Below are 72,089 nucleotides of genomic sequence, written 5' to 3'. Positions count from 1 at the left end.
GAGACCAGCCTAAGCAAGAGTGGGACCCCATCTCAATTAAAAATTTAAAAATTATCTGGGCATTGTGGCAGGTGCCTGTAGTCCCAGCTACTTGGGAGTCTGAGGCAGGAGGATCACTTGAGCTAGGCTGATGCTCCAGCACTCTAGCCTGGGCAACAGAGTCAGACTCTCTGTCAAAAAAAAAAAAGTAAAAGTTAAAAAAAGAGAGTAAAGCCTCCAATTATTAAAAAGTTATTAATTATATCCCCTCCATGAAGTTATTAAACTTATTTGCTCCTGGACTGGGCCACAGGGTTCCCCAATCAGTAGTGAGTGAATTCCACTACTAGATCCCCAAAAGGATGCTTCTTGCATGAATGTTCCACATTCGAGAGGCCCATTTTTTCCAACTGAAGCAGTCCTTTGCAAAGTTTTTTTTTCCTTTGCAAAGTTTTATCCAAATGGAATCAGCAGCTATCACACATAAAGAGTTGAAAATAGTGATGACTACAAGGTTTCTTTTGATTTCACTGATTTAAATAACAAATTAAAATGCTGTTCTCATTCTGGTAACTACTAATACTACCCAGTATCTCGACGTGACAAGTTTTTAAGCTACAACCACAAATGCTGCCGTTTAAATTTAGGAGCAATCGCTATAATTCAGCGTCCAGCTGTAAAATGAATTTTAGCACATTCTCAATCATTCTCAATGGACTGTCATCATTCACAGCCTTAAATAGCACCCAATGCCACGTTTTTAAGCAGCAATAACTCCTTTGTAAAACAAAATTTCTCTTTGCAACTTTTCATACTCTACAGAAGGTACAAGTAAAAAGAGGTAAATCAAACAAAACATGCAAGTTATATTTATTTGACCTTTACAAATGATATCAAAGAATAGAGCCACCACACCAACATACAAAAAGGACATTTGAAATTTTACTAGGTGCAATTTTCGCTAAATATAGCCTAATGAACTGAATAGCTAAAGAGTTCAATGCTTTACAAGTCCCAAGTAGTGCAATTAAGAGAGGTCTAAGAGAACACAATGCTTTTATATAAGCAGCAGAAATCTTCTTCCCAAAGGAGGACAAGTCATATGAACCACTCAATTAAGACTCTTTTTATCACTTCACCCCCATCAGAATGGCCATTATTAAGAAGTCAAAACACCACTCCAGGGTGTCCAACCTTTTTTTTCTTTTCTGCTGCACATTGGAAGAAGAGTTGACTTGGGCCACGCGTATAAAACACAAACACTAACGAAAGCTGATGAGCAAAAAAAAAGTTCATGCATAATTTTCACACTATCTAACACTACAGATAAACAAAACAGCAACACCTCAAATAATCTGCATCTGGCCTGTGGGCCGCAGGTTGGACACCCTGCAAATAGATGCTAGCGTGGACACAGAGCAAAAGGCACGCGTATACACTGTAGGTGGGATTGTAAATTAGTACAACCTCCATGGAAATTCCTCAGAGGACTAAAAGTGGACCTATCATTCGATCCAGCAATCTCACTACTGGGTATCTACCCAAAAGAAAGAAGTCATCTTATCAAAAGGCACCTGCCTCGAATGTTTACCACAGCTCAATTCACAGTCGAAAAGATATGGAATCAACCTAAATGCCCTTTACTGGATAAAGAACACGAGGAAGATATATATGCATCATATACACACATATTATATGTATATATAAAATCATGAAGTACTACTCAGCCAGAATAAGGAATAAAATAATGTCATTTGTGGGGAAAACTAGAGACCATTATCCTAAGTGAACTATCTCAGAAATGGAAAACCAAACACCACGTATTTTCACTAGTAAGTGGGAGCTAATGGATGGGTACCCAGGGGCACAAAGCAATATAAAGGACATGAGAAACCAAGGAGGGGGGAGGGAAGGAGGATGGGCATGGGATAAAAACTTACCAGTTGGGTACAATGAACACTATTCTGGTGACAGAAGCCCTGACTTAAGCATTATACAAGATATCCATGTAATAAAAACACTTGAACTCCCTTATTAATATTTTGAAATTTAAAAAATTTAAATTAAAAAATTGACTCTTAAGTATGATGTCTGGACTTCTTAAGTAAGGAAGGAAGACTATTACTTCAAAGCAGCATCATGACATAACAGAAGTCCTTGGGTCATCTCGGACACGGTCCGAAGTGCAGGCTCCCGCCACCTGTTCACTGATTGTGTGATTGAAATCTCTTTACCTCTAAAATCTATTTACCTCTAAAACTATTTACCTATGAAATGTATTTACCTCTGAATCTCAGTCTGTTCATCAATTTAAGTGGGGCTAGTAACACAAATTCTGCCTACTCTCCAGGCATGAAAATCCCCAATGCTCAGATGGAAAAAAGCTGAGATTCAGGGAGACCAGGCTCAAAAGTCTGTTCCCTTACTGAATGGTAAAGAGCATTTGCTAATGAAGCATTTGGATCCTAAGAGCTTTGAAATAGGAATTGGAAACTCTAAGGGGACATTAGGAGGTATGATCAAAGTTCATTCTCTGCCACGGTTACAAGCAGAAGAGCGAGTGTACTGAACACTACACACCGGTGTTTTATACCCTTCACCATGTAATGCTCCTTTAGCTAAATAATTAGAGCAAAAACTTACATAGGTGAGTGCCGTAGTGTCTACTTAGTCATTCACCCCTCGCAACATCTCACTGAGACAGGTACTATTTACTTCCTCATTTTACAAACGACGCGACTGAGGAACAGTCAAAGTTCAAACCCAGGCAGTTTGGTGCCACAGTCACACTATTAACCCTTCACCAGGAAGCCAGTGAAAGGTTGGGATGTCACATATCTCACCCCAAGGAGCCCAACCTGCTCCCAACCACGCTGCGGGTCTCATCGCCTGGCACTCACCACCGGGCTAAGCTTTTAGCCTGGTAAGCAGAGGTGCTGCCCACACAGCGCTGAGGGTCCCCCGGGCAGAGGGGTAAACAGACAGGAGAGATCTGGGTCCTCGCAGTGGCCACCTGTAGAGGGAAGGATGAGAGGCCAGTGACCAGGGAAGATGGAAGGCCGTGCAGAGCGGGCAGCACAAGCACAGAGTCAAAGCTGCAGTCATCTCTGCTGACGCAGATGAATGCATTTACAGCGAAAACTTCTGGAAACTTCTTGTCTGTGTTCCGGGGCTCCATAAGCTGAGTTCATTTTGCAAATTAATGACCTTCTCAACCTTTTAAGTCATTCTGAAAAGAAATGCTCAGCAAATCCCTTGGAGAAGAAGGCCCATGAGGAAACTCCCCTTAATTCTAAGACAACGTGGAGCTGAAACAGGAGGGAATCCTGACAATGGGTTCCGAGTCACGGACGGCATACTCTGCCTTCATGCACACCTACAGGAATCTGAAAAGCTTGTGGCCTCTGTTTCCGGATATTATGTCAAGCTCCTAATAACTCCCAAAGATGTTCAGGCCATGTGGTCAGAAGACACCTAGAAACCGGGCTCCAACATAGAGGCTCAGTTTAACACACTCCCCAGGCCACAGCCTGAATTCAGGAACTCTGCACATCAATACAGCCCCCTCCCCGCCAAACCTCTGTGTTACAACCCAGCAGCTGGGGGTGTCTTCATTAAACTCAAACTCCCCATCGCAACCACTAGGACTCACTCATGCTGACACTTGAACATTTTCTAGAAAGCAAGTTTTGGTAGAGGAAGCGCGGAAAAAACCCTGGCTACATGTATTAGAATATATGGGGAGGCCAGAGACACAAAAGACAATATTTATAGCTTCTCAACTTTGCAGGAAAGTTCTAAAACTAAAGGGTCCTCATGACTTCAGGCAGGGGGCAGTTAAACCACAATCTATCATTGAAATAGCAAATGCGTATGTGAGCACCTATTGAGATCAAGACAGAGATGAAGGAGACATTCAAAGCCAGCAGGCCTTTGTGCCAGGTCCCCATCTGGCCTGAGGGACCACTGTAAGCAGAGCTGACTTTCCAGTTTTAACCATTGCATTCTTGCCTAGAGGGAAGGAGTGGAGGCTAAAATTGCCCACCTATCGCCCCCTGCCTCCACCTATCCCACCCCACCACTTATCACAAAATCTTATGACAAAGAAAGGCTCTTAGAGGTCACTAACTCCAACCCAATAAAGGAATCTCCTCTACATCGTCCATTGCCTAATCTCCCCAGGCTGAGCCACTGGTGGTCAACAGTCTCTGGATGGTCAAGTTCCTTGACCAATCTTATCATAACCCTTCACAGACTGTCTCCCAAGGACATGTCTCCTTCACTCTACACAAGCAGGAACAATGGGAGGTGCCATGTCTGTTAATTCCACCCAGCCAGTAAGCAGTTGTTGGTATGAGCAACACAAGGTTAATATATTTGAGACAGAAAGCCCCAAACTAGTAATTCTTAGCTTCCTGACATATGAGGGCATTGATGAGACTTCAACATTTAAACACGAGCATCACCCACTCACAGAGAGGAATGGATGACCCAGGGGAGTGTCCCTCACCTGGACAGTGACCATCAACGAAGATGCTTCTACCGGAGTAGGCAGCATTATCAATGGACTGAGTATGTGACCTCCAGTTAAAATGGTTCTCAAATAACTACGCAGTTAAAGTCATCATGCCCTTTTAGGAAACAGAAAAAGCATAAATTACGGAAATGAAATCCCCCCTTCTAATCTCTGAAATAGATATTTGAGTCCAACTATGGGGAAAAGTAGAAAAAAGGAGTCACAAAACCTGTCCTCAAAAAGCCGTTGGTCTGTTAGGCGTGGTGGCTCACGCCTGTAATCCTAGCATTCTAGGAGCCCGAGGCGGGTAGATTGCTTGAAGTCAGGAATTTGAGACCAGTCTGAGTAAGAGCGAGACCCTGTCTTTAAAAACAGCAAGGCGTTGTGGCAGGTACCTGTGGTCCCAGCTACTCAGGAGATTTAAAACAACAGGATCACTTGAGCCCAAGAGTTTGAGGTTGCTATGAGCTGTGACACCACAGCACTCTACCAAGGGTGACAAAGTGAGACTCTTGTCTCCAAAAAAAAAAAAAAAAAAAGAGCCCATGGTCCTCTTGGGTTGTGGGGAGAAACCTAATACAGATAAAATGATTAGAAAACAATAACTGGTGTCATCATAGTCTGTCTTGAGTTCCAAGGATAAAAATCTGAAAAATAGGAGATGGTCTGGTGGCCAGTGCCTGGAGTAAGCCCGAAGAAGGAAGCAGTAAACCAAACATTCTCTTCTTTATCTCCTAAGTGTTATCTTCTTCATCAGCAGCTGGACTTCCTTCCAGGGAGTTTAAGAACTTGGGGGTCAGGGCTCACTGCCCGGTTCAGGCCAGAAGGAAACAAAGGAAACAAATTAGGTCACCAACCAGCCTCACTCTTACCAAATACTTCCTCCTCAAATGCAGAGGGTAACTGGCATCTCAAGACAGCTGTGTAGACATGTGTTTATAAACCTAAAAGTCCATAGCCTCCAGCCTGGTGCCATCTCCCCTCCTTAAACTCTAGGGAAAACTTCTCTGATGCCCCTTCCTTCTACAGAGAAGTCCAAGAGAGGCCATGAAAGATGCTCCCACAGGGAAGACCCTCCCTTCTCTGGCCTTCATCAGTTTCCCTCACTTCCAGAGAAGGACCTGGAACATGACAGCATTTACTTAGTGACATCTTGCTTTAAACCCACCGCCAATGTTTCTTTCCACTAACATGTCAGAAGGCCTGGAAACAACGTGGCGTTCAAACAGCCACCTCAGGAAAGCTCAAAGGAGAACTTAACTCCCCTCTTAGAGGCTGATGTCACCATCGTTCCCTCAATCCTGTCCACTCTCCACGCCACCTACCAGGGTAACTCCATCTGGAAGGATGTCCTCTGAACTAATATTGAAAAAGTTTTGAATATGACTGAGACATGCTTTGGGGATAGTTAACGAGGATCCAGCTGATGTTCACTGCTGAGTAAAGTTCTCAAAACACAAAATCTCTCTAACCCTATTACTGCCATTTTACAGATAAAGAAGTTGAGGCTAAGAAATTCCGCATCTTGGCCAAGATTGCCCAGAGGCCTGAACAGAGATCTAATTCCAAAAATCTGTGCTCTTCATGGTCAATGCGAATCTGTCTCCAATCACAGCAGTGGAGTTTTTCAAGCTGGCAATAGAAGCCATTTCAAAGTACTAAAGCAGGGCCACAAAAACCATCAAGTCCCATAGACCGATCAACCTCGGGGCACCCCAGGGACCATATGAGCCCTCCCAGCGGACATACACCTGGAAACCAGGATCCTTCTGACCCACACTGCGCAGTCAGCTGTCCCCACCACCTGGCCAGCTGCTCTCTTGATCCCCAGAACCAACCTCCAAGATCCCAGACCCCTGGCCTGGAAATGTAAGCAGGCCAGAAAACATTTTTGGAGGTTTACGCTTTCTTATCTGTTCACCTCTATGGCCACGCCTTAGAAACCAAGAGTACAGCAGGACTGGCTTCATTCCTAAGTAATCAATTTAGGGGTTAAAAAAACAAATGATGAGTAGTGTCTATCAAGAATGAGAACAGGACTCAACAGCTCTGGCTCCCGGTCAATCACAGCGCCACTGACTTACGCCCCACAGAGCAGCAACCGTGGCTAATTTCTCTCCAGATGGTGGTTTGTACTTTTCCAGGCAGAATCTCATCTCCCCCAGCCTCGCCTCGCCTTTCTACGGCTCCTTGTGCTTTCCCAACATCCTCTCCATGAACAGAGGGCTTTGCAACACCTCCAAATTTACTGCCACCCACAGATTTAATTAGCAGACTGTTTACTCCCCCCATCACTGATTGGCATATCTTAAGTAAAACCAGGCCTCCCCTGAGCCTGTAGGTACTCCACCCTGGGCCCCTGTCCAACCAGCTCCCTGGCAGAAAACAGCATTCGCCTGGTTCCAGACCCGAGGCTGGCCCTGGTCCAAGGCGGGTCTGGGCTATGAGCCAGACACCAGGTACCACATGAGGGCTGCTGGCCAGGGGCGCTGCCCGGGAACAGGAGACAGCCTGCAAGGAAGGGGGAGCAGAGGTGGTGAAACTAAGAAAATCAAAATGACACCAGGTGCGGCAAGGTCTTGGTAAAAGTTAGGATGCAAAGGCAGGCCAGCTGAACACGCATTTCTCAGGACTTGTCTGTGTAATCCATACAGGAGGGAAAAATAAATAAATAGAATAAAATACAGCAGGACCAGAGGAGGAAGGTGGGAAGGAGAGAGAACGATCTGCTTCCTTTTAATTAACCACTAACTATGCAATCAGAAGAGACTAGACTAGCCGGGTGAGGTCATCCTCACCTGTAGTCCCAGCTACTTAGGCTTAGGAGGCTGAGGTGGGAGGATTGCTGGAGCTCAAGAATGCATGACCAGCCAGGGCAATATAGTAGGACCCCATCTCTAAATAAATAAACAAAAAACCCCACTAAACTGAATATCCATTTTAAGTTCAAGGAGTTAAAAAGAATATACCATGTTCTTCCAATCCAAGGACTCCGACATGCATCAGGAGAAACAAACAGCAACCTGTTTCAACAGCAAGGGAAACAAACATGAGAACAACAGCGCACGACGCAAACAGGCGGAGAGTTAACCTTTCTGCAGAGCCACTTAATGACCCAAGGACCAGTGGGCTGTTCTGCCTCCGAGCAGGAGTGGAGATGCCGCAGAAGCATCCCACTGGCCCAGCGAAAGCCAGGCACAGCTTCCACTTGACACACCGAAACAGCCCGACGCCACTGACGGATGGTATGACAGACGGGCCACGAACGCTCTCCCTGATAGGCTGACCCCCGCCCCTGCTGGGCTGCTGCTTTTACACCCTCCATTAATTTTTCCTACACTATTTTAGGGCTTTATGATGACTCTTACTTCTTTATTCTTTGGCTCTGAAAGAGCAGTCAGGCAATTAAACCCTCGGTGCTATTGTTAACTCACAATCGGCGCTGAAATCACGTCTACCTTAATTTGCCTAAATTAATTTTGCTGCATAAAAATTCTTGTCTTTCCAACAGACTAGTGATGAAAACTCATTTGGGGGGGAGTCGTTACCTCAATTTATTAATTTCCTCACACCCTGGCTTCAAACATGCTTGGGGACGGGGGAAAGGAGCCCGTCAGAATTAAGGCATTCCTGAAATAAGGAATTGTACCCAGCATGGCAGGTCATCCCAGGAAGGCACATGACAACCTTTCGCTAGGTCAGGGCTGCCCAATAGAAACAACTCACCTATTTTATTCAACCCAGGGTACCACAAATATGATCGCTTATGAAATACAATCAACATAAACAAACATGAATGAGAATTCTAACATCCTTCTCTTGCCTACTGTCTCTGAGCTCTGGTCTGTAAGTCACACTAACAGCACTTCCTGATTCAGACCAGCCATTTGCGGTCACCACAGTGGGCAAAACAGTCACAGCCCCTCTCATAATGTGTGGCCAAGAGGGAACTAGGCTAGTTAAAGAATTTCCTGTGTATGAGGGATTCCAGATCTTCCCAAGCAACAGGCTGAGCTTTCCATTCACACAGCCCCTAGAAGGGACAAACAGGTCCTTCTGTCTGTCGGGAATACCTTTCTGGAGCTGGGCACAGCTACCTAGGGCTGGGCACGGTGGCTCATGCCTGTAATCCCAGTACTGTGGGAGGCCGAGGCAGATGGATTGCTTGAGCTCAGGTGTTCAAGACCAGCCTGAGCAAGAGTGAGACCCTGTCTCTAAAAATAGCTGGGCACTATGGCAGGAGCCTATAGAACCAGCTATTCCAGAGGCTGAGGCAAGAAGATCACTTGAGCCCAAGAGTTTGAAATTGCTATGAGCTGAACCTAACACACTGCATATAATGGAAAATACAATATACAGAAAGAGAATTCCTAAGTACAAGAAACCACGCTAGGGGCTGAAACCAAATATAAAGTGCTGGCCAGGAGACTTAACCTTTTGTGGATCTCCACACCTTATTAAAAAGCCAGTTTGTACGCCGGTATCAAAACATCACATGTACACTATAAAGATGTACAACTACATGTACCCATAACAATTAAAAATAAAAAAGAGCTTTAAGCACTAAACCTAAAAATAAAACCAATGTACTGATAAATTAACGTATGCATTTATAATGTTATTAACCACACCTAGAATATCTTGTGTTACTTTAAAATGCTAATTCAAAATGTTTTATGACATTTTATTCTGGCAATAAACTAATATTTCATAATGTAAACGATAATAAAGTTAAAATGTAAAGTCATTTAATCCAGTACCTACATTGAGATTGCAACTATACTTCACAACAGGGAACTGAGCTCTCTGGGCTAAAAGTCTGTCTCGTTCCAAATTCCAGGACAAACCCAAGGAGAATCCAAAATTGGCACTTAAGAATCTCAGTTTCTTCCTGCCTGGCCAAAAGTGCTTCCCATCACTGCGTCTTCACTACCCCAAGAATCCTAAAAGAATAATCAGTATGAGGGCATTTGCAGCAGATGATATGTTTTCTCAGCAGCCTTATTGTTGTAAGTTGATCCAAAAAGTTCTTGTTACCCCCAATTTTTCTCATATCACCTTAAAACTGAAGCACATATAAATGAACTCTGACTCCTTAAAGTTCATGAAAGATACGGACCCAAGCTTTACTCACTTTGTGGAAAGAGGACCCTATCTGAAGCTCCCTGAGGCTGAGGAAGTGCGGCCCGCCCACCTAGACACCTGCCTCTGTCGGAACCCCTGGAGCTCTGAGACAGCCAGGAGGCTCTCCCCAGTTCTCTAATCTGGCCTCTGTCTCCTTTCCACTGCCTTGCTTTGTCCCAGGGCACAGACACACCGCTCCCCTCCCCCATGGGAACAGAAAAGCCCACAGAGGGGTATTTTCAGCTGACATGAGGAGCTCAGGTCCAGCCTGGGCACACCCACCGTGTGACACTCTGGATGACCTGGGACTCTGTACTTGCTCTTCCTGAGGAAGTACTAAACTGAATGGCGACAGGGTGCCAGCGCCCACGCCAGGGACAGGGATGACCCAGAGGCACAATGAGCCTGCCCCTGAGAATCAGGGGCACGAGAACAGATGCGTGGGACACAGCAGGTGCTGGTGCAGCAGAGAAGGCCCCAGAAGGCTTCCTAGGCATGACGGTGTCTGTACTATGCCTTAAAGAAACAAGCAAGAATAGACCAGAAGGAGAGAAAACACATCGCTTCTCAGCCTTTTGGCTAAGATCAAGTGTGAGAGAAAACACAGCACAGGCAGAGGTTGGCAACTGACTCTTCCTAAGCCTTTTCCAGGTCTGTTCGAAGCATCTGCAAGAATTAACTCAATTACTCCTCAGAACTCTCCCTATGAGGCAGGTGCCATTTTTATCTCCATTTGATTGATGAGGAAACTGAGGCATGGAACAAGGTCAGGCACTGTTTGAGGTCACTCTGTCAGTAAGTGGCTGAGCAAGGTCAGGCTGAGCAGGCTAACTCGGGTTGGAGTTTGCCCTTTGGTCTATGAGAGGACAGCCCTGAACCCCTGTGCACCCCCGTGCCTGCAGGTTCACCCGAGGGCATGTGTGCTTGTGAGCAGCAAGCAAATGGTGCACCTGGACCATCTCAGAGGTCAGAAACGAAATCTGAATGCAGGAGGTTCAACAAAGGGAGTCTTAAAGACGAGAGCTTCCAAGTCTTACCCACGTTCTTCAATCCAAACAGAGCCTCCCCGTAGGGAACTGCCAGCGTGTGTCTCCAGGGGAGCTGGGTGGGCAGGGCTGGCATGAGCAGGGGTGAAGTGGAATGGGCAGGACAGGGAACATACACCAGGCCAGGGCTCAAAATTCATCCCATAAACAATGGGGAAAGCCTGGCAAGTGACACGCTCAGACACAGTTGAGAGGAATGGCTGACCTCCCAGGGACAGTGCCTTGGAGGGTAAGAATAAGACGGCAGAGAACAGAAGGCCGTGTGCGTTCAGGCGAGAGGGCAAGAAGGGCATATTCATTCCCCAGGGCTGCCATAGCAAAGAACTTGATTCCTCCACAATGTGGATGCTAGAAGTCCAAGATCAAGGTGCCAGCAAGCCTGTGCTCCCTCAAAAGTGGAGGGGAGAACCCCTCCTTGCCTCTTCCCACTTCTGGGGGCTGTGGGCAGCCTCCTGGCTTGTGGGTACATCACTCTGACTTCTGCCTCGACTTCCCCTGGCCTTCTCTGTGTGTCTGTGTCTCGGGACTTAGGGCCCACATACTCCAGCATGATCATACTACAAAGACCCTGTTTCCAAATGAGGCCACATTCGGAAGTTCCAGTGCCACGAGTTTCTGGAGACACCACTCCACCCCCTACTGAGGGCCTGAACAGCAGCCCATGCCTTGGGACAGAAGAGGGATGGCCCAAGGGAACAAACACAGCAAGACAGGAGGAGGTATCTTTGGGGGGTAAAAAGTACAAAAATTAGAATACCTATCTGTACTTATAAAAAAACTATACTGCAAGGAATCATCAAAATCAAGAAAAGTAGCTACCCAAGAGGACAGGAAAATGGGGTACCAGGGTGAAGGCAAGACTCCCTTGTGTACAGTTTATTGCTCAGCTTCTGTCGTGTTTATCCAAACAAAGAAAAGTTAAAAAGCAGTGTTTTAGAGTTGAAAATTACAAGCGGATGAAATATAATAAACATACAGAATAGTAAGTAAAAGAAGCCAAATACAAACAAGTATGTCCTGTGCAGCTCCACCCCCATCAAGTACAAAAATCAGTCTACGGGGTTAGAGACCAGGGTTAGGGTTGCCCTTAGGGGAAGCCCACGGGAAGGTTTCTGGGGTCTCAGCACGTTCTGTTTCTGAAGCTGAGTTCTGGTTACATGGTTGGACCCCGTTCGTATCCAGTTGTACACACACAATCATACATACCTCTCTGTATGTATGTTATGTTGAATTCATTAATTTTTTAACATAATGTACACACAAATGTTGGCGTATAGCTGCCTGTCTTTAAATTGAGCATGACATCACCCTGTTTACGGCAAATCTCTCCTATCTGGGGGTGTCAATAGTTCCAAGGGAGGTGACACAGAAGGCTGTGACCGTGCAAGCTTAATGTCATGCGGTTTTATAGAACAAAATCCATGTAACACGGTTTAAAAGATCCTCTTTTTTTCCCAAAACAAATGCAGATACGACGCCTGCGTTAGTGCTGTCTTGGTTTCAAAAGAGATTTGGCCCCCTTTGGGAAAGGCTGAAATTTTAGCTGCACAAGCAAGGGGGGAGGGGGCCCTGAAAACATTTTTATGTCTTTCTCACTGAAACAAAAGACCAAAAATGGACTTTCCATGAGAAGGGTGAGAAGGAGGGGCAGCCTGCACATGTCGTCTCACACGGCCGCTCGTTCCAGCCACCTACTACGCCTCTCCGTAATGGAAACACCAGATTTAAACAGGTGTCATAACAGTAAAGGGGCCCCATAAATGGGAAACCAAGGAGGCCTTTTGGAGCTGGACAGCTGGTGTGAGAGTAAGGGTTACAGACCTAAGTGGTCCCCAGACTTCCGGAGTCTGCTTTACTTCACCTCACACACTCTTAAACATCCATTTGCCTCCACGAGCACACACACACCACATATATAAAATCTCTCAACAGGGAATTTCTGCCATTCTTAAATGGTCTCGCCTAAATAAAATACCTTTGACAGAGTACCCTGAGCTATTGGATTGTATTAAATGAGCGGGAAAAAGAGAACTGGTTATTCTATAATAAACAGTGTACTCAGGCTAGCAGTCACACAGACAGAATGGACTGCTCGGTGGAGGAGTGTGGTGACCTTGACATTGGCCGGGGGTGGGGGTCAGCAGGCTGGAGCCCAATACCCACCCAGGTGCTGTCAGCAGCTTGACAAGCGGAGATTTTTTTTTTTTTTTTTTTTTTGCAGTTTTGGCCAGGGCTGGGTTTGAACCCACGACCTCTGGCATATGGGGCCAGTGCCCTACTCTTTTGAGCCACAGGAGCTGCCCAGACAAGCGGAGATTTTTATGACAGCCAAGTTGTGTGGCCTTGGTGGGGTCATCTGACCTCTCTGCTTGCCCACTTCCTCACCTGTAGAAAGGGGTAACAACACCCACCTTGCGAGGACATGTTAATGATAACATGTGTAAAGTATCAAAAAGGCCCATGAGAGAGGGTGCATAAAAGGTAGCCAGCACAAAGGTCGCAGTCATAAACACCACCTACAAAAATATTCATGATTTCCTTGAAAAAATGACTCTGAATATAAAATGAAGGACAGAATTTGATCTGAAGTCCCATTAACAAAAAGAAATGGGAAAGGTGGTAAGTTCTCTTCCTGTTTTAGTTCACCCAGCTGCCATAACAAAACGCCATGGACTGGACGGTGGAAATAACAGCAACTCTTCTCTCGGGCTCTGGAGGCTGGAGTCTGGCACGAAGGTGTTGTAGCTTTGCTTCCGCGGGCGGCCTCTCTCCCTACGTCCTCATGTGGCATGGTATCTTTCCGTATGTGCAAACTTCCTCTCATTATAAGACCATCAGCCCTGTTGCATTAAGGCCCCACATTATGACTTGGTTAATCCTTAATCATTTCTTTAAAGACTCTATCTTAAAAGGCTGTCACTTTCTGAAGTACTGGCATTTGGAGGTAGGGTGGAGAAAGACAATTCGGCCCGCAACACCTCCCTACATCAAAATCTGAAGTGTTAACTTGGGTGTTCACAGAACTAAAAGACCCACACCGTACAGAGGACAGGTAAAGAAGTGGAGTAGTTCTGCTTGAAAAAAACCAGTGGAACAAGGTGGACAGAGGCACGGCAGCCAACCACAGATGTCTACAGGGCAAAGAGGAGCTAACTTATCTGCCTCGCCATAGCATAGACCTCCATTCCTAGCAAGGAACTACTTTCTTTTTCTTTGAAATAGAGTCTCACTCTGCTGCCCCAGAGAGTACCATGGCATCAGCCTAGCTCACAGCAACCTCAAACTCCTGGGTTCAGGTGATCTTCCTGCCCCGGCCTCCCAAGTAGCTGGGACTACAGGTGCCTACCACAATCCCCAGCTAATTTTCCTTTTTTTGAGGCAGAGTCTCACTATGTCACCCTCTGTACAGTGCCATGGCATCACAGTTCACAGCAACCTCAAACTCCTGGCTTAAGTGATTCTCTTGCTTCAGCCTCCCAAGTAGCTGGAATTATAGGTGCCCGCTACAATGCCTGGCTATTTTTTTGTTGCAGTTATCATTGTTGTTTAGCTGGCCCGGGCTAGGTTCAAACTCTCAAGCCTGGATATATGTGGCTAGCGCCCTCCCCACTAAGCTGTGGGCACCGCCCTAATTTTCCTATTTTTAGTAGAGACTGGGTCTCTTGCTCATGCTGGTTTTGAACTCAAGAGCTCAAGCAATCCACTCACCTCAGCCTCCCAGAGTGGTAGAATTACAGGTGTGAGCCACAGCACTCAGCCAGGAACAACTTTCTTTAAAAATAGAGATAGAGGCCAGGCACAATGGCTCACACTTGTAATCCTAGCACTCTGGGAAGCCAAGGTGGGTGGATTGCCTGACTTCAGGAGTTCGAGACCAGCCTGAGCAAGTGTGAGACCCCATCTCTTAAAAAAAAGAAAATAGCTATTTGGGAGCCTGAGGCAAGAGGATCCCTTGTGCCCAAGACTTTGAGGTTGCTGTGAACCAGGGGTCCACAAACTACAGCCCGCGGGCCACATGCAGCCTGCTGAGGACATTTGTCTGACCTGCCGGATGTTTTTGCCACAGGTGCCTGTCCTGCTTAGCAGCTGATGCATCCCAGCCCAGCCCCCCCGGTGTTTTTGCCACCCTGCCTGTCCCACTTAGCAGCCAACTCATCCCAGGCCACAGTGCACATGTGTGGATTGTGCCCCACACTCTCCGACTCCCCTCCTACTCTCCACTCTGCTCCTTCTCTCTGTCTCTCCCCACCCCTCCTTCCCTCTGTCTCTCGACTCCTCATCTCAGTCTCTGGTGTAATCAGAGCAGTCACCAGGTTGCCTGTGCAGAGCCTGCTGCTGCCTAAGGACCAAGGTAAGAACAAATTAGCATTTTTTTTTTTTTTGAAGTTTGGAGGTCTATTTTTTTTTTTTATTTTGCAGTTAGTAGGGCCTATTTTTTGCAGTTGAGGGCCTTTTTTTTCTAAAGGTAGGAGGTCTTTTTTTTTGGCAGATGGGGGCACCATTTTTTTGAAGTTAGAACAGCCTTTTTTTGAAGTTAGGAGAGCTTTTTTTTTAAGTTGGTTAGTTGGTTGGGGGTGGTTTTTAGGGGGTTTGCATCATAGTGATAACGCAAATAGTCAGCACTCAGTGCTAATGCAAATGGTCAGAGCTCAGAGGTAATGCAAATAGTCAGTGCTCAGCGGTAATGATAATTGTAAGTGCTCAGTGTTAATGCAAATTGTTAGCACTCAGTATTAATGCAAATTGTCGTTAGTGTTATCACAAATGGTCAGCAGTCAGTGTTAATGCAAATGGTCAGTGCTCAGTGTTATCGCATGGGGGCCCCAAACTGGTAATCTGCCTCGGGCCCCATGGGAACTTAATCTGGCTCTGCAGACAGCCGAGGAGTAGGAAACCCAATTTAATTGACAGTAAGTGCATTTATATTCTGATTGCTATCCAGTTGTGTATGATGTTGTATGTTATGTGCTGTGTAAGCCCCAGTTCACACTGTTGGGATCTCTGAGTAGTACAAGCATATGGCTGAACTTGCATTAGTTTCAGAAGAAAAAAGGCATACATGCCTTCTTTTTTCCTGCAGTGGAATTTGATTGCACGGGTTTTCTCACCCATGCGATCAGATTCCTGTGCGAGTTCACAGATCGCAGTGCATTTCGCACAGGGTAGTGTGAACTGAAAAGGTGGTGGAGGAACCGGCTCTGTAATCATGCCTGTTCCCACACCACACCAGTGTGAGCCTGAGGTAAAACCGGAGTTCCACCAACTGGGCACTGGTGAGGCTGAAATGATGTGGACTGGCAAGGCTGCATTGATGGGCACTGATCAGACTACATTGATGGACACTGATCAGACTACATTGATGGACACTGATCAGGCTGCATTGATGGACATGATCAGACTGCATTGATGGGTACTGATCAGGCTGCATTGATGGACACTGATCAGACTGCATTGATGGGCAGTGCAGTCTATACGTCTCGTGTGGGCAAAGTTATTGCTGGTATATTGTTTTTGGAGTGCTGTATATATATATGTATTTTGCTAATAGCAATTTGGAATCCCTAGGAAACAATGATATCAAGAAAGAGAAAAATTGACTCGGAGTGTAGGATATTCAAAGAACAGTGGACTTATGATTACTTTTTCACGCAGTACAAGGAAAGAGCTGTGTGTTTGATATGCCAGAATATAGTGCCTGTGTTCAAAGAATACAATTTGCATCGACACTATCAAACTCAACATAAATATGATTGTTTGGTCGGAGAAGTGAGAAAAGATAAAACATTAAAACTGAAATATACATTGACAACTCAGTAAAATACTTTTGTAAAGCAGAAACAGCTAAATACTTCATCCCTGCGAGCAAGTTTCAAGTTGCCAAGCTAATAGCATGCACAGGCAGACCATTCATGGAGGGAGAATTTGTTAAAGAATGCCTTCTTTCTGTTGCCAAAGAGATGTGTCCAGAGAAGGCTGATTTATTTAGTACAGTGAGTCTTTCAGGACCCTCAATTACACGAAGGATTGAAGAAATGGGAGACAATTTGCATCAGCATTTGCAAAACTCCACAAAAAAACTTTCCTATTTTTCCTTGGCACTCAACAAAAGTTAATGATGTTCGTGATTCTGCACAACTTCTAATTTTTATTCATGGGACAAATGACTATTTTGAAGTCACAAAAGAGCTTGCTACACTGCAAAGCATCAAAGGAACAACTACAGGAGAGGATATCTATGAAAAGTTTTGCCAAACTGTGAATAGTCTGGAGCTGGACTGGGCAAAACTAGCCAGTGTGACAACTGATGGTGCTCCTAGCATGGTGGGGTCTAAGAAAGGAGTAATTGCTCACATTAACCAAGAGATGGACAAACATAACCATTCTCATCCAATAGCCATACACTGCCTCATCCACCAACAAGCGCTGTGTAGTAAATCACTGAAGTGGGACTCTGTTATGAAAACTGTGGTATCTTGTGTTAACTTCATTAGCGGTAATGCACTAAACCACATACAATTTCAGGAATTTCTGTCTGAGCTAAATGTTGCCTATGAAGATGTTCCATACCACACAGAAGTTCGTTGGCTGAGTCGAGGGAGAGTTTTGAAACATTTCTATGACTTACTTCCACAGATTACAGCTTTTCTGCTTTCAAAAAACAAAGAAGTACCAGAGCTCAATGATGCAGAATAGAAATGGCACCTTGCCTTTCTGACAGATGTAACAGAGCTACTCAGCAGTTTCAATGTGCAACTTCAAGGAAAGGGGAAGCTTATCTGTGATATGCAATCACATGTGAAAGCATTTGAAGTAAAATTAGGCCTCCTCATCAAAGGAGTGAAAGAGGAAAATTTCTACCATCTCCCCACAACTCAAAATCTGTTATCAGAAAATCCATGGTTGCGTTCCCAAATAAAACATGTGTGGATTCACTGGAAAAGTTGCAAAGGGAGTTCCAATTTAGATTTAAAGAGCTTCATCTCCATGAACAGGACATACAGCTTTTCCGTAACTCATTTTCTATTGACATTGAAAATGTGGATACGATTTACCAAATGGAACTGGCTGAACTACAGAATTGTGACTCTCTGAAAGATGCATTCAAGTCAAGCAGCCTTCCTAATTTCTATGTATCTCTCCCTCTGACACATATCCTAATCTCAGGAACCATGCACTCAAAATGGCAACCATCTTTGGCAGTACTTATGTCTGTGAACAGACTTTTTCCAGAATGAAACATCTGAAATCTCCAACCAGATCTAAACTAACGGATGCAAGTGTGTATTTTTTGTATTTTTTGTATGTTTTGTATTTTTACTTCAAAATAAGATATGTGCAGTGTGCATAGGAATTTGTTCATAGTTTGTTTTTTTTTTTAACTATAGTCCAACCCTGCACTGGTGGGAGGGACAGTGAACTGGACCCCTGTTTAAAAAGTTTGAGGACCCCTGCTGTGAACTACGATGCCAAGGGTAAAAAGTGAGACTTGGTCTCAAAAACAAACAAACAAAAAAAAGAGATGGGTCTTGCTATCATGCCCAGGCTGGTCTCAAACTCCTGGGCTCAGACAATCCTTCCTGAGTGGGTGGGACTACAGGCACACACCACCACCCTTGGCTGGAACAACTTTCTAACAATTTACTTACTCAACCAAGGGCAGAGGGCAAACTCCTCCTAAGGCAAACCAGCACGTATGTCATTTTGTGCCCACAACCCATGAGTGGGCACTTCTTTGTCCTGAATCCCTACACAGGGGCCGGAGGGGACCAGCCTTACAGAGGGCAAGTGACTTCACCAAAGTTGATCAGCTCATTTGAGTCAGCAATGGAACCTAGTCTCTGTGACTCTGGACCTTCTGTCCTTCCCTCTGCTCCAGAATGGAAAACCCAACAAAGCCTCAAGTGACATTCCTCAGCCAAGATATCAAGATGATACCTGGATTGGAGGGGGCATTATCAATCCTAAAGTCCCAGTCTAAAGCTGGTCACAGCAGGGAAGGGTGAGCAACACTCTCAAGAGTGATGTCACCCTCTTCAGAGTAGCTGCAACAAGCCACCTACCACCAGTTCCCCAGTCTCTGCCTCAGAAGATGTCTTAAAAGCACATTAAATTTTTGGTTCAGAAAAATCAAAGATACAGGACTTTGGAAGCTAGGAAATAATATCCCACTGATGAGGAATCCAAAGGCAACAGTTGTTTCTAGTTTTCAGTTTGTTTTTGTTTTGCTCTAAGGCATGTTAAAAAGACTTAAGAGATAAGATAAGGACAGTATTATGTAAAAGTTTAAAACAATGTTAAAAGTAACAAACACAAAAAGTTCAGTCTGCCTGCAAAGTCTGGAAAGAAAGAGAGAGATTCAACAAACAGCAACAAAATAAAATTAAGTGATTAAGACCTGGGTGCTGATTAGGCTGTGATGAGCCCAATATACCTACATATTGATAAACTCATATACTTATATATGTGAGCTGATTAAGACTTTCGGAAAGCAATTTTGCAATTCAAATCAAGAGCCATTTTTCAAAATGTCATAGTTAACACATATTTAATACAGATACCACATCCTGGGAATTTATCCTGAGAAAAATATGTTTAGAAAAGAAAGAAGGCAAAATATACATAAAGAATGTCAAAAGAATCTTAAAATAGTGACAAAACGAACACAACATAAATATTCAATTACAAGGGAATGGTTAAGTGAAAAGTCTAAGGATGAAGTGGCTACATTATACATGCTGATGATACAGGGCTACTGGAAAAGATACAAAATACAAAGCTGCATTTCTGCAAGAGTTACAAATGTATAAAAGTATGAGAAAAATATGGATAAGAAAGAACAGAGAAAACCAAAAGCTTCCAATGTGTTTCTATGGTAAGAACACGGAGTCTCCTTCTACGGGCCCTTTATTGTTCTTACTAAAATCATTCAGTCAATAAACATACATTTTCAGAGTAAGCTGATGTGTGTGCAGCATGAAATCCCTGGAATTGCCTTGTTCTCCCTGCTGTTCCTTGCCCAGAAAAATAGGTTGGGAATGTCAAGCAAAAGCCTGAACCCTCATCAGATCTCAATGAGTGATTGGATCACTTCCCCTAAAAACAGTCTCCTACCATTCCTCCCCGGGGAGTCAAGCAAATCAATGCTATTCCCTTAGCCCTTTACACAGCCACAAGCTATCCAGCACCTGCCCACATGAAGACCCCTTCATTCTTCTGCCTGCTAGAAAAGAGGTACAGTCTTGTGGGAGAATCTCACCTCCTAGCCAAAGCACCAACATAGGTTGAGGGTAGGGAATGCAGCTTCTCCTTATTTCTCTCCCTGTCCCCCAACCCTTGCTACCCCAAAAGGATCTTCCATTATTTTCTACCCCCATGGACTTTCAGCATCCAGAAACAAAGTCTCCCACAACCAGCTGCAAGTAAGGCCCTGGGCTGCTGGGCCCGAAGTCTCCATAACCCGGGAGAAAGCCCAGGTCCCGAGGGCTCACCTTAGAAAGGCAAACTGGGGCGGCGCCTGTGGCTCAGTCCGTAGGGTGCCGGCCCCATATACGGAGGGTGACGGGTTCAAGCCCGGCCCCGGCCAAACTGCAACCAAAAAATAGCCGGGCGTTGTGGCGGGCGCCTGTAGTCCCAGCTACTCGGGAGGCTGAGGCAAGAGAATCGCTTAAGCCCAGGAGTTGGAGGTTGCTGTGAGCTGTGTGATGCCACGGTGCTCTACCGAGGGCCATGAAGTGAGACTCTGTCTCTACAAAAAAAAAAAGAAAGGCAAACTGGTGCAATGCCATTGGCGTTTCAGTCTCTGTTTATCTCTTGGTTCCAAACTGCTTGCCTGGCTGCAGGACCACGCACCCAGCTGCCCCTTCAGAGCACATGCTGGCTAATTTTGGCTTCTGCTATTGCATCAGATTCACCCTGGCTGGAAACTGCTCACCAGCAACTAAGAGAATCTTTCTTCTTGCCGGTGGATGCAGAAGGACTGTGCCTGTCTCTAGTCTCTCCCAAGTAAGGGCTTTGGTGCTGCTGCCGTGCCCAGCTCACCCTCGCGGCAGTGGCCTGTGCGCTGCGCATTCATACTGACTGCTGAGTTGCAAATCGGGAGCAAGTTTATCCAAATATGAATCAAGTTCCCACTCAGTAGTGCCATGGGAGATAAATCTGGCTGAGACCCTGCTGTCTAAGGGTTTGTGGTCCAGGAAAAATCCACTGAGCCCCAAGCTAAACTATGACGATGCACCTAAAAGAGCCAATGATTATTATGACAATCCAGAGGCGAGGGAATGACTTTAAGTCATGGAGGAAGCAGAACATCAAGGAAAACTGTAAGAAGATGGCTGACTTCAAACTGACTCAGAAGAAGAGGCAGATTTTGAGAAGCAGAAATGGGAATGTTTTGGATCTAGAGACAATGTGAGTGAAGGAAGAGAACAGGATATGACTTCCTTTTCACTGGTGCCAAGCATTTGAACAAGGAATCCTGGCGAATAAGATTGTAAAACAGGGCTCAGACCAGAGGACTAGATAGAGCCATTAAAAGTGATAGTCAAAGCTAAACCTTAGGAAAATCAAGTCTCTCAGCATTAAGGACACATACATATTACACTGTCCTTTTGGGGGACAGAGGGGCAGAGTCTCCCGGGTAGACAGTGCAATAGCATCGCAGCTCACAGATGCCTCAAACTCCTGGGCTCAAGTGATCCTCCAGCCTCAGCATCCTGAATAGCTGGGACTACAGGCACCTACCTCACGCCTGGCTAGTTTTTCTATTTTTAGCAGAGACCTTGATGGTCTCAAACTCCTGAGCTCAAGCAATCACCTGCCTCAGGCTTCCACAGATGGGCATGAGCCACTGCACTTAGCCATATTATTTTGTCCTTAACCAATTACACAGGCTGTCTAATGGAGTGTCTGGTCATGTCTGTGGGTTGAATTGTGGCCCCCTCAAAAAGAGACAGGCTAGAATCCTTATCCTTGGTACCTGTGAACGTGAGCTTCTTTGGAAATTGAGTCTTTGCAATGTAATCAAGAGGAGGTCGTGGTGAATTAGGGTGTGCCCTACATCCAGGGACTGATATCTTTATACAATAAGAGAACGGAGGAGATTTGGAAAGACAGTTACATAAGGTAGTCAGACCTTGGAGCCAAGAACCCCTGAAGCCACCTGCCACTGAAAGAGACAAGAAAAGAATCTTCCTGGAGCCTTCGGTGGAAGCTGGCCCTGCTGACCCCTTGCTTCCAGACTTCTAGCCTCTTCTACTGTGAAGGAATAAATTTCTACTGTCTTAAGTCACCCAGTTTGTGGTACCTTGTTATAGCAGTCTTAGGAAACTAAAAAAGACATGCATTAAATTTGACTTAGAAATCATCAATGTTTTAGGACCTTCAGAGAAGACCAGGAGACAGGCTAGGTCATAAGCCAGGAAGAAACTCTAGAGAAAAACTGAGGTTATGAGGCACAATCATAATCAAAACTGGATACACGGACACTGTCTAGGGAGAAAAGGGAAAAGAGAAGCAGTCAGCCTCCAAGGTCAACAACATGGTGATGACTGAGGGCAGTGGCTTAATCCCAGCCTAAAAGATCCATCAATAGGGCTAATCCTTCCATTGAGATTTAATCACTGGGCTCCTGGGCGGCTTCCACTGGCTTTCTCATCTTTGTTCACTCCTAACAGAGTCCAGTATTCTCTATTCTGCCCAAGGTCCTCATTGTTGAGTGGAGCACTTTGCAATTAATCCCCATGTGTAAGTGGATTACAAAACAAGAAAATATGACTTTAGAGGCTTCAATTTCCACTACTCACCACTACACACTAATGAATATGTATATTCAGTAACGGGATTTTACAAGGAATAACCCCCACTCCTTGTAAAATCTTTCAAAGTTAGGAGAAAAAACATACAGACAAACCACCTATAATCTCAACAGTAGTCTATCTTTTTAAATAAAGAATATTTACAAGGGTATTGTGGTACACCTGATGTCATGAAGGGAAACAGTTTGCAATTTGTAAAAGTTGGGGGTTTTTTAATATAGAATGTTCCAGAAGAATCACCCAGGCAGACGAATAAAATTTAAAAAGAAACCAGGCATGCCTGAAAAAAATGGTGAAGGTTGGGTCTATGTTTAACATAGAGGCCGTTTAACATTTTAACATTGCTGGAGGTCAGAAAGATTTTCTTCAGGTCAAAAAGGAAAATTCAAAGACCCACATTTCATAGCATCTACAGTCAGAGTAATAAACTATTAAACCTGACTTGCTCTCTATTCCAAAATTCCACAAAGTCACTTTTCCAGCCTGAAAAAAAAAAATACCTTCTTATTTCCTTGAGAGATTTCGATTTTTTCTCAAATTAAAGTTTCCTTGCAGCAACCAAAACCGTTTCTTATATTCTTGGACCCAGTCTCCCCAAACCCCCGTAATTCTCAGCTATCTTGGCTGCAGGGCTGTGCCCCAGAATATCAGGGGATCAGCCCCTGTGCTGTAATAAAGTCAAGGTCCAGGCACTCTAGATTGCGAGGTGCTCAATGCTCAGAGGCTCATAAATTCACTTTTCCTGACTTGGATGAGATTCAGAACTGCTGTAACACAGGCTAAGAAGACATGGATTAAAGCAATTAAAATTCAGAGACTGTCTAAGAGGAATAATTTTAGCCTTTTGCCCTCTAATAAGCTACATCAACCAGGCCTGGCTTAAAGAATGGGCAGTTAACTGGAATCTCTAAAAATCTTTGGCATGAAGTCTCCAGGTTCCTAATATTTACTAACCAGCATCTTTTACAAATAAACACCATCTGGTTTTGACCCCATCTCTTGAAAAAGGAGATGACCACTTGGAGATGTTCTTACTTGAAGCAAGCTAAAATTGTGAAAATTGGCTCCTACAAACCTTTAAGGTCACTTGAATTGTTTGATACCACTGGTGAAGGTTCACAGGACCTAGTTTGCAGGCAGACTCAACCCTCAAATTAAAGCAATTAACTGTCAGGAGGAGAGAGAAAAAGAGGAAAAAACAGAGGGTAAATTTTTTTAAGTCTATTTTTTGAAAGAATTAGATTGTTAAATTGTTTAGTTAACTGAAACCTGCAGTTACGAGGTGTTAAATTTTTTAAGTTACCATGGTAAGTTAAAGTGCAGTTGATATAATGGCAGAACTGAAATTATAAATTTCTAATCACAAAGATTCGATGATGAGAATAATTTTTCTGACACTCATACAGTTTTCTAAAATGTGACAGCAGACCTTGCTCCGCACTCAGAACATTTTCCAAAAATATTTTCAATGCTCAATAAACTGCTTGAGAGGAAGATTATTGTAATGAACACGCAGCAATATTTTTCCTCCCTAATATAAATCACAACCAATTTGAGGCTTAGGCACAAGCCTTTCATAATAGTTAGCAATACCCTTAAGTCATTAAGTAGGAGAACTTGCTCAAGCACAGAGAAGCCCAAAACACCTGAAATTATTATCTAGTGTTTAAGAATTTTCTATCCTAAAAGAGAAAGATACTTTATTAATTTAATTCCAGCTCTAATAATCGAAAGCTCACATCTCAAGAGAGCTCAGTTCTAAATATCTAGAAAATATAAGACTCTTTTCCTAAGAAATTTAAATATGTGATCGTTAGTGGTATTTGTGCCCTTGAACTGCAGGGTTTCTCAACCTCAGCATTACTGACTCTGGACCAGATCACTGTCTGTGCTTGGCAGCATCCCTAGCCTCTACTGTCTGGATGCCCCTGGAACCTCCCCAATTGTGACAACCAAAATGTCTCCAGACATTGCCAAATTTCCCTTAGGGGGACAAAATCACACACACACACACCCCAATTGAGAACCTCCGTCCTAATATAACACAACAAAAATGATCAAAAATGATCACCCAAAAGCTGATACCCAAAGGCAGTTCACATCCAAATTACATTGCAAATATGTCCTTCAAGTAGCTTCAGAAAATAAAATAACCCAGTCATTCATAGAATTTTTTTTTAGGTAAACAAAGTTTTGCTTGTTTTTTTGAGGGTAAATAGGTGTTTTAAAACAAAATGTGTCCTGTGTTCTTTTTCTCAATCTATAACTTAATTAGTCATACAAGTAGAACTGTAGAAAAGAAAATGTAAATCTAGCATACCACCTAGTTATGGAATGAAAAGTATTAACAAAATCCTCACTAAGTAAGCATTTTTTAATTTTATTTATTTATTTTTTTATTTTTTTATTTTTTTAGAGACAGGTTCTCTCTCTGGCACCCAGGCTGGAATGCAGTGGTGTGATCATAGTCCCTGCAGCCTCCAAAGACTGGCCTCAAATAGTCCTCCTGCCTCCGCTTCCCAAGTAGGGACTACAGGAGCATGCCTCACGCCCAGCTAATTCTAAGGAAACACGTTTCATTGATTTTTAGCTTTTAAAAGCAAATTAAGCAAAGAATATCAAGAAAGTAAAATGACAACCTACAGAATGGACAAGATGTTTGCAAATCATGTATCTGCTAAAGGACTTGTCTCTGGAATCCATAAAGAAGTCTTCCATCTTAATAAAAAGACAAAAACCTGAAAAATGAGCAGAGTGTCTAAGTAGACATTTCTCCAAAGAAAATATACAATTAGCCAATGAACACATGAAAAGATCCTCAGTATTGTTATTTATCAGAGAAATGCAAATCAAAGCCAAAAGGCGATACTACCTCTCACCCAATAGGATGGTTACAGTGAAAAGGACAGATAATAACAAGGGTTGACAAAGGTGCGGAGACATTGGACTCTACATATGCAGCTAGGAGGAACATAAAATGATGCAGCCACTTTGGGAAACAATCTGACAGCTCCTCGAAAGATTAAAGATAGAATTATTATAGGACTGAGCAGCTCCACTGTTAGGTTTACACTCAAAAGAATTAAAAGACAGATATTCAAAGAAATATTTGTACATGAATGTTCACAGCAGTAACTATTCACAGTAGCCAAAAAGTAGAAATAACCTAAATGGCCATCAACTGATAAATGGATCAACAAAATGTTAGTATATCTATACAATGGAATATTATTCAGCCCTGAAAAGGAAATAAGTACTGACTCATGCTATAAACATGAAGGAACCTTGAAAACATTGTGCTAAATGAAAGACACCAATCAGAAAAACCCAGGATCCATTTATATGTAATGTCCAGAATAAGCAAATCTATGGAGACAGACAGTAGATTAGTGGTTTCTAGAGGGGTAAGGAGGGTAGTGACTGCTAACAGGGCAAGATTTCTTTGGGGGGTGATGAAATGTTCTCAAATTGATTGTAGTGATGGCTATACAATTCCATAAATACACCAAAAACCGCTGAATTGTATACTTTGAAGAGAAGCAAACTGTATTTTAATAACTGTTTAAAAAATAAAAACGATCTATAGATAAACCATGTGATCATGATTAGAGAAACACAATGTACAGACACAATGTTACCAACCATGGCAGCTGGGAAGGTTGGTAACATTCTCAGCTGAGAGGAGAAAAGCAGAAGGTCCGGATACCCATCTCATTCTACACCGGGGCGGGGAGTGAGGTGGTTAAAAGTCATTGTCAGTGGTTAATGGACCTAAATTAAAGGTCTGTGCAAACAACATGAAGATTGAAGAGTAATTGATTTCAAAACTATACATATAATTATCAAAAATGTGGAGAAAGCAGGAAGTAAGTGATATGTAATAAGTAAGCTATCTTATATCCTAACAGGAAACCAAGAAATAAAAGTGGTATATTCATATTATTTGGAGATGTAAATATAGCCACTAGAAGAACTGAATGCAAAATGAACAACAGTGATTGCTTCTTGACAGCACAGGACTGAAGGAACATAAAACAGGAGCGAGGCAGAAGACTTGCTTTTCATAAGCCCATCTGTTCTATCCATCGGTTTCCTAATACTACACAGAATTATTACTCTGCACATTGTTTTCAGAATCAAATCAAACTTGGCATTACTTGAATCGAAGAATCTGCATGAAATTTTATGTCAGAACAAATATTAAACTGGATTGTCGTTACTCAGTGAAATTGCGATTTAAGTGTGATTTCAGCAAAACTGACACAAGCTTGACAGCCAAAAACTGCATCTCTACTAAGAAGGTCGCTGGAGGCTTGGTGCTCATAGCTCAGTGGTTACTGAGCTGGCCACATGCACAGAGGCTGGCGGGTTCGAACCCAGCCCGGGCCTACTAAATAACAATGACAACTGCAACAAAAAAATAGCTGGGTCTTGTGGTAAGCGCCTGCAGTCCCAGCTTCTTGGGAGGCTGAGGCAAGAGAATCGCTTAAGCCCAAGAATTTGAGGTTGCTGTGAGCTGTGACACCACGGTGCTCTACCAAGGGTGACATAATGAGACACCATCTAAAAAAAAAAAGAAGGTTGCTGAAAAATGTTATGTTGGATCCTAAGAGAACATGAAACCTCTATAATGTCTCTCTCACATGTTAAGGCAGACAGTAAGACTGGATGTAAGGAGCTCAAAACTTCTCCATGGCAAGAAGGAACTTTCAAAAGTCCTCATAACTTTGAGATACAAAGAACTTTGTAGGTGAAAGAAAGTACCTGTGGCTTTCCGCTCCCACCACAGACCCAGTCAGAAGTCACTCAGAAACCAAGAGGTGAAGGTAGAGACTGCTCACCACCAGAAGAGAGCAGAATTTGCCATCAGGAAAGTACTACCAACGTTTATTTAAAACATCTTCAATTAGAACTATTGGGATTCAGGATTCTGGGAGGCCAAAGTAGGGCACTGCAGAGCTATCAGGTGTAATTACACCAAGCAACAGGCAGAACCAAGAGTGCCTGCCGCAGGGTCCCCCAGAGAGCCCAGGGCCTTGCAAGCATGGAAATAGAGCCCTGTGGTTACCAGAACCCAAGAAGGCTACACTAAGCTAAAGAACTTGCCCTACAAGTTACCACTTTTTAAGGATGATGTCATTGTGTTCAGTGAGGAGATGGAGATGTGCATTTTGAAGACAAGAACTTATTTGCGGGGCCAAGAGCACACCTGTAGTCCCAGCTACTTGGGAGGCTGAAGAGGAAGGATCACTTGCGCCCCGGAGTTCAAAGCTGCAACAAGGTATGATTGTACCAGTGCACTCCAGCCCTGGGGGAGAGAGTCAGACCCTGTCTCTTAAAAAAACAAACCCAACTTACACATTACTTCAGTTAGTTGGGTTAGGCTCCTATTAAGTTCCAAGCAAAACAAAATCCACATAAGAAGGTCATGGGAAGGATAAACTTCAGGGTTCTGAGCCCCTAAAAATGATGCCCAAAAAATGGGTGAAAAGTGGCTCATGAGACCCTCTCTACACTTTTCTGCTGGAAGTTGCCATTTGCCTGGAATGCTGCCACCCAGCCCAGGTGATGAAATTGGGTAGAAAGAGATCTTGTCTTCATAATCTGAAGAAGCCCAAGGAAGGTCAGGCCTTGGGTGGCAAAAACCTCCATGGGGCAGGTAGGAGAGGCTCTGTAGGGGCCCTGGCCCTCAACATGCAGACACCAGGCACTTTCCCACTGCCACTACATCTTACCAGTAGAAAATCCCATGCACCCGGTTTCCATGCTCCTGACATCTCTGTAGGGTAGAGTCCCAGATCCATGCCTCCTCCTGACCTTCTCTCCCCCAGCGCTGACCTGGTAGCTTTGGGGGTTGCTCATTATCACCTCTGCAGACTGGGTAGAGGAAACCAGGAACAAGAACTAGGATTGATCAATGTTTACAAGGTTAGCAGCTCTAGAAGGAGGAGGGAGGAAGAGTAGAAGGGAGGCTTTGCAAGAGCAGGTTTTCTCTGCAGGATATCCTGTCTCTTTCAGGTCTTTAAGGAAAAGCAATCTTTTCTCCCATTGCCTAATCTCCCATCCACGCCCTGCCCATTCCAAGCCAATCACACATGACAGAACCAAGCCTCAGAGGGCCTTGGCCTATTCTGAAACTGAGCCTGAGCTCAGCTGAAAGAAACTTCCTCCCACAGAGCTCTTTAATGAATCATCACTCTTTGTTTAACATCCTTTGAAAGCAGACAATTGATCGGTTTTCATATCATGCCTGTCTGGTACCCCTATCCTACCCCCACTTTTGCTCTCATTCCAAGGAGCTGAGACCCCCACTCCACCACCCTGCAACAGAGTACAAGGTCTCTCAGCTCTGCCTCAGCCCCAAGGGGGAAGAACCTCTTCACCTAGCAAAGGAGCTGCAAGTTCCTCTAGATTAAGAATCTCACACAAGCAACGGAAAAACCTCTGCAGCTCCTGTACCCACCATCTAGGCCCCTGTGAATGTCTTGTTTTTTTGTTTTGTTTTGTTTTGTTTTTTTGAGACAGAGCCTCAAGCTATTGTCCCTGGGTAACTCACAGGAACCTCCAACTCCTGGGCTTAAGCAAGTCACTTGCCTCAGCCTCCCAAGTAGCTGGGACTACAGGTGCCCACCACACACCTGGCTATTTTTTGATTGTAGTTGTCATTGTTGTTTGGCAGGCCTGGGCTGGATTCGAACCCGCCAGCTCTGCTGTATGTGGCTGGCGCCTTAGCCGTGTGAGCTACAGGTGCCAAGCTTCTTATGAATGTCTTAATGAGGTCCCCAGAGACCACAGGAACAGGGCAAGTGTTATACAAGAGGGTGTGGATGAAGGCGCCAGAGGTTGGGCAAGGGATGGAAGGGGAAAACTCCACCTAACTATTAATACCTTGTACCCTTTTACACTAGAACACTGTTTTACTTTTAAGACACTCTGTTCCTTGCTGAGTACAGCTTTATTTCTGAGTGTCTCCTTTATTTTTTTTAAATAAGTGATCTGGCCTACGACGATGGTGAGGGCATTTTTTTGAAGAGTTATAACTTATATAAAACAGAATATTTATAGATGAAAAGATCTTATGTTTGGAATTGTGAAAAACATTCCAAAACAGAAAGTTTGCTGGGGCCTTGCAAATATGACTTTTCTCATTCTGTATTGAAGAAAACACACACCCATACACACACACAAAAGACATACTCGGAAACCTATTTGCTTAATTTAGAAAGGAAAATGTGTCCGTTTATATACATGTATGTATACGGTATATATGCACACACATCACCAGCAAAACTGTTTTGATACAGGTGACCAAATGACCAGAGACGCTGAAAATAAGGATCTTTCTCAACCACAAGCCTGATATGTGGGGCTCAGGAATCTGTACGTGAGAACCAAGTTCTCTCTATGGCTTCTCATCTCAACCCTCCGCACTCCCCCAAGAGGCCCCTCTGGCGTCACCAATTTCTAAGGAAGGCTCCCCTGAGAGTCCTCAGCTCTCACCTGCATTCCTCATTTGGGAAGTCCCTGCACATCTATGTCTCACAAAAAATGTTTCTCCTTCAGACAGTAAGTTCCTTGCAGGAAAGGAAAGCAAGAAAGTGTTAGAATGCACAACGGATACGACCTCAGCTCTGGGGAGGAATCCCTGCCCTGTGCTCCCCAAAGACGGCGTTCAGTTAGCACACCAGAGCTGCAGGAATGACAGGGGAGGAGACAGGCCCAGTGGCAGGTTCGGCTCTCAGGTGTAGAGGGGAAAGGGAAGAGAAAGAGCAGAGAGAATAGCAAAGGAAGAACAGCAGAGGAAGTCTTTGTCCCCACTCTTGGGATGAGCATTAGAGTGGAGTTAAACTGTCAGCTAATAAGATTTCCTAACCACGTGCTTCCTTTTAAGTCTAGGCCCCCAACTGACCAGATCCCCACACAGCAGCAGGGGGGAAAGAGGCCATCAGCATCAGAATTCCCAGAAGGAGAACAGAAAGAATCAGAATCATTTCTGGGGGTAGAACTTCAAATAGGTTAGCTGCTAGCACATTCATTTATTAATTGATATCTAGCAGGATGGGAGCGACTCACGACTCACAGGAGTCAGCCTCCACTCCTGGTGACCGAGGCAGGCGAGGGAAACCAGAGACAGGCAGCGGCCCTGTGGGGCAACTGCAGCTTCTGGACAAGCTACAAGTTGCTTGCCTAGTTTTTGTTTGTTTGTTTGCTTGTTTTGGCTGGCAAAGGTCCCTGGGGGCTACGTGCAAAGGATATGTCACTGGGCCCAGTTCAATAATTTGTCTCAACGGGCAAGAGGGTGTTGAAACAGGAAGCATTTTTTCAACAATACCTTAGTCTGTCACCAAACCTAAGATCATTCTGTTTTCTTAACCACTTATCAGATTATAGACTCCTATTGTTTGTTCCTATATGAAACTGGTTTCTCTTTTTGCCTAAAGAAAATTAGCAATACAGATCTAGTGAGGGGAAGAAAAAACAAGTCAAAATACATTGACAGCATTTTGAAGCTATCCAGTGAAATCAATTCTCCTCCTCCACCTTCCCTCCTGAAGTTTTATTTCTCCTCTATTCAAAGATAATTACTTAGCAACTTGGATGTTTACCACTCAAAGGCTCCCCCTCTCCTCCCTTTACAGAGCTTTTTACCAAAAGGCACAAAAGAGCACATTCTGGAAACCACCAATTTACAAAACTTCTTCAGCGACTAGAGGTAGCTTACATTTCACCTCTCCTAGGAAGAGTTCCCTCCCGGCCTCCAGATCTCTCTTTGTTCAAACCTCCCTCCTTTCTGGCGTCAATCACTTTGCACAACAGCCATTGGCTCACCAGCAACTGCTTTCCACCTGGAAGAGTTTTTCCCTCTCCAAACCCTGCTCTAGGCCCCAGCAGAGTCTTGCGGAAGAAAGAAGTAACGCCCAAACTTAATGGAAATTCAAACACATAAAAAAAAGCTGCAAGCGATTAGATAATATAATTAAATCGAAGGCTAAGTAAAATAAACCCTGTGCAAAGCTGAAAACAGAAGCTCTTCATTCCATTTAACAGAAAAGGGGGGTTGGGGGAGAGAAGGGCAGAAAAGGGAAGCGACACGGGGCCTTCCTCTGTAACAGAGTTCCTCTAACAGAGAATCAGCAGGGCTCCATTTTTCACACGTGGCCATCTCTGCGCTATGCAGTTAATTTATGTTGACGTTTAAGCCTCAACCAACCCCCCGTGGGGATAGTCTTTCTCCCCAGTTTACAGAAGTGCAAACTGAGACGCAAGGAGAAGAAGTAGCTCGGCCAGGATCACAGTTTGTGACACGGAGCAGGTACTGGAACCCGGGCTGCACAGGCTCCCAACCTCCGCTCCAACTCAGACAAAGTGTGCGCCAAATCAGCGCGCACCAGCAACCCGATCCGGACCACTCCGACCCAAGGATGCTGCACAGTTGCTCCGTGGGGCCGCGTGGGTACCACCGAAGCGGGCACGGATCGCCAAGTGTCCCCAAGGGCTCTGGCGCGACCTTCAAGACCTGCCAACATGCGGGGAAAGGCGGGCTCAGAGTCAATCTAAGCCGATCTAGAGGCAAGACCAGAGGATGCGACTGGAAGGGGGTTGTGCGTGGCCAGATCCGCGCCCCGAAGGCTGCCAATCACAGGGCCCGGGCTGGGACACCGGAGCCTCCGGATGCAGGGATCTGGGGGCGCTGTGTGCGGCGGGGTCTAGGTGTGAAAGGGCTGAAATGTTATCTTTTCCTGGCTGCATCTCACCCGGAGGCCGGAGGAGGGGGCGTCACCTGACAGCGAGCATCAACTTCGGGTTCGGAGGCCAAACGCAGCAGCGGCCGGGGCTGAGGGACCACAGCGCGCGGCTCTCACCCAATGGCGAGGTCTGTAAACAAAAGCGGGCCCCACGCGGGTCCCCAGCCGGTGGCGTGCGGCGCGGTGCAGCCGCAGAGCAGGCAAGGGGGCGAGGCGGGGACAGGACAGGGCGCGAAGACCCAACGCACAGCCCCCCGAATCCCCGCCGCCGGGTCTAGTCATTCATTGTCAGCGCACCTGCAAGATTCCGCTTTAAATGCTCCCTCCTAAACCCCCCGTGGGTCCCCCGCCCAGTGGTCCGGTCCCCGGGCTCTCCGCCGGGTGCTCCCGGCCCCGAGCGCCTCATGGATAGCCAAGGTGAGCGTCGCCGAAAAGCCAGGCCCGGAGGTGTCCAAGTCAGAGACCAAGGCACAAACACAGACACAGGCACTCACACGCACACCCTCCCCGAAGTTGATAAAAAAAAAAAAAAATCAGCCGATAAAATACAAAGTAGTGCCGCCGCCGCCGCAGGTCAGCCCTGACCTCCCACAGCCGGGAAGACAGACAGCCAACGTCTAGACACTGTCACTTTCATTCGTCGCCGCGCTCCTGGGAAACGCAGCCGCGTCTCCCTCCTGGCTGCTGCACCGCGCAAGCGATGTCTGCTTGTGCCTCCCTTCCCAGATCACCCTACCTCCCAAGTCTGTGAACGCGAAAACAATACGAGTGAAGCCCAATCGGGGGGAGCTAGGACCCGCCGGGAGCTCCAGTGTGCGGGAGACCCGGTCATAGCGAGCCCGTCACCGGCAGTGGGGATGCGGGCATCCTCATCGCCGTCCCTCTGCGCGGCCGCCGCCGCCGCCGCTAGCCAGCCAGCGCCCCCCGGCTGGCGGTACTCACCCGCGACGTTCGTTCGAGATCTCCGCGACCGGGCCAGGCACAATGCCGGGCTGCGGGCGCTGAGACGTTCGCGGCGCTGCAGAGCTGCGCGCCAGACGGCGGCGGCGCTGCTCTACCAGCAGAGCTCGGACCCGGTCTCGGTCCTCCAATGGGAGCTGTCAGGGCACCTCAGCCGGCGGCCTCGGGGGCAGGGCCGCGTCTGCCCGTGGGAAACCGAGCTCCGATTGGACCCCCTGACAATCGCTCCGCCTCCAGACAGCCAATCAAAGGCAGAGGATACGGGAGCGGGGCGTTCGGAGTTAGGCTGGAGAGTGACTAAGGGCGCACGCCGAGTACTCGCGCCACATCCCCCCAACGGGCGTGTGGCTGGGGACACGCGGGCCGCGCGCGCTCCGGGGACACCTTCCTGCGAGGCTCCGGCTGCGCGGCCTGGGGAGATCGCGGAAAAGCAACCGAGGCTCAGCGGGCCGGGGAACGGCAAGGGAGACCCTAACAAAGCAGCTTTGGGAGGGCCAAGCGGCCCCCCGCCTCCTCCAGCAATAGGTCCGCGAAGCTGCCTGTCACCCTGCCTAGGTGGAGGTGGCCAATGACAAGCACAGACAGAGCTCGAGTTGGCGCGCGCGCGCGGCTCGGCATCCGTGGGATTGGTCGGAGGTAAAAGATTTTCCTGCCACCTAAGGCAGAAAGGAAGGGGGGACCCAACGGGGAGGCTATGAGCCAAAAAACGCTGTACCTGTGACACGTGATCTGGCTCCGGAGGCGTGTTCCTGGCTCTAGGGGGAGACGGGAACTTTTTTACAAGAGAAAAAAAAAAAAACCCTAGTGCAATGCTTTCCGGTAGATGCTGGAGGATGCTGGCCGCTAACCAGACTCCAGGTAGGACACGGTGGCCTTAACCGAATTCTGGAGAGTCCAAGACTCCCGGGGTTGACTCAGCTTGCCCAGCAAGTGAACTTGGAATCCCAGCGCGGCTGTGAGTGGGTTTGGGCCTCACTTTCACCTACAGGGCAGAGTAAGTGACTTGGGCAAGGTTCACACACACCTGGTCTCCTCCGTAAAATCCAGAAATAATTGCAGTTTACCATTCGCGAGGTTGTGAGGAACCCAAAATAACAGAAGCCGAGGGCCGAGCCTCTAAGCGAAACCCCTTCCCTACACCAAGTCTGACCTTCTTCCTCACCTTAAGAGCTTTAGACGTCACGGTTAACAAAGAGCGGGGTGAATGTGCCTTACACCGTGGTTCTTTCAGGCCTGTTCGCCCCAGTGGGTAGGGAAATCTGCACTCCTGAAGTTATCTTGTTGAAAACCAAAGGAACCAGGAACGGGATTGCCTTCTGGGGAAGGTAAACTTAAACCGGAAAATTAAAAATCAGCCTTGACTCCTTCTCCCATTACCCTCCTACTATCCTCTCTAACCAGGGCCACAGCAAAGGGCTCCCAAGGTCTTTTCTATGCCAAGCCTTGCCTCCTGAAATCTGTTCACTTTGCAGGATGATCCTCCTAACAGAAAAATCCCATTTTGCGCTCTCTCGGTCTCTTTTCTACCCCCCAGAACACATCCACTCCCAAGCCCTCCCTTCACTTGACTAAATTCCTACCCTCCTTCAGTTCTCAGGTTGGCGGCCAGCGTATCCACACAGTAGGCTTTTTTGAAGCCCTTCTGTACAGGATTGCTCTTACAGACCCTGTACCCAGTCAAGGTGAGAAGCCCACATCCCTCCTGGCCTGTATCAATGTTGCTGCAGCCTCCGTCCTCCAGCCCACCACCCCACATACTAGCTGGAATCTTACCTGTCTTCACTGCTGGGTCTCATGCCTAGCACTGTATTTGGCACATTTGCAGTGTCAAAAATATTTAGTCAATGGTGTATAGAGGAGCTGTAATAATAAGCAAGAGCTTTAAAGATTGGAAGTGCCTCTAAAAACCTCAGTTTGAGAAAAATGGTTAGGATGTTAGATCTCAAAGAGATATGTTTACTAATTTCCATGATGGGTGCTACAGGGAGGTTTTGGAGTCAAGTTTGAAGGATTTTTCAAAACCCCTCCCAAAACTAACTTCATCTCAGCCAGTACCTTGCCCAAGTTTCTCAGCATAGAATCATTCCTCTGTGAAGCTTTTCATCCCAAAAGAGAGCAATTTCTTGACCTGTTACAAGACACCGTCTTTTTTTTTTTTTTTTTTTTTAGAGACAGAGTCTCGTTTTATTGCCCTTGGTAGAGTGCTGTGGTGTCACAGCTCACAGCAAACTCCAACTCCTGGGCTTAGGCGATTCTCTTGACTCGGACTCCCCAGTAGCTGGGACTACAGGCACCCACCACAATGCCCAGCTATTTTTGTTGTTGTTATAATTTGACTGGGGCCGGGTTTGAACCCTCCACCCTCAGTATATGGGGCCGGCGCCCTACCCACTGAGCCACAGGCACCGCCCCACTAGACACCATCTTGGAAGGGGACCTGTGTACACATATACGCACACATATATACATATACACACATAGATGAAATATGTATTGGGAAATGAATATCCTTTTTCCCTAAGGATATTCAGAAGTGCATTTGGCTGTGCCTAAAAGCACAGACCCTGGAAGAAGGCTTCCTGGTTTCAAGCCCTGTCACTTTCAAACTAAAACTTAGGGCAAGTAACATCAGACCTCCATGTCTCTGTTTCTTTGTCTATATAAGTAAGATGATAATAATTCCCACCATATAGGGACATGAATGAATTAATATTAGCAATGTGCTTAGAAAAGTGCCTGGCAGATAGTATAGCATTTAATGTTTACTAAGCAAAATCTCCCAATGGAGACTGGTGGGACCTGCAGAGGCTTCCTGAGTCAGTCTTTCCTGAGAGTAATCAGTTCTTTCTTCCCTGCCCTCTCTCAGGGCTCCTGCCCATAGGGCCCTACTATTAAGGAGGTAATGTTGCAAAGTGAGCTGTTGAATCCTCAGAGCTGCCATCTGATTGCTTTGCCCCCTAAGCAATCTGAAAAACAGTTGAAATACTGAAGCCTGCAGTTAGCCTCACTGATTCCACTATCTACCAGCTTTATAGCTTTTAACAGGTTATTCTCAGTTTCTCATTCTCTCAATAGGGAAAATGACACCTAACCCATAAGGATGTTGAGAAAATTAAGTAAAATGGCACATAGGAGGAACAAGTAAAAGTTAGGTCTCGCTAAGTTAGCAAAATTCTGAACCAGTTTCATCACCTTTAAACTGGGATAATGACATTTCATTAAATGGCTGAAAAAACTGAATGTGACAATATAAGAGAAATGCCCAGCCCAGTTGGGGAAACAGATACATGGGAAACCACCATTTGGCCTTCCCTCATTCACTTTCTCCCTAAATTCCAGTAGCCTCAATACAAGGACTTTGCTCACAGCTGACCACAAGAGGCTCTGTTCCCCAAATTGTGGCACTGCCACTGAGTTTAACAGAATTAAGCCAACCCAGCCTTTGGGTACATTTCTTGACCTTGCAGACCTGAAAAACTACCGCAGACTTCTGTGCTGTTTCTTGTCTCTGCTCCACACTGTGGCAAAGAGAGTGGGGCATTTTGATTAAAACAAAGACAAATGCCATCTGGCAGAGTATTCGGGCATTTTGTCTCCTGAGGGCACTGTTGACATCTAAAGAGAACATGGAATTAGAATTGAGGGTTTAGGGGAGTAGAATGAGCAGAAATTATATTTCTAGCATATGACCCCAACTTTGGCTATGAGTCAACATTTTCTCTCTCACCACTTATTGGAAGGCCGACTACAGTCATAGCCAAGTCACAACAAATGGTTCTCCGTAGTATGGGGACAGCATGGAGACAAGCCACATCTGTTCCAGAGCTGGTCTTATGCCCTAACAGATGCTCCTGACAGCAAGGGCAGGGTCTCTTTGATTCACAGCTGTAGGCAAGTGTCTGAAACAGTGCCTGGCCCATAGTTAAGTGCTCAATAAATATCGATAGGCTGAATGAAGTTTAGTCTCATGCACTTTCTATAGGAAGTTTGGCATTTAATTATTTACGATTACTTATGCCTTTATGTCATCTATTTGTGGATGCCCTCTTTGAAGAAAAGACAAGAGACAGCTTATTAAAAATAGATCTCAAACAAAGTGCAGTGGCGTGTACCTGTGATCCCAGCTGCTCGGTCGGTAGGCTGAGGTAGCAACACTGCTTGAACCCGGAAATTCAAGACCCAGCCTGGGCAACATGATGAGACTACTCTGTCTTTAAAAAAAAAAAAAAAATTCTCTAGTGGGGCTTCACTCAAGGTAGAAAGGACAGCAGTCACAGAACTCTGTCTCCAAAGCTATGGTCTAAGCTTCCTTTGCCCTCCGGGGCTTACACGCTCTATGTGTCCAATAAATGTTTGTTGCCAAAGCACTTACTGGTTGAGGTATCATTGACTTGGGGACCCACCAGGAGAGAGAAGAGAGGTTGGTTTTCCAAGGCAGCAGTTGATGAATTTGTTCTGTTTCATCCTTAATCTCTTCCCAAGACTCTTTCACTTCATTAATAACCCTCCCAGGATTAGTAGAGAGAATCCAGGCTAAAATCTAGAATGAGAAACTTCTAGTTAGTCCAATCTTACTGGCAAGGACCTCTTTTTTTTTTATTTTTTAAGCTTTCTGAGATTTTCTCTTCCCAACCAGCCAGATCACTAATAAAAACCAAGGCCCTACCTAACAATGCCCCAGACAACAGGTTTAGCCTCATGCACTTTCTCAGGTTGTGAGAAGGTAAAAACGCGACCTTGCGGTTCAGTATACCATTCTTGGAATGGTTTTCTTATGGAGTACACTCCTCCAGAGCTTTGCTATGTATTCTGAAAAACGGTAGGGAGACGCCTTCCAAACCTAACCTGGCTGGGGTGTTTTCAAGAGGCCCTTGGCTTGCCATGCCTCACCCCCATCTACAGAGAGGACACCCAGCTTCATGGGTGTGTGACCAGTACAGCTCCATAGGTTTGTAATCTCAGAGGGGCCCCATGTTTGGTTTAATGCCCTGCTATTGCTGTCTGAGAATCTTAATTTTCAAATTAGGGGCCTCACCTTTTGTTCTGGGCTCCACAAATGATGTGACCTGCCCTTCTCATATTCCTTTCAGTTCAAGATATCTTGTCCTTGGTCCTCCTTGACATCCAGTTTGTGTCTTCCACACAGACAGGACTCAATATGTGTATGTAAGGAATTCAACCTAAGTATAAAGTATTTTGTGTCCTTTTTATGCCAGAATTGATGCAGATGCAGGCATTATAGGGAGAGCTGCCCTTGAGCAATGAACGTTCTGCTCATGCGGGGACACGCCTAAACCATCTCACTAGGGGATACAAAAAGTCAAGCAAGGCCAACCCAGGAGACGACAAGCATTCCCAGAAATGGTACACTGAGTAAGCACATTGCCCTCCCCAATGTGGGTGGGCCTCATCCCATCACTGGAGGGCTACATAGAACAAAAAGGCTGATTCCTGAGAGTAAGGGGAAGCCCCTTCTGCCTAGCAGTCATTGAGCTCCAACATTAGTCTTTCTTTCCTGCTTTCAAACTTGAACTGCAACAGGGGCGCTTCCTGGGTCTTGAGCCTGACAGTTTTCTGACTGGAACTTACGCCATTGGCTGTCCTGGGTCATAGCTTGCCATCAGCAGATCTTGGGACTTCTCAGCCTCCATGAACATGTGAGCCAATTTATTATAATAAATCTCTTCATACGTAGGTTGATAATGTTCAGGTCACATTTGACTCTTTACTTTAAAAGCAAATGGGCTTCCAGATTAACTCACCTTCAGAAGGACTTGTGATTCATAGCAACTAAAGAATCTTATTGCTGACGTAATGATTCATGCATAGCCTACTGGCACTGAAAAGAACGCTAATTTATTTCTAAATAAAGTTCTACTGATTGTCTTACACACAGGACATTTTAGCACTGTATGTTACAATCTGTAGCCAATGATTGTAACATCTGTATCATACCCTCCAAAAGAAAAGGACAACTCCAGCATGAGAAGTCTTGAAAGAGACTCCAGAACACTCCCAACTTTGTTGGTGTGTCATCCTGGATCAGTCCTCATATTTTATTGCCAATAAACCTTTATCAAATTACTTCTGCCTCAATACTGTTAATTTCGATCAAATTCATACGTGTGTGTGTGTCTCCTGTGGGTTCTGTTTTTCTAGAGAACCCTGACTAATGCTTATCCCAGTAGTTTTCCCCACAACCATTCAATAGTCCTCTACAGCCTTGCTACTCAAAGTCTGGTCTTCAGACCAGCAGCAATTACATCTCCTGGTGTTAGAAATGCGGCCTGTGGCCCATTCCAGACACACTGAATCTCAGTCTACATCTTAACAGGATCCCTAGACAATTCGTCACCATAGCAAATGTGAGCAGCACATCACCCCCTGTTTGAAAATGCAAAACCAGCTCAGAAGAGTAATAGTCAACTGTTCAGTAAAAGAATTGGTTTAACCAAGGCTTTCTTACCTGAGGACAGACTCTGATACGGTGAGAAAGGGCTTAGAAAAAAGTCTTTACATTCCCAGGATATTTTCTCAGAAATGATAAGCCTTCAATTGTGGAGAAAAGGCCAAGGAAGCCTCACTATGCAAACCAACAGGTCCAAATAATACAAATAAACTCAAGGTCAGGGGGGCAGGGCAGTTGAGTTAGGCCACATCCCATTCATGGAGCTTAGCAGGGCCTCCTCTTTGTAATTTGCTTTATTGCATTTTATTTTCTGTGTTTTCACTGAAATGGCAGTTTGTGGAGAAACTCTCCCACTTGGCTGCGAACAGGCTCTGAGCAACAGCAACACTTCTGCAGAGTTGGCAGGGATAGCACTGTGGAATATTTCAGAAACTTCAAGGCAAAGGGACAAACAAACAATGAAAAAAAACCCGCAAAATGTGTTTTAAGAGGAAAGAGCTTTTATGGAGAATGTACCCGAGGGTCCCCGAAAGAAAACCAATTTGATTTTATTTTTGCTGCCTCTGCTCACTGCAGCCTGATTATTAATTTATCTATATGGTGAAGAAGAAAAGCTCCTCTTGAACTGTAACTACTGCATGGTAGTGAGTTTCTGGGATGATTTAGCTGCAGCTCTTGGGCTAATGGTTTTTCTCTTCACTCAGACACAAGGTTTGAGGTTCCTGCCAGTCCAGCAAGGTGAGGGTGAGAGAGCCCCCTTTCCTGCCTCCTCTGGTACCTGGGCCAGCACGTGCCTGCAGCTCCACCTGCCTCAGACCATACGTTTATTTTCTGTTCTGCAAAGTGTCATCTCTCCTGTCTAACAAGATGGCACGGGAAAAGCTGGAATGCAGCCATGCTGTGTCAGCAAAACAATTGTTAGGCTTAGAGAAGCTGCTGTTTGCAGGAAGGCCCACTGATGCAGGGGCCACAAAACTCAGAACCTCCTTTTGAGGTAAGGTGACAGCCCCATTTTAATCACTATATAAAGTTATTAACCCCCCTTTTCCCTCCCTCCATTCCTAAAGAGGCAATAGTGAAAGACAAAGAGGCTGGTGACTAAAAGCAAAGACTGCCCTGAATCAAAACCTTCCTCTGTCCCTTGCCAGCTGTGTGACCTTAGGCAAGTTACTTAACATCTCTGTGCTTTGCTACCCTCATTTGCAAAATGAGGCCATAATAGTGTCCTTCTTACAGGGATGTTAAGAGGAGTGAAGGAGTTGATGCAGTGAAGAATTGAGAACAGTACCTGGCTTGTGTTAGAGACACTATGGATCCCTGACAACTATAAAAGGCCAGACTTACTTCTGAAAGGCTTACTAAGGTTTAAAAGGAAACAGACCCAAAAAGTCTCATGAATACAATATGTCCGTAGACTCATAACAGCTCCCGCAGGCCTTCCCCAAGCAGGAACGAAGCCCACCAATCTCTTCTTGTTTCCCAGGCAGTTCTTGGCCTTAAAATCTAGGGAGGCATTACCCAGACTGAAAAAATGGGAGGCAGCTTTTACTCAGCCTTCCCGCTACCCCTCATCTAATAAATACCCAGGGCCAGATCCAGATCTCTCTCCAGAAGTCTTTGCTCCCACCCCTTCATAGCCCAGGCTCCTGACCAAGCCGTCTTCTGGAGGTACGGAACTTGCATTGATTAGAAACATGCACCTATTTACCAAACGTCTTCCACCACCTGCTCTGTGCAACGCAGCATGCTGGGGCGGCAGGAGAGGAGAACTGGCAAGACACGCTGCAGACGTGGGCAAACGGGAAAGCGAGAGCTGAGATAGTGCCGGCCGGGCGGGCAGAGCAGCGCTGAGCGCAGGCTGGGGTGGCGGCATCAGCGGCATCAGCGCTGAGCACAGGCTGGGGTGGCGGCATCAGCAGGGTGGGGCTCGGAAGCTGGCATCCGCCACATCAGTGGGGTCCTCCCAGAAGTGGTGCCAGTGGTGCTGGGAGGTGTTAGACTGGTACTTTACTTTTTAAATACTGTACTGGTTTACACTGGCTGCTGTAACAAAATGCTACAGACAGCGCGGCTTAAAAACAGAAACTTTATCTCTTAGAGTTCTGGAAGCTGGAAGTTCAAGACCAAGGTGTCAACAGGTTTATTTTCTCCTGCCCCTCTCCTTTTGGCCAGCAGATGGCCAACATCTCGCCTTTTCCGTGTGCTCACAAGGTCTGACGTTTCTCTGTGCTCCAGCGCCCACCCTAGCGGCTTCATCTAAATGTATCCACCTCTTTAAAGAGCCTATCTCCAGGGCGGCACCTGTGGCTCAGTCGGTAAGGCGCCGGCCCCATATACCGAGGGTGACGGGTTCAAACCCGGCCCTGGCCAAACTGCAATCAAAAAATAGCCGGGCCTTGTGGCGGGCGCCTGTAGTCCCAGCTACTCGGGAGGCTGAGGCAAGAGAATCGCTTAAGCCCAGGAGTTGGAGGTTGCTGTGAGCTGTGTGAGGCCACGGCACTCTGCAGAGGTCCATAAAGTGAGACTTTGTCTCTACAAAAAAAAAAAAAAGAGCCTATCTCCAAATATAGCCATATTCTGAGGTAGTAAGGGATAGGGCGTCAACAAATGAAGTTTGAGGGGATGCAATTCGGCCCCCACCATGTCATCTCCATTGTATAAAGAAGAAACACAACAGCCAAGCTTGAGAAACTTGTGTGGCCACCCTTTCCCACGGCGTTTGGGTCATCTTCTTAGCTGGATAACTATTGGACTGAATTGAACTCTTAGTTAGCAAGGGGTCAAGGAAAGAGTATCCTGTCTCCCACACTTCCTCTTAAAAAGGTGACAGAAGTCAAGCAGGTGGGGGAAGGGGTAGGTGAGGATGAGTGAAATCTCACCTGAAGGGTACAGGTGCACCATCGGGTCATGGACACATTTATAACTTTGACTCAAACAATACAAAAGCAATCCATGTAACCAAAACAGTAATATTCTGAATTTTTTTTAAAAAGGGATAGGTGAGGGCGGTGCCTGTGGCTCAGTGGGTAGGGCGCCCGCCCCATATACCGAGGGTGGCAGGTTCAAACCCGGCCCCGGCCAAACTGCAACAAAAAATAGCCGGGCACTGTGGCGGGTGCCTGTAGTCCCAGCTACTCAGGAGGCTGAGGCAAGAGAATCACCTAAGCCCAGGAGTTGGAGGTCCCTGTGCGCTGTGACACCACAGCACCCTACCGAGGGTGATAAAGCGAGACTCTGTCTCTTAAAAAAGTAAATGAAATACAATAAAAATAAATAAATAAAAGGGATAGGTGAAATGCATTATTGAGATTTCTAAGTGTTTCTTTTAAATGGCTGCAAGTAAAGGCGGACAAAGGTTATGAAGCTTTGGTATCAAAAAAGACAAGACCCCAGGAGTGCAGGAGCGCTGTGCCCAGGGCATGGAGGTGCAGACCGCCTCCACTCGGGAAAGGATCCCTCTGTCACTGCTTGGCACACATTCTGTGTTATTCTACAGCCGTGGCTCAGCTCTCATCTATAGGGGACCTTCAATAGCTGCATTCTTCCTCCTTTTGGCATGTAAGTTAATTTTTTTCCCCTTTAAAACAAGTGGTGCTTTTATCCTTTCAAAACTCATGGTATGTAAGAAGCAACATTCCAGGCCCTGCTACTGCAAATTATTTGCTTTGATTGGTCAAAGCCTACTTCTCTTTTTTTTTTTTTCGTGATTTTTTTTGGCCAGGGCTGGGTTTGAACCCGCCACCTCCAGCATATGGGACCGGCGCCCTACTCCTTGAGCCACAGGCAACTAAAACCGTAGTAAACCACAGCAACCTGGCCACTTTTCCCTGTATTTCCTTATCACCTCTATGTCATTTCTTTATTTTTTTTCTCTATGTCATTTCTTTGCCCAGCTGATAGAAATATAAAAGGTTAGCAACTGGTTTTTTGTGTTTGTTTTTTTTTTTTTTTTTTTTTTGTCTTTCATTCTCTACGCCAAGAAAATGCCTGATTGGAAATGAAGAGCTTGGATATTATTGTAATTCTTTTTTAAGAGCCAGCTAATATAAGACAAAAATAATCCCGTCTGCTCCCCCACAAAAAATTATTTCAAGTAGTAAATACTGGCTGTAATCCTAAGAGAAAATGCATACAAAACAGGACCAACAGGTGCTTCTTGAAAGTGGGTCACTGGTCACCAAATAGCTGAGCACAGGGCAGCACACTTACCTTGATGGTCTGATAGATACCAGTTTTAAAACCCCAAAAAAGGAAGTGTTTTGTGAGTGAATTTATTTCCACTTGACTGATCGCCTGTATGAGTTTTGACTGCTGTTGTAACAAATGACTACGAGGTTAGTGACTTAAAACAAGATAAATCGATCATCTTAAAGTTCTGGAAGTTAGAAGTCTAAAATGAGTCTCCCGGACTAATATCAGGGTGTCTGCAGGGCAGCATTCCTTTGCAGGCTCTCAAGGGAGAACCCATTTCCTTGCCTTTTCCAGCATCTGGAGGCTGCCTTCATTCCTCAACTCAGGGTCCCTTCCTCCAACTTCAAAGGTAGCATCTGAATCTCACACTGCCTCACTGTGACCCTGACTTTCCTACCTCCCTCTTTTACTTCTAAGGAGTCTTGTGGTTATATTGTACTCACCCAGATATTCCAGAATGATCTCCCATTTCCAAGTCAGTCGATTAGCAACCTTAACTCTCCCACATCACCTGATGTCTTCATATTACTGCACTGTTATGACAAATGATGAAAATAAGATTTCAGGAGTTGTGTGTGCATTTTTTTTTTTTTTGGTAGAAACCGAGTCTCACTTTAATGCCCTCGGTAGAGTGCTGTGGCGTCAAAGCTCACAGCAACCTCCAACTCCTGGGCTTAGGCGATTCTCTTGCCACAGCCTCCCAAGTAGCTGGGACCACAGGCGTGTGTGCATTTTTTGATAGGTGTGTGTGGGCGGTGTTAGAGGTTGTTTCAAACTATGTCTTTTGAAAAACATCTTCCTTGGGCGGCGCCTGTGGCTCAGTGGGTAGGGCCCCATATACTGAGGGTGGCAGGTTCAAACCCAGCCCCAGCCCAACTCCAACAAAAAAATAGCCAGGCATTGTGGCAGGTGCCCCAGCTACTCAGGAGGCATCCTACCCAGGGCAATAAAGTGAGACTTTTTGTCTCTACAAAAAGAAAAAAAAAAAGAAAGAAAGAAAGAAAAGAAGAGAAAAACATCTTCCTCAATGGGACCAGGAAAATGTCCCCTTCAAATATTGCTACTAGATTGGCTTTGCTCATTAAATGCCACTTCTTAGGGATGTAGAATGGAGGCTGAGAGAGAAGCCAAGTGTCACAGATCTTATTGCCAGGGAGGCAGAAGCTGAGATGGAAATTAGCATGCAGGGAAGGGGAGGGGAGGGAACCAGAGAAGAGGAGAGAGGAGGGAGAAGCTGGACTGCAGTGTAATCTCAACAAGGGCCTCAGGCCATGTGCCACGGCTCACGCCTGTAATCCTAACACTCTGGGAGGCTGAGACAGGTGGATTGCTCGAGCCCAGGAGTTCTGAGACCAGCCCGTGCAAGAGCAAGACCTCATCTCTACTAAAACTTAGAAAAGCTAGCCGGTGCTCTACCCAGGGTGACAGAATGAGACTGTCTCAAAAACAAAAACAAACAAAAAAACCAAAGGTCTCAGCCAACTCTCTGGGGAGCTCCAAAGCTGGACCCATCCTCCAGAGCAAGGGGCCTCACCGGATGCAGGCTGCACCAGAGAAAAGGGTCTGTATGGGGGCAAAGCAGCTTCCTTGAGTGGAACTAGTTACCAAAAAGAGGTGATGACTGAAAGCTAGCAGTGGGCAACATTCTCTGTAGTTGGGGAGAAAATTCTCCAGTCATACAGAGGAAGTCGGGATCTACATGTGACATGCCCTTCCGCTCACTCTCACCTCCAGTGCAGTGGGAGTGCCTGGAGCGGCCCCAGTAAGCATGCGTCCTTCTTCCTGGTCCTCCCTGATCTCACCTCTCGTCTGAGGTGCTTCTATTGAGGCTGAAAGGTGGCAGCCCTCTGCTGAATCAGGCCTTTTAAAATGTTATTATTTTGTTGCTAACATTTAAAAAAAATGGGAAACTTCCCATAATATTCCAGATTTCTGGTTTTTCTTGAAAAATCACAAGATCTGTCCACACTTGGCCTTAAATCCCTTCAAGACCATGGTCAACAGACATGGCACAAGCTCACCACAGTGTAAAGATCCTCACTCAGCCTCCAGCCCCTGCGAACACCATCCTGGGCAACAGATAAATTCTAAATAATATTCAGTTATTTGAAAATAGTTTCTGGGGTTTGCTGCCAGCGGCGTGAGCTCCGGCCGCCATTTTACAACAGCTCCACTCGCGCCGGACACGGGGAGCCGCGAGCACGCGTCTCCCGCAGCCCAATCTCCTCGAACAGGATTCCTCCGCCTCGGCCTCACGGGGAGATCTCTGGAAACATGGCTACAGAACATGTTAATGGAAATGGTACTGAAGAGCCCATGGATACTACTTCTGCAGTTATCCATTCAGAAAATTTTCAGACATTGCTTGATGCTGGTTTACCACAGAAAGTTGCTGAAAAACTAGATGAAATTTACGTTGCAGGGCTAGTTGCACATAGTGATTTAGATGAAAGAGCTATCGAAGCTTTAAAAGAATTCAATGAAGACGGCGCATTGGCAGTTCTTCAGCAGTTTAAGGACAGTGATCTCTCTCATGTTCAGAACAAAAGTGCCTTTTTATGTGGAGTCATGAAGACTTACAGGCAGAGAGAAAAACAGGGGACCAAAGTAGCAGACTCCAGTAAAGGACCAGATGAGGCAAAAATTAAGGCACTCTTGGAAAGAACAGGCTACACACTTGATGTGACCACCGGACAGAGGAAGTATGGGGGACCCCCTCCAGATTCCGTTTATTCAGGTCAGCAGCCTTCTGTTGGCACTGAGATATTTGTGGGGAAGATCCCAAGAGATCTATTTGAGGATGAACTTGTTCCATTGTTTGAGAAAGCTGGACCTATATGGGATCTACGTCTAATGATGGATCCACTAACTGGTCTCAATAGAGGTTATGCGTTTGTCACTTTTTGTACAAAAGAAGCAGCTCAGGAGGCTGTTAAATTGTATAATAATCATGAAATTCGTTCTGGAAAACACATTGGTGTCTGCATCTCAGTTGCCAACAATAGGCTTTTTGTGGGCTCTATTCCTAAGAGTAAAACCAAGGAACAGATTCTTGAAGAATTTAGCAAAGTAACAGAGGGTCTTACCGATGTCATTTTGTACCACCAACCGGATGACAAGAAAAAAAACAGAGGCTTTTGTTTTCTTGAATATGAAGATCACAAAACAGCCGCCCAAGCAAGACGCAGGTTAATGAGCGGTAAAGTCAAGGTCTGGGGGAATGTTGGAACTGTCGAATGGGCTGATCCTATAGAAGATCCTGATCCTGAGGTCATGGCAAAGGTAAAAGTGCTATTTGTACGCAACCTTGCCAATACTGTAACAGAAGAGATTTTAGAAAAGGCATTTAGTCAGTTTGGGAAACTGGAACGAGTGAAGAAACTAAAAGATTATGCATTCATTCATTTTGATGAGCGAGATGGTGCTGTCAAGGCTATGGAGGAAATGAATGGCAAAGACTTGGAGGGAGAAAATATTGAAATTGTTTTTGCTAAGCCACCAGATCAGAAAAGGAAAGAAAGAAAAGCTCAGAGGCAAGCAGCAAAGAATCAAATGTATGACGATTACTACTATTATGGTCCACCTCATATGCCGCCTCCAACAAGAGGCCGAGGGCGTGGAGGCAGAGGTGGTTATGGATATCCTCCAGATTATTACGGATACGAAGATTATTATGATTATTATGGCTATGATTACCATAACTATCGTGGTGGATATGAAGATCCATACTATGGTTATGAAGATTTTCAAGTTGGAGCTAGAGGAAGGGGTGGTAGAGGAGCAAGGGGTGCTGCTCCATCCAGAGGTCGCGGGGCTGCTCCTCCCCGCGGTAGAGCCGGTTATTCACAGAGAGGAGGTCCCGGATCAGCAAGAGGCGTTCGTGGTGCGAGAGGAGGTGCCCAACAACAAAGAGGCCGCGGGCAGGGAAAAGGGGTCGAGGCCGGTCCTGACCTGTTACAATGAAGACTGACTTGCTATGTGGGATTACACCAGAAGCTTGCAGTGGAGTAATGGTAAGGAAATCAAGCAACCTTAAATATCTCGGCTGTATAGGAGCATATTCTATTGCAGAAGACCTTCCTATGAAGATCATGGAATCAAATACGGGACATTGAACTAATACTTGGACTTTGATATGAATTTCTTTAACAATTTTCTCTGCAGTGCAAGTTATTAAACTAAAGCTACTCTATTTTCCAAATGTGTTCCAACAGAAATCCTTCATAACTTCTAGCATGGTATCTTAATAAAGAATAAAGTTCTTCTCTAAAAAATCTGCTCTAAGTAGATTTTTCCCCTGTTTTTTTAAATTAAGGATCCCAGCAGTGGTATTTTGAAATATTCTCTTGAATTTGTGCATTTAAATTTTATTGCAGTGGTATAGATGAATGCCACTGTTGGTATCCTTAAATTATTTCTGCTCACCAAGGTTAATCATGATTGTCTATATCTTTTTTATAGTAATCATTTTTGAATTGTGTTCAGATATGCAGTTTCAGGTGTAATCATCAGAGCTGGTTAGTCAGGCATTCCAGATAGTGGTTCTTTTCAGAACCTTTTTAAAAGGGTTGGTTAACTACCTCAGTAGCAGAGGATTGAACTATACCCTGTCTGTACTGTACATAGAAAATCTTTGTAGATAAAAGCAAGGCTTGTTAAATATGATATGAGGGTAAGATTTTAATATACCAAATGTAACATTCTTAGTTGCCTTTAGTTTCAGAGGCTTGTAAGACTTCCTCATGACCATCATAACAGGCCTTGCTTTTGTCGTATTTTGTGGCTGAAAAAGCAGCCTTGCTTCTTCAGATATTGTAGTTATTTGGATGTAAAATAGTTTAGCAAGATGTTACTTTTGTAAGACATCAGATGTTCAAAAAAAAGTGCATCCGAACTTGTACTAAATACTGCAGTGTCCCTTTATAAAAAGTCAGACTAAAACTGACAGTTGTACAGCGAAGCCTGACATTTGGATATTTTGAAGTTTTTTCATAAATCATAGAAATTAGTATATGGCTGTAGTTTAGCTTTTTAGGTAAAAGGTATGTTTCATTAGTGCATTTCTTAATGCTGATCACTGTACACATGTGAATCAGCTTTCCATTTCTTATGCAGGTCATGATAACTTGTAGAGTACAATCATCTGTGCTATGTTTTTAATTTTCTAAAGCACCTTGATGACAGTGAGTGTTCAGTGGTGAAGCATCCTCTATTGAATCACCCTCAAAATTTTTGGCCAAGTCCTGAGTTGATAACTTAAAGTCAAAAGTGAAATTACAGTTTCATTAGGACTTGGTGTAAAGAAATCCCTTCTCCCCTTCCCCAAAGGGATACTGCAGTTATATCACATACCCAATAGGCACCATGATGAAGATCAGAGCTTATACTTAATTAAGGTTTTATACACACCAGTTCCCCAGTAAATGCAAATTTAACAAGAAAATTAGACATGTCATATGTTCAAATTGCTCATGGCAAACAATCATTTTGCATTCCTGCAAATAAAATTGTTTTATACTGTAAGCTGGAGGCGAGTGTAACTTATTTTTGTAATAAAGTTTTTATTTTTTTTATGTGTCATTAATATAAAAAAAAAAAAAAAAAAAAAAAAAAAAAAAAAGAAAATAGTTTCTGAGTTAATCTCCCTTTGTTCTTAATGTCAACAAATCAGTTAACCTTTCATTCAACCCAAAATAAACTAATTTCTCAATTACACACTCTCTGATATGTATTGAACATAAATTTGAAAATGAGGAGAAATCATTGCAATACACAACACCCTGCACAACCACTGTGTAACTGGTGCTGGTGACTAGTAGTAACACTTTCATTTGTAAAGAAACCAACCTCAGCAACATTTGTGACATGTTACAGGGTAATTGCATATTTGTTATGGATCCGGCTCTTAAATATGAGCCAACCATAAGAAATGTTATTTAAAAATAATCGCTCTTTTTGCTAAAAAGCACTATGTGTGCAAACCCAAGCTATTCAAGTGAAGTCACACGTAGGAGTTATAATGCATTCCATGGTGATTTGTGTTGAAATATGGATTATTTCCAATCTTGACAGAGTTGGTTTTATTTAGGTATATGAACCAGTCGCTGGTACAAATCCCTCATTGTTGTTTGTCTCCACTGGTGAGGAGATTAACCATTCAACTGGTATCTTGAATAGAGGTCAGTGGTTGTGAAAGACTTTCTCGATGGCTTCTTTCTTCCATGCTTATGGAATAGAGTTTTTGCTCAGGTGGTAATGTGCCCAATCCAGTAATGTCTGCAAGGGCTGAACCATGATTGGGCTATACTGTCATGAGTAATGCATTCCAATTTCCTGTACAGTCACATTTCCAGCTTCCCTTGCAGCTACATTGACTAAGCGAACTAGTCTCTTCACTAAGACAGGGGATATCTAGAAGGATAATTGTAAAAAAGATCATTTCTTTCCCTGACAAAAAGGGACCAGCAAGAAGAAAGCTTGCTGGTGTCACCTGTCCTTTCTCTTCTAGAGCTGTGGCTCTAGAAGACATCTTGAAACTCTGCAGTGACAGTTATGAATGAAAACAGCTTCTCAGCATGAAGTGAAAAATAGAGTCTGGATCCTGAATGACAAGGTTGATCACTAGAATCACCCTTGGAAATGCCTACTTCCAGTCTTTTTATTGAGAGAGACAAGAAACAGATGTATTATCTAAACTGGTTTTAGTTACATTTTCTATTATAAGAAATTAAGAACACTCCTAATTGATAAAAAAAAAAGTTTTAGGGAGCAAAATACACTTAATAAGAGAGAATTCCCTACAATTTAGAAAAGATCTTTCCTGTGTTAATAATAACCTCTTCAATAGAGCTGACAGCTTGATTTGAACTTTGGTCCAATAAGTGTACCTTTTCCACCCAAATCATATTTAACATATATTTCCTAGTTCCTCTGGAGTATAGCAGAGTCTTAGGAATTAATGTTTATTTACATAAAAAGTTGAGGACTTCCTTCTGCTCATTTTTAACCTAATGACACAGTTTGGGATTTCTGACAGCATGGTAGAACAGAAAGCAGTCTCTTACTCCAAAGCATGGACAAAGGCTTCACTACTTGTTGTTGTTGATAATCCATTTCTCCCCTTTGTTTCATTTCTTTGGGCCCTGCCTTCATTCCCTCCTCATTCTACCATCAGTTTCTAGCACCTCTTGAAACAGCTTCCTTGAAAGTCACTGAAGTAATTCCAGGAAAATCCACAGTCTTACCCACCTACTCTCCACCTGAGTGCCTATACTCATGCTAACTATGGGCTCACCGGAGTCCAGCCTCTTTCTTGAACTCCTGTCCCAGAAAGCTTGGTCCTGCCAAGAACTAACCCATGTTAGGGCTTCAGACATCCCCTCTTCTTTACATGAGGTAGGAAAGCAGTGGTCAGAGCACCTGAGTTAAGGGCCAACCCTTACCTCTTGCTGGCCGGGGGGCTTGCATGAGTCATTGAACCCACAAGATACACTTCAGGAAGACCTGACCTTTCATTGATTAACCTGTGACACCTAACCATAACAGGAATGTTTTGGTGTGTCCCCCATCCCCTCCGTTGAGACCTGCTCTCTTCTCCCTCTCTGGCCTGCGCAACCACGACCCTGGTGGACAGATTATTGGATGAACTAGGAATGCCCAAAGAGATCCAATACATTGACTGGTCAGTGACCAAAAGCATTCTCTCTTTCTGCCCAGGTCCTGTAATCTAATGGTGGGTACTGGATGTAAAGATGATGACACCAGGCTGGGAAGTCAGCTTTCCTACAGAGAACACTGATGAGTAAGCAGACAACAGCAGCCTGCTCAGGAAATCAGGAGAACAGGACAGACACAGAGAGGTCAAGGATGGGAGACCATCCTAGGTCTGGCTCTCATCCTACTCCCTGACTTTGTTCAGATTCTCCTGAACTTCAGTTGTTCCTTGGTTCTATTAGTCATTCAGTCTACCCCTTTTATTTGTACTAACTTGTCTGTTTAGCTTATCCTGTCTACAAAAAAGCCTTGACCAGCCCCAAATCTCACATAAGGCTTAAAACAGATAGCTAGAATACAGCCAACTAGTTTCAATTCGGTAAAAGGTCTGCCATCCCCAGGAAATGCCAGCATTCCATCGCCCTCTAAAAAAGTCCATAAAGTACTTTAAGAGCATTTACTGTGGACTCAGCCTTAAAGGCCTGCTGGCATTTGGGGAAGGGGAAGAGAGACTGTTATTAGAGCTAGACCAAGACTTCAAGGCAGATGTAAGCCTAGGGTGGGAGGTGGAGAGGGGACAAGGAACAAGACAGAAGATATAGTGACCTAGAGCTGTCATTTGTACCTGTTTGGCACAGACCTCCTCCCTTTCTTCCATGTGATTTGACTAGTGTGTTCCTACCAGCGCTACCATATGGGTGAGCACATGACCCACACCAGGCCAATCAGAGTGCAGTCCATTCTATGGATCACTGTGATTAGTTGAGGGGTGGACTCCTAAATATAAATCATAAACCAGCTGAGCCAATCAGAATCACCCTTCCAGGTTTGCTATGGTACTCTTGAGGAAAGACATTTTCTGCAGAGCATAAGCCATAAAGAGATGAGAAGCTGAGAGCTGTCAGGAGTGAGCTTGGCCTCCATCTGAAGAAGTCTGGCCAGACAATGTGCCCCAAAGGAGAGCAGCAAAGGGGTCCATTGAGACTGCTGAATCCAGCTCTACCTGAAGCTATTCCCACCCTTTATTTGTGTTGCCCAGTTATAAGGAATTAATGAATCTTTTTTTTTCCCTTACAGTGGTTTGCATTGAGTTTATATCACTGGCAATAAAAGGAACCTTGACAAAGATGGAAGATAAAGGAGAAAGATGGAGACGGGGTTGAACAGAGTGAGTGGCCTCTGAGGGCTCTGAAAGCCAGCCAGGGAAGTTTGCTCAATTGGGGTAGGTAAATCCCTTCAGGGAGGAGGGGAGAGGTGCTATTATCTATATTCAGTTCTGATTCTTCCCTTTAATCATAAGAAGAAGGTAACAGCAACATTTCAATTCAAACCATTAATCTCTTAAATTCATACAGAACAGATTCTTAGTCTCGCAAAGTGTTAACTTTCTTCATTGTTGAAATGCGCTCACTTTCTGCTTTCTCTTGTGTTCTGTTCTTCTCTCTCTGAACGCCCAGTTGCAAACTAGAGAATGTAATCATGCCCAGAGCAGAGCTGAACATTATCATTTCACCAGCAGCTTTGTATAACTGACCATTCTCTACACTGTGAACATTTGATAAAGCGTGCAGTCTCTTCTCATAATTAAAAGCCTAAAAGGGAACTCAGGAAACACAGAACATTATTCCAGTGATTTGTAAAACTGCGCTAGAGAAAAGGTCGTATGGGCCACAGGTGGAAGTGAAAGGGTGAAAAGGAAAGAGAAAAAAAGATGCAAACGAGGAACAGAACTAGCAGAGATAAGAAGGGGCACAGTAGGAGACTGGGGAGGAGAAGAGAATGATGCAGAAGTGGAGAACAGAGGCCAAGTCCAAAGAGAAAAAGGAGGAAAGAGAGGGGAAGGTTTCCATCAAGACCTTCTCTTGGCTTGGCGCCTATAGCTCAGCAGCTAGGGTGCCAGCCACATACACTGGAGCTGGCCAAGTTCGAATCCAGCCCGGGCCTGCCAAAGAACAATGACAACTATAACCAAAAAATAGCCGGGCGGTGGTGGGTACCTGTAGTCCCAGCTGCTAGGGAGGGTGAGGCAAGACAATCACTTAGGCCCATGAGTTTGAGGTTGCTGTGAGCTGCGACGCCATGGCACTCTACCGATGGCAACATAGTGAGACTCTGTCTAAAAAAAAAGCCCTTCTTTTTTCTGGACTTCCATTTCCTCCTCTGGGGCATCTTAGACAGCATGGTCTACATGATTCACAGGGCCTAGTACAAAATCAAAAGTTGGAGCCCCTTGTTCAGAATTCTTTAGGAATTTCCAAACAACAGTACAGCAAGCATTAAGCCAATTGTGGGTCCTGTGAGACCATGCAGGTCACGTGTCCGTGGAGCTAGCCCTGTCTATAGGGGAAGAGGAACTAAATCAAAACCTTCACCTTGAAGGTCCTGTTCTTGGACTATCTGGGCTTACAGAACACCTCAGTAACAAATGATTCCTAAATCTCATAACTGGGAAGTGGCATATTCGCAGCCTCTTCTGTGAAGATTGACGTGCACATGAAGAGCTCCATGAAGCCCTACTGAAGGAAAGACACTTGTGTACTTTCATTTAAACCAGCAGTTCTCAAATTTATTTGACCACAGAAACATCTCCCCCCAATTCACCATAATAATACACCACAGAATCCATTTTTAAAAATGCTTGAAGGCAATGATCTTGGGGTTCCCAGAGCTGGAAAGGGGTTGGCAATTGCCCACAGCAGCCTTTCCTGCTCTGAGATTTGATGCTCAAGAATCTTCTTGGCTTGACCTTGGTAATGACACTGATCTCTTTGTGCCAGATTTAAGGGGTTGGGGTGGGAGTGGAGATTACTGGGACTGCAAATCTGCAGGAGGTTCTCAAACATGACACATCAATTCCCCTAAAGCTCCTGTCCCTCTGGCACTAAAAAAAAAAAAAAAAAAAAAAAAAAAATGCCTTTGTTTAAACTAAAAACACTCAAATGTTATCTCTTCACTTATTTCTAACCTCCCCAGAAAATTTTCAAATAGGGCTTCGATATCAAGTGTAGGACAGGGACTCCTTGGTTATTATAAATAAATACAATGTTTGTAGAAGGCGTGCATCTCAGATCATTGTTCACAAAGTGTATGATTTTATTTGGGGTGGATTTATGCTCAGGACTCTCAGGAACCCAGTATTTTTTATCTAGAACCCAAGAATCCCTAAAATGTAGACCATTATCCTCTGTAAAGATTACTTAACTTTCAATCTTGTTGAGAAGAACAAAGCTTGCTGCCAAAGAAAACCCTAGTTGCAGTCTTTTTCCTTCTCCATAAGCAGTAGGGTAGGGAGGGAGGCATTTTAAATAGAAGCTCCAGGTTGAATCTCATCTCTGTCCCTCACTATCTTTGTTGCACTGTGCTTTTGTTTTCTCGTCTGTAAAATGGAATAATAATAACAGTGAAGATTCCTCCAGCAATAAGATAATGCAGTAGGAAGCTGTCTAAAAACTGAACTGCAGCAAGCATTGCTAAGGCACCTCTTAGCTATTACAGACATAAAGAGTCCAACTTCCACACTGAGGCATGACAGATGATTTTAAAATCAGAAAGAAATGAAAGAGTTATAAAATACTTAGCAAGAATCTCCCTCCCTGGTAATTTAGCTTGGGGGTTCAAACTATAATCAAATACTATGGAATATGCTTGCTTTGGAGATTTTTTTTTTTTTTTTAATTAAATCATCATGGAAGCTTTGGAGATTCTTAAAGCTCTACACAAATCCTTTTGAAACACTGGTCCTGTGGGGCTCTCAGGGCATGCTGGTGACACCTGATGGCTGGGAGTGGTATGACATGTGTGCTCTAGGCAGACAAAAAAAAAAGGTGGTCTGGAAGCCTTAAGCACAGGGAAATACAGGCTGGAGAAAAATCCTGACCAGGAACCTTGATTCTCAGAGTGTGGTACTCAGCAGCAGCGGCATCACTGGCAGCTTGTTGGAAATGTGGAATCACGCTCTGTATTTTAATGAAATCCTCTGGGTGGTTCATATACATGTTAGTGTTTAAGAAACATCTTCAACAGCAACGTTCCCCAATTTTTCTGGCACCAGGGACCAGCTAGTTTCATGAAAGACAATTTTGCCATGGACTGAGGGAGGAGATTGGTTTTCATAGGAGTCTGCAAGCAATTGATTTATAGTAGTCTTTGTGCAGTCAAACCTTTATGCTAACGATAGTCTGTATTTGCAGCCACCCTTCAGTGTTAGCCTCACCACCTCTGCTCCATCTCACATCATCAGACATTAGATTCTCTAAAGGAGCAGGCAATTTAGATCCCTTGCATGCACAGTTGTCCCTATGAGAATCTAATGCCACAGAAAGTGCAGGGAAAACTCTTGAAGAAATAGGTCTGGGCGAATATTTTATGAGGAGGACCATCGGGCAATTGAAGCAGCTTCAAAAATATACTACTGGAACTTGATCAAACTAAAAAGCTTCTGCACAGCCAAGAACACAGTAAGTAAACCAAGCAGACAGCCCTCAGAATGGGAGAAGATATTTGCAGGTTATGTCTCCGACAAAGGTTTAATAACCAGAATCCACAGAGAACTCAAACGTATTAGCAAGAAAATAACAAGTGATCCCATCTCAGGCTGGGCAAGGGACTTGAAGAGAAACTTCTCTGAAGAAGACAGGTGCATGGCCTACAGACATATGAAAAAATGCTCATCATCCTTAATCATCAGAGAAATGCAAATCAAAACTACTTTGAGATATCATCTAACTCCAGTAAGATTAGCCCATATCACAAAATCCCAAGACCAGAGATGTTGGCGTGGATGTGGAGAAAAAGGAACACTTCTACACTGCTGGTGGGAATGCAAATTACTTTTGGGAAGAAGTTTGGAGAACACTTAGAGATCTAAAAATAGACCTGCCTTTCGATCCTACAATTCCTCTACTAGGTATATACCCAGAAGACCAAAAATCACATTATATCAAAAGATATTTGACCAGAATGTTTTATTGCAGCCCAATTCATAATTGCTACGTCATGGAAAAAGCCCAAGTGCCCATCGATCCACGAATAGATTAATAAATTGTGGTATATGTACACCATGGAATATTATGCAGCCTTAAAGAAAGATGGAGACTTTACCTCTTTCATGTTTATATGGATGGAGCTGGAACATATTCTTCTTAGTAAAGTATCTCAAGAATGGAGAAAAAAGTATCCAATGTACTCAGCCCTACTATGAAACTAATGTATGGCTTTCATATGAAAGCTATAACCCAGTTATAACCTAAGAATATGGGGAAGGGGGAGAGGGAGGGGAGGGGAGCGGAGCAGGGAGGATGGGCGGAGGGTGATTGGTGGGATTACGGTGCATCTTACAAGGGTACATGTGAAACTTAGTAAATGTAGAATGTAAATGTCTTAACACAGTAACTAAGAAAATACCAGGAAGGTTATGTTAACCAGTGTGATGAAAATATGTCAAATGGTCTATAAAACCAGTGTATGGTGCCCCATGATTGCATTAATGTACACAACTATGATTTAATAATAAAAAAAAAAAAAAGAGAGAGAGAGAATCTAATGCCACCACTGATCTGACAGGAGGTGGAACTCAGGTGGTGATGCCAGCTAGGGGAGTGACTATAAATAGAGCTTTGCTGGTTAGCTGCAGCACACCTGCTGGGCAGCCCCGTTCCTAACAGGCCATAGACTGGTACAGGTCCAAGGCACTGGGGTTGGGGCCCACAGTTCTAGAGGTCTTAATTCAGTGACCAGGTGTCCAAAGAGAGCTTTCAAGAGGAAGCTATATTAAAGAGATCTTTTTTCTAAACTCCAGGTAGGACTAGCAACTCAGGGAAAGCTTAGCACTTCTGCTGTTTTTGGTTACAAGCCCTTTGTTACACCGATGCACAAACTCAGAACCATCCCCCCCAAGGCTGCTTTTCTGACTTTCACTTTTATCTTCTTTTCTACTTACTCTATTGACTGTTTTTCCTCCCAGAGGAACCTTTCTACAAGTTTATAAGAAAATGACAGGAAACAAGATTCCCATTACAGAAAATTTGCTTTAAGATCTTATTTTCTAAAATACAGAGACTTCCTGGAAGTGTTTTCTTTTATCTTGCATGCACTGGCTGCACCTACAAATAACAATAATAATAACAGCCCGAGGAATGGCAATGCCCTCTTCCCACACACATTCCTCCCCAAACACAGCTGACACATGACTTGCTGCTGCCTGTTTGCCACAAAAATGGATTCTGGGAAGTGGAAGCACAAATAAACAAATGGAATTTATCAGATGTATATATGGTGGTAGCTTATAGAATAAAAGATACAAGTTTGAGTGATGACATTTTAGAAAAGAGAAGTTAGGTGTCTAAGAAGCTGGTCTTTCAGCTGGTGTTTTGAACACACTTGGGACAATTGCTTTCAGCCCTGCCTATGTCACTGATCAATAGAGAAATTCTTGGGACAGAGAGTCTGTTTGGCATTGCTTGGTTTATGGCCAGCCCTGGCATAAAGAAGGGCAGGACATTTCGATTCCAAGACTCATCAGAAGCATATCTGACAAGGAATCCGTGTTGAGCGCCCATTCTGATGGGATGCATGGGGTCAGGGCCAAGTCATTGCAGTCATGACATATTTTGATTATCACCCCTGTAGAATTGTGGGTCCCTCAAGGAAATTTGAGGTTCTATGGCTGAAAAATAAGGGAAGGAAAATAGGCAAAACTGATAGAGTTCTCGCCATGTCTGTCTACTGTGAAATAGATGTGCACCAAGGTATTGGTAGATTAGAATATTGATAACATATTAAGACCATGTATCTCTCATGCATATTCCACATGAAATTATTCCACCCATAAATTAACACTATTTATGCACATTATTGGAGCATTCAGTGAGAGCTTGATGATCTATGGTTCATCAAAGCAAATCTCCTTTCTACCACAATCATCAGATAAAAACAGAATATCAACAGTTGAAAAGGCCTCCCCCTCCCGAGATCTCTGGTGACCAGACCCCCTCCAATATTCTCAAGTATTCATAGGACATGTTATACAAATGGTGAGGGGCTTTTATTTCTTTTCAAAAGATGAGATAAAGAAGAAAGACTGCGTAGTTATGAAAAATACGCTCTGTCACCAGAGCCACGTAAGAGTTCTTTAGGAAAACGTTGTGGAGGAATAAATAGCTGCAGTCTCATAGCAACATTCAATTGAACAAAGCTCAGAGCTAAGAGATGTTTTCAGCTAGAAATTCATGCCTATGAAAGAATACCATCCTTGAAATTACACACTGTTAATTATGGATAATAAAGTCAGTCCACAGACAGTGAAGATGAGACTCAATCATGCAATTGGCTTCCTTGGAATTTTGCAAGGACTGGAAATGTCCATGGAAAGCTAAAATAAATGATCCAGCAAATCAAAGAGAGAAGTCAGTTACCATGCCAGTGACCTCATAGAGGCTTCTTAGGAGTGTTTTATGTTCTGTGCACTGGTAATGCCTGCAAATAACAAATAATAATAATAACAACATGAGGGAAACAATGGTGGTGTCCCCACCCCACCCCTGCTGCTTCCCCCAAACATACCTCCATAAATTCAGCTGATAGCCTCACAGAGCTTATTTGAAGACTTATTTCTCTGCTTAAAATTTATCCTATAAAGTAAGATATCTATTTTTGTGCTGTCCAGCAGACCTGGTATCCATGACCCGAGTAATGCAGATTTCTTTTAACTTTCTTTACTTCAATTTAAAATCTAAGTGACGTTTACATTCTGTGCCATAATATACCCCTTATGTTTTAATAAGGAGCTAATGTCTTTCCCCGAACTCTAATGGCTCTCTAGAAAGTGGTGGCAGGTATGTGTGGCCATGGTCACCTGCCTGACCTGGCTCAATGTGAAGCAGGGAAACTGGGTCCCAGAATGGACCAGGCCTGGAATCTGACTTTGCCACTCCTTAGTTTCCCCATTTGAGCAATTAGGCAGCTAATTTCTATTTACTCCAAAAGCGTATCTGTGTTGTGGACTCCAAGGGTGAAAAATGAAGTCAAAAGAAGTAACTATAAAGCCCTGTCTTCCACGTTGAATCTATCTAGACCCCTTCAGAAGCTCGCATTTGAAACTTTCCTTTAGATCTTCCAGCTGTGGCCCATGAACTTTGGGGGGCAGATCCAGGAAATGAGTCCTTGAATTGGAAGCCGGAAATATAAGACATATGGATCCAGGAGTTTGGTATCCTTTAAATACCAAATCCTTGCTTGGGCCACCTCCCACTGTCTGTTCGTTTTTTATGTGAATAAAGCAGCGGTGGTCAGCACCCAGGCACTGGCCGTGCTGCCTGTCTGCTCCTGTCCAAACTGTCACTGCTAAATGCTGAGATGGTGACCTTTAATGAGCTTGGAGGGATAAATGCTATCCTGGGAGGCCGAATTAAGATTACCTTCAAATATCTTCACAGGCGAGAACAATGAATGAAATCTAACATTTGAAATTCAATCAGGATAAAAGTAAATTCCCACATGTTGGGAATACCAACTGCATAAAATTAACTGATCTTGTGGGAAAAGGCCCAGGGTGTTCAGTTTCTTATAATCTCAACCTGTGCTGGTAGGATGACTTGTCCCTCCTATGCCTACCCCAGAGTTAGCATGGTGTGGGCTTTGAGGAACAAAGCTGATCAAGGCAAGAGGAGACAAATTCTCTCTGTCCTTTGTGTAGGCCATGTATGTACAACCAGCACGAGTCGAGTATTAAGAAGGAAAGCCACATGAAGCTAAGAGAGGGAGGCCTCCTGGACAGAGAGGCCATGAAAAGAATCCGAAATCCAGCAAGGCCTGAAAAGGCGAGTAAGTAACTGGCAACCTTAATGCGGAATCTTGGCTACCCAAATCAAGCAGTAAAATTAAAAGAGGCTGAGAAAGAATCACATAGGGACCTGAAAGCGTTGATGGAAAGAGTGCCAGATGGTGAGACATTAAGAGGTCTTAGAAGAGCTAAAAGAAGAGCAACCAAGTGGAAAAGGACATATCACACAGCTTTAAAGAAGGTTGTGAGTGAAATTACAGGGAGAAATTATGAAGGGGAGTGACCGAAACCCAGGAGACAGGGGCATAATCCATTTGCATGGAAGGGGTAGTCTTGGTGCCCCCTGTTATGCTGACAATGAAAAGTGCTCTGTGACTTCTCCAGAAGCACAGACTTGCTCAGCATGTGTTAGGTCAGATCCCTGTCTCAGCAAAAATCTCTCGTCTGATATTATTGCCCTTGAATAGCTAGCCCAATTTCCTTGGACTGGTAAAACTTCTTCCTTTGGTCTAAGTGTCCTTTCAAAAAAAAAACAAAAACATTATTTATGGGAGGGGGGTGGGGCCTTGGTGTGTGTCACACTTTATGGGGGCAAGACATGATTGCAAGAGGTACTTTACCTAACAATTGCAATCAGAGTAACCTGGCTTATTGTACCCTCAATGAATCCCCAACAATAAAAAAAAAAAATAAAATAAAATAAAAAACATTATTTATTGAGGATTATATACACAGACATGTGTGCATATCTAATTCAGGGCTTGAAGAATTTTCACAAACTGAGCACAACCATGGAAGCAGAATCTAGACTGAGAGGCAGAACAGAAGCCCTCTTATTTCCATTCTTTTTGCTGCCTCTCCCGAAATGTGATGGCTATCCTAACTTCTCATAGCATAGATTTGTTCTATGCTTTATACAAATGGAATCATATGGTATACATACTCTCATGAGACTCATCAATATCGTGTGTGGTTGTAGACCATTCGTCTCATCCTGTTGGGTGAATACACCACACACTATTCATGCATTGTTGATGGGCAATTTGTGTAGTTTCCATGTGGGACTATTATACATAGAGTTCTGCTCTGAACTTGAAGTTCATGCCTTTTGGTGAACATATGCATGTATTTTTCCTGTGTTTATGTTATTATGGGTGATGGAATTACCGGGTCACATGCACACCCAATAACCAATAATTTCACTCCCGGAAAAAATGTTAATTAAATATAGAGGTGAAATAAATAAAGCCAATAATAATTGTGCATTTTTGTTAAGGTCAGGAAAAGGAAGGGTTTTGTATTCATTGAAATGATCTGAATATATTAAGCATTTCAATGTTTGTCATATTTAAGGATTTTGCATATAAGAGTATAATAAGGGAGCCTGGTGATTCCAATTTAGTATGTATAATTTGGTAATTGATTTCACATTGGTGATTTTAAGTGGACAGTTATTAAAGAACTGGGTTAAGTTGGTAAACAATATTCATTATTACAAGTTTGATTTATTAGATTGTTTAGAATTATTTAAGTACCTGAGGAGGGTTTACTTCTAAATTCAGAAGACAAAGCCCAGTGGTTTTATAAATTTAGTTTAAAATGTTTAAGGGAATTTAACTTACAAAATTTATAAAAGCAACTGGTTGTTTAAGGTACTAAGTTTGCCCAATGGAGTTGATAAACATTTATCCATGGGCCCTTTCAAAGTGATTGCTAAAATGTACTAGATTTATGAATGAAATAATATTTATGAGATAAACTGAAAGCCTTCAGGAACACTACCTTTGCAGGAATTTGCAACACCAATAATAAATGGAACATTAATTTAAAAATCCAATGAACATCTTCTCTGTGTCCAAGAAGCTTAAGGACATCTGAAAACTTCCATTGTCACTCTGGAGAACTGTGTCAACCCCGGGAAGGATATTTTCTGAAAAAGGCTCTCTGTAGAGTTCCTCGGATGGATATCTCACAGGTTACAATCCTGGAGAGGACCACTGGCAGGAAATGGGTGCAGAGTGGAGAAGTGACTTCTTAGTAGTCAACAACAACAACAACAAAAAACCCTGACAAATGAACCAGGGAAGACCATGAGGACAGGGCTCTCACACTTGCATGCCTGATAACAAAACTATCACCAAAGACTGCAAAACTCACAACCTGGCACGAAATAAATACTTCTGCAAGGTGGTCTGCTCAGCAACTGCCTGTCCAACCCAGACTGGCATTATCCTTGTTACTGATCTTTGTAGCCAAGGATAATCATTTCAAAACAATTATGTAAACCTCCTCAGTTTTGCCTTTAAAAACCTTCCCCTCCCTGAATACAAATGTAGTTTTCAATGGTATGAACTCGTATTCCCACCGCAATGCTTTAAATAAACATCATTTTTTAAAAGAGAGCCTTTATCTGTTTGTTGTTTATGTTGACAGTCGCAAGGGTGGAGCCCTCATGAACAGTAGTGGTGTCCTATAAATAGGCCCAAGGGAGTTCATTTGCCCCTTCCACTGTGTGATGACAGCAAAATGACAGCTGTCTATGAATCGGGAAGGGAGCCCCTACAAGACACCAAATTTGCCAGCACCTTGATCTTGGTCTTCCCAGCTTCACAACTGTAAGCAATAAACATCTGTTATAAGGCCCCACTTTATGGTATTTTGTTACAGCACCCAGACCAGACCAAGACATATGACCAGGAGAAACCATCTGCTTTCTTCCACACAGGTTTGGGAGGCCAGGCCCAGGGAGCAGAGAAGGCGGAGCTGAGACATGATTGGACAGCAAGAAGATTACTGAAAGGGAGGATAAGCAGCAGAGAGCCCTCCTGTCCTGTGCCCCTTCCATATGACAGGGTGGCCATCACCCTGATCTGCAGGAGCCTGGAGGCCTGGCCCCAGGTCAACGATGCCAGGAGCAACATCAGGTCAGTGGGTTGATGACGCCATACTTAGAAGAGAGTGACTCAGCAGAGTCTATAGACCGGCATCCGTGCACTTCACTCCATGTAAGTTACACCTCAACAGAAAAGTAAATTCAGAACTCTTTTTTTTTTTTGAGACAGAGCCTCAAGCTGTCACCCTGGGTAGAGTGCCGTGGCATCATAGCTCACAGCAACCTCCAACTCCTGGGCTTAAGCAATTCTTTTGCCTCAGCCTCCCAAATAGCTGGGACTACAGGTGCCTGCCACAGTGCCTGGCTATTTTTTGGTTGTAGTTGTCATTGTTGTTTGGCAGGCCCAGGCTGGATTCAAACCCGCCAGCTCTGGTGTATGTGGCTGGCACCTTAGCCACTTGAGCTATAGGCACTGAGCTGTAAATTCAGAAGAAAAAGACCCAGATGCAAGAAATCTGTGTTGCAACACAGAAAGTCCTAAGGTGGTAGTTATTATGCAGCCAACCTCAGGAACAACTGTTCCACACAGGGCAGGAGGACGAGGCAGGAAAAACTAGGGCACCAGTTACAAAATTAATGTAGTTGGACATATGGAAAATTGCGTTCAGAAGAATACAGTTAGAGAGTTTGGCAAGAATTAGTGACAGTAATATAGAAGACTAAGGGTTTCAAGTTCAGATACAGTTTAAGCTGCTATTTAAAAAAAAAAAAAAAACAGGGGCCGGAGCAGGGGCACATGCCTGCCTCTAAGAGGCTGAGACAGGTGGATTGCTTGTCCTCAGGAATTTGAGAGCAGCCTAAGCAAGAGCAAGAAAAATGAGCCAGGTGTTGTGGGGCCACCTATAGTCCCAGCTACTCTGGAGGCTGGGGCAAGAGGATTGCTCAAACCCAAGAATTTGAGGTTGCTGTGAGCTATGATGCTACAGCATGCTAGCCTAGGCAACAGAACGAGACTCTGTCTCAGAAAAAAAAAAAATAGTTTTATTTCTAGCTTCAGGAAACCATCCAGAGACAGGTGGTCTGGATGGCTCTGCCCCCCAGGGCTGCTGGGGGCCCTGGCTGGCAGCTCGGGTATGTCATTCTTCACACATGGTTTTATCTCAAGATCCAAGAAAACTGCAAAAGTCATTGTCCCTTCCCACCTGTGTGGGAAGGAGGAAGAACAGAAAGCAAAAAAGCACCCAATCAGTTTGAAGGACAGCACCCAGAAGTGGAACCCGTCCTGTCTGTGACATGCCATAATTAGGGAGAACTTACTCACGCGGCCACACCCACTGCAAGTGTGGTTGGGGGATGAGGCTCCAGCCAGAGCCACATAGAGGAATCTCTGTTATTACAAGGGAGAAGAGCAAGATTGATGCTGGGGACAATCGTGATCCCTGCCGTATTTGGCAGAAGAAAAAGAAGTACCTGTGAACTTCAGGATGAGCAAAAAGTTGTAAAAGGAAGGAAATGTAGCCACAGTGTACTACTTGGCTCACAAATGATCAATAGGTATAATCATAGGCGTAAACTCTGAATCACTAATTTAACCACAAACCGTCATATGTATAACTGGCTCACAAATGATCAATAGGTATAATCATAGGCGTAAACTCTGAATCACTAATTTAACCAAAAACCGTCATATGTATAACTATTGGAAATATGAGAAGGAAGAAATGGTGAGCATGGCATGGTATTACGGTGCCAGCTGATCATCTTGTACAATAGGGTCTCAGTAGACAAAGTCCAAAGGGCTGAATAAAGAAGTGTCTATAGTTGAAGCATTTATTGAAGAATTGATATGATGTCTTGGATCCAATGATGTGCAGAAAGAGAAAGGGTTCGGTGTGGAGATATGTGCCTAGGAGCCTCTGATTACTCAATCAGAGTGAGTCAGGTAGGCCTCCCTGGAGGAGGCAGCATCAGAGCTGGATCAGTAAAAGACTTTGCTGTCCAAGAAGGGGGAGAGGGTTTTCCACAAAGAGGAAACAGCTAGAAGAAAGAATAGCTGTCAAGGGGGTGGTAGTAAGAACTTGAGAAGATGTTACACAATTATGGCAGAGGATGAGGGGGCAGAGGAGTGGGGTGAGTCTGGAGATGGTGAAGGGTCTGAGAGGACCTCCTCTGAGATTTGGGGCCAATCCTACAGGAGCTGCACGTGGTGTATGCGAAGAGGAAACACCTTTTTCTTTGTACGTGAAGATGACGCTGTCCACCATCCATACTCTCCAGTCGTTTTCCCAAGGGTGGTCATTTATTCTCAAAAAGGTACCTGGAGAGTCGAGCGTGCTAGACCTTGAATTCCTAGCAACCTAAACCACCCGACCAAATCCACTCTGTAGGATGAAGTAGAGGCTCAGAGGGGAGTGACCCAACTACTTAAAGGTGCAGTTGGGATTAGAACCAGGTCTCCTGTTTTTCCAAATTGCTTCAGTAAGCGGGGAATGACTCATTGTACAACTGAGATGGGGACTGGGGAACACCTTTCTCATTGTATGTCTTAGAGAGTAAGACCAAGAAAAATTTAAAACACAAGAATACATAAACACATTTATTGGCTGTTAGAACAAAAATAGTCATCACATGCCAGACAACCTCTGGAGAATTCCACTATGTCCTTATGAGTGAGCAAAAGTGAAAAGGGTAAATAAGGTCTTAGCTATTACATAGTATGCGGACCACGGATGGACAGTCCAGGGGTACCCATCTCCATGGAATAAATGCAGATGACACCTCCTGGAGTCATGCAGTGGGCCTGTGACCAAATACGGCACTCAAGTCGTCCTCCAGTGTGATCCTGAAAGCACATTTGTGAGACCCACCAGGGTGGGTAATGTGGGCCGTGATTGTAAAAGCATAGTTTCTTGGTAAGCAGCCAGTGACCCGGGGGGAACTCCACCCTCCCCCCCCACTCATCAGTCTAAAGATTTCATTCCACTATGAATGAAAAGGCTCTGAGAGGACGGCGCCTGTGGCTCAGTCGGTAAGGCGCCGGACCCATATACTGAGGGTGACGGGTTCAAACCCAGCCCCGGCCAAACTGCAACCAAAAATAGCCGGGCGTTGTGGCGGGCGCCTGTAGTCCCAGCTGCTCGGGAGGCTGAGGCAAGAGAATCGCTTAAGCCCAGGAGTTGGAGGTTGCTGTGAGCTGTGTGAGGCCACGGCACTCTACCCGAGGGCGGTACAGTGAGACTCTACAAAAAGTGAGTCTCTACAAAAAAAAAAAAAAAAGAAAGAAAAAAAGAAAAGGCTCTGAGAAGGGAGGAGTCACGTGTCCCTTAGAAGGTGTGTGACCAACAATGCCATCCGGTTTGCCTGGGCAAAGTCTCCCTGTGGCCCTGCTGTCATTCTCCACGCGACAGACAAATGCTTTTTTCTGACTCTCTCCTCGGCATTGTGGAAACGGAGCACAACAGTCAGCTTCAGGAGCCTCGCTGTTGCCATGGGTTACATGAATTCAAAACTAAGGATGGAACCAAAACAGGCCCTTAAATATCAGCCCTCAAGTGGGAAGCCCAGCGAAGTGCTGTAACACCTTGAAGGAAAACAGGAGGCACGTGGCAAGGGTGGGTGCGCCGCAGCAATCTGGGCGGCGCTGCCCCGAGCCTGGATTTCTTTTTTTTTTTTTTGTAGAGACAGAGTCTCACTGTACCGCCCTCGGGTAGAGTGCCGTGGCGTCACACGGCTCACTGCAACCTCTAACTCTTGGGCTTACGCGATTCTCTTGCCTCAGCCTCCCGAGCAGCTGGGACTACAGGCGCCCGCCACAAGGCCCGGCTATTTTTTTGTTGCAGTTTGGCCGGGGCCGGGTTTGAACCCGCCACCCTCGGCATATGGGGCCAGCACCCTACCCGCTGAGCCACAGGCGCCGCCCGAGCCTGGATTTCTTAACAGCCGCTAAAAATACTCTCCCTATGGGCGGCGCCTGTGGCTCAGTGACTAGGGCGCCAGCCCCATGCGCCGAGGGTGGCGGGTTCGGACCCAGCCCCGGCCAAACTGCAACAGAAAAATAGCCGGGCGTTGTGGCGGGCGCCTGTAGTCCCAGCTGCTCGGGAAGCTGAGGCAAGAGAATCGCATAAGGCCAAGAGTTAGAGGTTCTGTGAGCCGTGTGACCCCACGGCACTCTACCCGAGGGCGGTACAGTGAGACTCTGTCTCTACAAAAAAAAAAAAAAAAATACTCTCCCTGCACAGTGCTTGCAGGTCACGGCAAACGCCCAGGGAGGAGGAGAATGAACGTCTCAACCTTTGCACCTGTGCTCCCAGTACGGCGGCCGCTAGCCTCACCCGCCACTGAGCACTTAAAATGTGACGAGTCTGAACTAAGATGTGCTGTAACTGTAAGATACATACCAGATGGCAAAGTCTTCTTATGAAGAAATGTAAAATATCACATTAATAATTTTAGGTTATGTTGTTCAATAGTCACTATGTTACGTTATGTAAAATGTATCATGAGTGGGTTATAATAGCAAGTTAAAGAAATTGGATTAAGTAAAATATATTGTTAAAATTAATTTTCCCCTGTTCTCTTTTTTCCTATTTTCTTTTATTTATTTATTATTATTATTTTTTTTAGAGACAGTCTCACTTTGTCACCCTCAGTAGAGTGCCGTAGTGTCTCAGCTCATAGCAAACTCCAGCTCTTGGGCTTAGGCGATTCTCTTGCCTCAGCCTCCTGAGTAGCTGGGACTACAGGCGCCTGCCACAATGCCCGGCTATTTTTTTGTTGCAGTTCGGCCGGGGTTCAAACCCACTACCCTCAGCATATGGGGCTGGCGCCCTACTCACTGAGCCACAGGTGCCACCCTTTTCCCCTGTTCTTTTTACTTTTTCACTGTGGCTATTAGAAAATTTTAAATTACGTATGTGGCTCACTTTTGTGAATTACATTTTATTTCTGCTGGACCGCCCCACTCTAGAACTGTGGATAGATCCTCCCAGGGCTTGTCCTAGCCTCTCTCTTACCCTACCCTAATCCACCAATTCCCCCTCCTACTCAAATCCCTCCCTTTCTCTTTCCATTTCTACATTTCTCTTTTATTATCATATTTTACATTTTTTTCAACAGGAAAAATGGCACACTTATAGATGGGAGAAATAATAGGTAACACTTTTTTTTTGAGACAGAGTCTCACTATGTCACCCTTGGTAGAGTGCCTGTGGTATCACAGCTCACAGCAACCTCCAACTCTTGGGCTTAAGCGATTCTCTTGCCTCAGCCTCCCAAGTAGCTGGGACTATAGGCTCCCACCACAACGCCCGGCTTTTTTTTGTCTTTGCAGTTGTCATTGCTGTTTTAGCTGGCAGGGGCCGGGTTTGAACCTGCCACCCTCTGTATATGGGGCTGGCGCCCTACCCACTGAGCCATAGGCGCCACCCTTTTTTTTTTTTGAGACAGAGTCTCATGTGGTTGCCCTGGGCAGAATGCTGTGGCATCATAGCTCACAGCAACTTCAAATTCCTGGGTTCTAGGAATCCTCTTGCCTCAGCCTCCCAAGCAGCTGGGACTACAGGCGCTCCCACCCCCCACACAACACCTGGCTAGTTTTCTCTACTGTTAGTAGAGACGGGGTCTTGCTTATTCAGTCTGGTCTCAAACTCCTGAGCTCAAATAGTCCACCTGCTTTCCAGAGTGCTAGGATTACAGGTGTGAACCACCTCACCCAGCCTAGGTAACACTTTTTAAAAGGCTTGCTCATGGTTCGACCCGTAGCTCAGTGGTTAGGGCGCCAGCCACATACACTGGGGCTGGCAGGTTCAAACACGGCCAAGGCCAGCTAAACAACAGTGACAAGTACAAAAAAAAAAAAAAAATAGCCAGGTGTTGTGGTGAGCTTCCATAGTCCAAGCTACTTGGGAGGCTGAGGCAAGAGAATCACTTAAGCCCAAGAGTTTGAGGTTGCTGTGAGCTGTGACGCCACAGCACTCTGCTAAGGGTGACACAGTAAGACTCTGTCTCAAAAAAAATAAATAAAAATAAAAAATAAAAGACTTGCTCACTAAGTGATAATACTTTACCTTCTTTATGACATATAATTCTCCCAAGTACCCTATAAGGTAGATATGGTTATTAGTGTGAAGAGTGTAAGCTATGTGCCCAAGGTCACTATATAGCTAGCGAGTAGAGAAACTAGGATTCGAACTCCAGGAAATCTGTCTCCTAAGCCCTCGCTCATTACTCTACATCAGGCGTCCTCAAACTGCGGCCCGCGGGCCACATAAAGCAGTATGAATTGTATTTGTTCCCATTTTGTTTTTTACTTCAAAATAAGATATGTGCAGTGAGCATAGGAATTTGTTCATAGTTTTTTGTTTTTGTTTTTTTTAACTATAGTCCAGCCCTCCAACAGTCTGAGGGACAGTGAATTGGTCCCCTGTTTAAAAAGTTTGAGGATGCCTGCTCTACATTGTGTAAAAGAAATGGGAAATTACCTACCACTTGGGAGGCTGAGGGAGGTGGACTGCTTGAGCTCACAAGTTCAAGAACAGTCTGAGCAAAAGCAAGACCCCGTCTCTACTAAAACTGGAAAAACTGAGGCAAGAGAATCAGTAATAAGTTTCCTCTCCCCACTTGTGTCCTTGTAGGCTTAGGGGAATAGGAGAGATGAGGGATGCACTGATGTCAGCTCCATGGCCGGCATGTCCATGGAGCTCCCTCCTCTGTCTCACAGCCTATAACCCAGGACTCCACAGAGACCAGGGTGTGTATGGGACCATCTGTCCTTTTTCTCAGCAGAAATGAAGTCTGAGTACAAAGGGTTTAAAAAATGATGAAGAGAATCAAAGAGCATTAAGGGGAATGAAGAAGTGAGATGACAGAAGGCAATTACAAGGGAAAAGAAGATACTACAAGGGGACCCGAGCGGCCCTGGGCATTTAGCGCCATGGTGCAGTAACACAGAAAAGTGTCCTGAACCTGGGTGACTCGAGTGCAGATCTCAGAGCTGGCACGTAGAAGCTGTGGAGGCATTGAACCCCCCTGAGTCTGAGTGACCTTCTATATGAACAAATGTTGTGCCAGAGGAATTTCCCAAAGGTGACCTCAGTGATATCTCCCATCCATGCACTCTCCTTAAAACCAAACTTTAACCTTCCTGTCCAGAGGTGAACTTGAATCTCAGCAAGAGTAGAAGTGACCCGTGACCTCCACATCTATAAAGGGCGATACTGCCAGCACCTGGCTCCCTTTCCTGAGACTCTTGCCCTTGGAGCTTGCCACACTGTGAGGAGGCTCCAGGCCCTGTGAGGAGGGATCCTGTAGGCGAACTACTCACAGCCCCAGTTGCCATCCATGGGCATGGTGAGCCTTTGAGAGATTCTGGCCCTTGCCACTCGGCCTCCCCAGCGCTCTGAGTCTTCCCAGCTCAGACATCACGGACCAGAGACCAGACTCCTACTAACCCTGATCCAGGGGATGTGTGAGCATAGTGAAGTGACCGTGGTTCTACACCACTCTGGTTTAGGTTGTATACTGTATTGACCATTTGTATAGACAAATGGAATGAGCCTAATAAAAACCATCTTGAGAACTGTAAAGACCAGAGATAACATGAAAACCACCTAATCAGCCAAACCACAGTCGTGGTGAGTATCATCAGAAATGGGAAGTGAGAGGATCTGAATCCCGCTGGCTCTAACATCTCATCCCTTCCCCACTCCTCCCTGGGCCCCACACCTCCAGGAAGGCTTGGGCTCAAACCAGCCTCCTCCACAAGTCCCAACCAGGCTCTCCCACCTGGAGGCCGTGAGGGTGTTTTTAAGTGTCTGCAAGAGGGGACAGGTGGCCTCCGGGTGAGGCCAGCTGTATGTTAGTCTAAGCCCTTTTGCCTGACTGGCCAAATCTCCTTAACCCACTGCTCAGGCTCATGGAGCTCAAATGTCTTTATTTTCTTATCTTTTGAAAGCCACCACCCACTTTGATCAGGGGCTTTCCCTAAAATTATTCTGCGGGGCCTCTGCTGACTCAGGCCCATTGGAACCTGATGGGTGAGGGAGGGCAGGGGAGAGTCAGCATGGCCTCCACTGGGAATGTAACCAGCTCACTCTATCGACTCTCTCTACACTCAATTTGCCACTGCCGGTGCAAGCCCCCACAGAGTCACGTCACTTTTCTGCGTTCTGACATGCCACAGAGGCCAGGAACAAAGGTTCTCCACCCTCTGGGTGGTGCTCTGAGGTAGACACAGCCCTACCCATCCACTTTATGGCGGGTGTGTCTCCAACAAGGCGTGTCTCCTACACGGCCGCTCTTATGCTTTTTGCTTTTCCAAACTGAGTTTCGAAACAAACACAGTTAACAAAGACCTGGAGTCCAAGATCCAACACCCCAGAGCAAAGTTCATAACCATGAAAATGAACTGTTGCAGAGACAATCACTGAATTCAGATTAATAAAGCCCAGGAGGCAGGCTTCCGTCCACCTCTGTGTTCATGGTCATCACAGGAGCACTGTCACACGCGTGTTATGGCTGGACAAGTGTGCTAGGGCTGCATGTGACAAAGGAAAACCCAGGCACTGCCTCATGCTCTAAGACCCACGTGGAAATGCTAAAAGGTAAATGTATTTCTGGGATGGGGACACTATGCCTATGCAGTTCAAGTCAACACAGTCATGAAGCGCCCGCTGCAGTGAGCTTGCATGAAGCGCCAGCTGTGCGCCCGGCACTGTGTGGGCTTCTTATCTGCACGAAATAATTTCATTCTTGTAACAGCCGTGGAGGGTAGATGCCTGGAGGGTTCCCACGTTGTAAGCGAGCAAACAGAGGTGTTGAGGGTTAATCCAGGTGCACCAACACAGGACAAACTTGGGATTTGAACCTGGTCTGTCCAATATGGAAGTCAGCCTCCAAAGTGCTAGCCTCTGGCACATTCTCTGCTGTAAGTGCCAGGCACTGCCCCTGCTATTAGGAGCACACAGGAAATAAAGCCCATTCA

General features: G+C 44.9%; 1 protein-coding gene across 1 annotated transcript; it reads left to right on the top strand.

Moving 5' to 3' along the window:
- The first annotated feature begins 45,910 nt into the window (after positions 1 to 45,910).
- LOC128567603 (heterogeneous nuclear ribonucleoprotein Q-like) lies at positions 45,911 to 49,307 on the top strand. The gene has a single exon (XM_053564924.1). It carries the CDS (start codon positions 46,059 to 46,061, stop codon positions 47,745 to 47,747), a length of 1,689 nt encoding a protein of 562 aa, XP_053420899.1. The 5' UTR covers positions 45,911 to 46,058; the 3' UTR covers positions 47,748 to 49,307.
- Positions 49,308 to 72,089: the final 22,782 nt, after the last annotated feature.

The sequence above is a fragment of the Nycticebus coucang genome, chromosome 16 (genome assembly GCF_027406575.1).
Source record: "Nycticebus coucang isolate mNycCou1 chromosome 16, mNycCou1.pri, whole genome shotgun sequence".
Taxonomy (NCBI): Eukaryota; Metazoa; Chordata; class Mammalia; order Primates; family Lorisidae; genus Nycticebus; species Nycticebus coucang.
Note: the sequence above shows the minus strand (reverse complement) of the source record. Positions and strands in the feature narration are given on the sequence as shown.

Excerpts from the sequence above, each read along its gene's own strand:
- LOC128567603 (XM_053564924.1), top strand. The coding sequence starts at position 46,059 with ATGGCTACAGAACATGTTAATGGAAATGGTACTGAAGAGCCCATGGAT.